Here is a 72,089-nt window from a genome sequence, read left to right as displayed (position 1 = left end):
CGAAGCATCGTCACCTCTTTGTATCCCTGCCGTCTCTATAACCAAAAGAGCCTCTCGATAAACTTGGTGAACATAGATGAATAAGTGCGCGGCTCACGCTGACTTGGGGTTTCTCGGCCCCAAACTTCTCTGCCCTTAAAATGCACCCCAGGTGCCCCAAAGACCTGGTCTCGGGCTCAGATACCTGAGTGTAATCCCACCTCCTACAATATCTATTTCATCCTTGGGTTTCCCCCCGACTAAAAATGGATACACCATTCAAGATTTTAAAATAGTAGAAAAACACAATCTTATTTCAAAGCCTTGGTGTGTTGGGAGAGAGGGAAGGCGGAGAAGCAATAGGACGGCCTCCTTCTGTGAGGCAGCCTGAGCACACGGCTCCCGCGGGGACAGCTGTTCCCTGCCACCTGCTACTAACCCACGAAGGAAACAGAACCTCCCAGGTTCTTGCTCTGGATCCACGCTCCGGGAAGGGAGTAACAGGAGGGAGAGGAAAGAATAAACGAATGGCCAAGGGATCTCACGCTGAAATCACACACACAGGGGCACCGGGTTACTCCTTAGCCGGTGAAGGCTTCCTGTCGGCTGTGCCCAGTTGGCAGCCCGGAAAACCACAATCTTCTGGAACCTTGGCCAGCGCTGATATAAAGAAAGCTATACGGGGCCGCCAGTCTCGTAGAAAATCTCAGCTCTGACCGTGGCCTCTCTGGTCCGGCCATCTGGAATGGCCGGCTCTATTAACTGACCCCTGGTTCAGCCCATCCTGTTCATTTCCAAGGATGCCCCGTGAGGGCAAGAGACAAAAGGCCGTCAAGGGGGACTTGGGGGAAGGGAGGGGATTGGCTAAATAATTAGCCCTCCGACCTTCAGAGTACTCTATGATCATTAATTAACCCACCCAACTGGGATCTGTGGGCAGATGGACGCTCCCTAACCACCCTGCCGCACCCACCGCTAAATGTGGCGTGGGGGTGCCGTCGGTGCACCTGAGAGGGCAGAGAGTAAGCCCACAGTGCTTCGGGTTCAAGATCCGCTGCTAGGAAAAATCTCTGGGTAACCTCAGTGAGGTGACAAAAGGGGACCAGGAGGCTGTTGAGAAAGTATTCACCCGAGGGCTTGGGTAAATTCACCAAAGGCCAAGAGCCAAGGGGCTTACGCCCCCGAGTCTGCACGGAGGCTGCCCCCGCAAGGGTGCATCTGAATCCCTGCCACGCATATCCCCCCTGCCCTTGGAAGGAGACTCCTCAAACCTTGAGGACCCCTGCCAGCATCCCACCAGCAGCCGTAACAGCAGCCGGCGCCCCTTGAGCGGAACCCCCAAAGACGCCCAGGAAATATGTCCGGGACAGACACGTGGGCTCAAACAGCAGAGACCTGCTCCAGCCTCCCCTCTGGATCCCGCCACGGGTGAATTTAGCTGGGGCAACGTTCATTGTTCTGTCCGCCTTCCCACCGGGTCGCCCATCTGTCTCTGGGCGACCATCAGTCCTTGAGGTCTGACCAACCAAAATAAGGTCGTGGGTTGAGATTTCTTCCCCGCAGATGAGTCTTCACAAGTAAGCTACCGAAACCCCACGACTACAGCAACGTGTTCCAGGTTCCACACGTTGTAAATGGAAGAGCTGGTTCTCCAATTCACAAAGGACTCCTATGTCCACGTCCTGACCACTCCTGTCTGTGGCCAAGACGAGTGTGAAACGCCAAGCAAAGAGATGCCCGCGTCACCTTGTGTTCGCTCCTGCTTCCATTGGTCACAGCCAATGAAGTCAGAAAAGGGGGTCAAGGCTCCCTCTGTCGCTATAGTCTTCTCTGCAGCTGGGCGTACGTGCCAGGCCACCCCCCAACAGAGCACCACCCTCTCCCGGCTCGGGTTGGGGGGGGGGGTGTGTGTCCCGTCCAGGGTCCCGTTTCTGTTTAGCCACTGCGGCTTGCCACCTGCTTCTGAGGAACCCTTCGCCAACCCGGCCACGTGCGGGCTTCTGTGTCTTTGCAAATCGGTGGTTTCCAAAATGATCTTTGTTAAAAATGAAGGCGATACTACGTGATTCCATCACGTAGGGGTATCTAGAACAGGCCAATTCACAGAGACGGAAAATAGAATCGTGGTCACCAGGGGCTGGGGGTGGGGGTGGGGGGGAGAGGAGTTACTGTTTAACGAGCACGGAGTTTCAGTTTCGGAAAATGAAAAGGTTCTGGACGTAGACAGTGCCGGCGGGGGCACAACATTGCGAGTTAAGTGCCACTGAAATGTACGCTTAAAAAGGGTTAAAATGGTGGGGGCGCCCTGGGTGGCTCAGTCGGTTGAGCTTCCGACTCTTGGTTTCTGCTCAGGTCAGGATCTCACGGTTTGTGAGTTCGAGCCCCGCATCCCGCTTGGGATACTGTCTCTCTCAAAATAAACATGTGAACTTAAAACGACTTGTTATAAATGGTTACGATTGAAAATTTTACCTTAGGTATATTTTATCGCGACGAAAACATCTTTTCTTAAATGGGAAGGAGGCTGCTTTGTCCAGCACACCCCCTGAAAAGAGTCTCCCCAAAACTGAGACGACCAGGAGCCCCAGTGCCCCAAATACGGGTGGCTGGTTCCCCTCCATCCTCTGGGAGGAGCTTCCTCCTTTCCTGGGGATGGAAAGACAGGACCAGGCAGGACCCAGAGCGGAGACAAGCGGGGCTCTCCTGGGCCCCCCAGAGCCCCCACTGTCTCTACAGGACTGGCTTGCACATCGGCCCTCTTTCTGGAGCCACAAGCCTCCGTTTCCCCAGCTCGGCCGTCTCGCCAAGGGGCCACTTCCTTGGCAGCTGTGAGGGCACTGCTCTTGGCTACCTTGGGGTTCCAGAAAGGTCTGCCATCCTGTTTCCGTTACCACTATCTTGCTTTCAGAAAACTCACTGTTCCCTACCCTAAATTTGCAAACAGGTGAGTCATGACTATGCTCCTTCAGGGTTCCTTCTGGAAAAGAAAAAAAAAAGAGCCCCTCTTCTGCGTAAGATATAACAATACATGTTTTCAAAGACCACACGCCATTTCTCAAGAGCAGGCACTTTTCCTCAAGGCAGATAGACTGACAGTGGCCCAGGGCCCCAGGACGGTGGTCACCATGGCCTCTTCCAGCCCAGGAGAGACAGCGGCCACCCTCGCATCCCTCCCACAGCCAGTCAGAGACCGGAGAGAACCCAACCTGCCATGTGCAGCCTCTGACCCTCCTCTGAGATGTGTGTATGTGGGGCGGGGAGGGGGGGGGAGGAGTGGGGGGTAAAGAGCGGGGGGGGGGGGAAGGTAGAGGGGGAAGGAGAGGGGAAGGATGGGGGAGGGTAAGAAGTGGGGGTGGGGAGTGGAGAGGGAGTGGCATGGGGGAAGAGGAGGATAAAGAGTGGGGGGAGGGATGGGGGAGGGGAGGGATAGGAGTGGGGTTGGGGGGGAGCGTGAGGAGCGGGGGTGGGGAGAGGGGGAAGGGTTGGGGGGGATCACCGAGCTTCCCCTCCTGCAGCAGCTCTCAGAGCCTGGGTGCCACTCCCCAGAGGAGGGGGCGCTCCCAGTGCTCCCGGCAGGTGGACAGGGCTGCAGCAGGTGGCCATGTGACTTACAAGTGACACAAGGGACTTTAAGTCCACGAGGCCCACTTGCAAAGTTAAGAACTCGTGCCAGGCATGCTGGAGACGTCCACACGCTGGCAGGAAGGATTGCGTGACCTCAGAAGCTTGCCGGGGACAGCGTGTTCAAACCCCCCTCCCCACCCCGCCATAATCACCGCCTGCCACAGGCCCGCCTGTGGCCAGTGGCGGCTGGTGGGGGCCCCTCCGTCTCAGGTCCCCCGCCGCCCGCCGTCCAGAGCTTCAGAGAGTGCTGGCTTTATGACCGGAGCTGTCGGCCGGAGAGATACATTTTAAAATTCATGACCTTTCCCATCAGGGTCCAGAAACGGATCAGACTCCGAGATGAAGGCTTGGTTTATTCTTTCACGGGTCCTGCCGGCCCCCTCCCACCTGCCGCCCCCAGCCCCTTTCCTCTGTTTCCTCCCCATCTCGCCCTCCCCCTTGTCCGCCTAGATCTTTTGCATGTGCCCCAGTTTTACAACCCCCCCCCCCCAAACCAAAGCAAAATGAAAATTCTCCTGTTTCCAAACGGAGCGTTGGTTGGGGCTTGCAATGCACGTCTGGCCATCAAGGGTCTCTCCCTGTGTCAGGGTGAGGTCGGGGTGGCGGGGGGGGGTGGGGGCACGGCTGGCCGGTGGAGACAGAGCAGAGGCTTGAACGCAGAGGGGGTCGGGCGGCGGAGGGCTGTGGGGGCCTCATGTTTCCAGGAAAGGCATTTGCTGGGGGGCCCGTCCACCTGAGGCTGGGGGAAGGGGGGGTGCAGCGCGGCCAGGCAGACAGGATGGCAGCCGCGAGGCGCCTCAGACCCTGCCAAGGAAAATTAAAGAGCATTATGTTTGCTTCCTGCCACCGGTACAAACAACAACAAAGATTCTCTGGGTGGCATCCTTGCCCTGCCATTTCAGCCGTCCTCAGCCCCCCCTTCCCTGCGGTATTTCCCCTCCTGGGCCTCTACCGAGGCCGTCCATGGGAGGCAGCGCCCGGGATCCTAATTTATCCTGGGAAACAGGATACATAAATCTCCTCCCAGACGCGGGGGGGCCGCACAGGAGACACCCGGACTTTACGGCAGCCGCAAGAAGCAGGTGGGACAGGACTCAAACCTGCCGGCTGCCAGAGGGCCGGTCCACGGACAGAAATGGCCCGTCCGAGCCAAAGCCAGAGACAGCACGTCCAGTTCCGGGGAAGAACAACGGGTAATATGTAGCCGGAACTTACCTGTGCCCAAGCTCTTTTTCTACATCAGCTCACGGATACCCCCCTTCAATCTTAGGAGATAGATCTTATTAGCCCCACGTGATGGCTAATGCCGTATGTCAACTCAGCGAGGTCACAGTACCCAGATATTTGGTCAAACACCAGCCTAGATATCACTGGGAAGGTACTTTTTAGGTGAGATTAGCATTTAAATCACCAGACATTGAGTAAAGCAGATTACCCTTTATAATGTGGGTGGGCCTCACCCAATCAGTTGAAGGTCTTTAAAAAAAAAAAAAAAAAGCTGAGGTTCCCCCAAGGAAAAGGAATCTCTGCCTCCAGACTGCCTTCAAACTCCAGCTGCAACATTAGCTTCTCCCTGGGTCTTCTCCCAGCCTGTTGGCCTGCCTGCAGATTCCAAAGTTGTCAAGCCTCCGTCATCACTCAAACCGATTCCTTAAAATACATCGATTTCTATACATAGAAATAGGATTGTGTGTGTGTGTGTGTTTACACGTGCACACACACATCCTATCTGTTCTGTTTCTCTGAACAGCCCTGCCTAACTTGTCCCTCTTTACAGATGAGGAAACTGAGGCACGGAGAATTTAGTTCCCTGGCCCAAGGTCGCGAGGCCAGTAAGTGGTGCAGGCAGGATGGGCAAGCAGACAGCCTGAATTCAGAATCGGCTGACTTACCCAGACACTCACACACAGCCCATCACCAGCGAGCTGAAGTCAGGGAGAGAAGTGTAGGGGAAAATGTAGTCCCGTAAAGTTTAGCTGGGTCAGTGACATGGACAGGACAGACTTTGAAATCGATGAGGTTCGTTTTCCATCTAGGCTTCGAGCTGATGCCTGTGACTTGCAGTGAGTGATTCACATCTCTCTGGGCCTCCACTCTCCTGATCTGCAAAGCACCATAAAAACATCACAAGGTTATTGCGGGATTCAATGGGATCATTTTGCGTGCAAATAGTTATTTCCCAGTCTGCGAGTGAAACCCTGCTCTAAGCCCTCACCAGCTTGACTTACCAGAGGCTTCTAAAATTCCCTCCCAACGTTCTTTGGTTCCTCAAACGCCATTTGACCTGCGTCCATCTCGGGGGCAGGGTCCCTGCTGGCGGAGATCACTCCCACCCTGGGTCACCCCTGCTGTTCCTCCTGCGGGCACAGGCTGGGTTCCAGAGTGGGGGTCCGCTGTCCCACACAGTTGGTCCTGCCGGGCCAGCTGGACCTGTCAGACCCCTCTTGCTCCTGGGGACTGCTCATCCGGGGCCCTCTCTCACTGTCCCCATCTCTAGCCACCAGTCTACCACATCTGTCTCTCTCTCTGCCCAAAGCCCGATGGGGAGTGAACAGGGCCCCTGTGTTTCTCTCTCAGAGGAAATAAGCATGTACGTTCTCCCCCAGAAAAATAAGGCACACGACAGGCTGTGCAGGAGGAAGATACTTCACCAGTAACAACTCTGGTCCCACTGGCCCAAAGAACCAGGAACCCAGTTTAGGGGAGTTAGTTCGCTTCTTGGTTTTGTTTTCATTGTTACTTCTGACGGATGTTGGAGAACGTTCCGTGTGCCAGGGACCACAGCAAAGTATTCGACCCGCATCGTCCAATTTAATTCTCCCAACCCCTCTCTTGTTTTTACAGCATTACTGTTTTTACAGCATGAAGGAGAAACTTAGGGCTCAACAAGCCCCTGTCTCACACACTGACAGAGCCAAGATTCACACCTAGGGCCGCCTGACTCTAGAATCCTCACCCTTCCCCACCTTTATAATGGGCGTGTCTCTCCATCTCCGAAAAACATGAGTTCTCGTTTCTGGAAGGCAAGAGACACTCTATCCCAGCTCCGTCTCTTAGAAAAGCAAATGGCTTCGAACCAGTCACTTGGTCAAAGGAGGGGAACAGAATGGAAGGAGCCAATGACGTCCTGAAGCTCCAAACACTTCGAGTTCCAAGAATGCGTAGCCAAAGGGCCTGAACTAAGGCACGTATACCACATCCTTCTCAGCTAGTACTCGGCATCGGGGAGATTTCTTAGAAACAGAAACAAAAACAAAAATATTAGGTATAAGCTATCTGCCAGATTTACAATTAATATTGCAAAATTTATTGTGTTCCTCTTTCTTCCCCGAATGGGAACATCTAGGTCCAGGATATATGGTCATAATATCGCTGGGATGGGAGTTAATACAGACTGGCCAAACACATTTCCAGTTCCAAGAATCTTCTCTGAAATCACTGACTTGATGATGCTAATATTAAAATCCAGCCCCCCCACCTTCACCCAGTAAGCAATGGGGAAAAACGTTTGTCTTTCGTATTCCAAAATGAGTACTGAGAATCTCTCTCTTTTTAAATGCTGAAAATAGGGGCGCCTGGGTGGCGCAGTCGGGTAAGCGTCCGACTTCAGCCAGGTCACGATCTCGCGGTCCGTGAGTTCGAGCCCCGCGTCAGGCTCTGGGCTGATGGCTCGGAGCCTGGAGCCTGTTTCCGATTCTGTGTCTCCCTCACTCTCTGCCCCTCCCCCGTTCATGCTCTGTCTCTCTCTGTCCCAAAAATAAAATAAAAACGTTGAAAAAAAAATTTAAAAAAATAAATGCTGAAAATAATCACGGAGATAAGTACAACCAAAAACAATCATAGAGAAGAAAAGAAAAGAGAGAAGGAGGGAGAAGTTGGATGTAACATCTTTCTCTTTGTAATGGTCCCCTTTCTTTGGCTTACGGCCACGTCTTCCACGAGTACAGACTTGGAACCCATGGCAGGTGACGTCTTACCCCGTGTATGGTAAAGGTACTTCCCAAAATAAACAGGCAGGGAATTTGGGAGATGCTGTTGAGGTCATTGAAATCAGTCACCGCCACATGCATATTGTACCATTTTATTCCCTCCACCTTGGCCTTGGACACCCTTATCATAACTCAGTAAGGACTTTATCATTTTGATCAGGCATCAGTCAGAAGAGGCCCCTTGTCCCACGCTGGTGCACACACCCCAGAAATCTCGTCTCTCTAATGTTTCATTTTTAACTGTTGTAATTCATCTGTGTATTTATCGACACATCGCAAATGCACAACGGCAGGGTTCTCGAGGCAATCAACTTACAAAAAGAGAGTGAACCTTCGTTTGTTCTCTCTGCAAATATTTACCACGTGCCTTCCGCGTCACAGGTGTCTATGCGGAAACAAAAAGACACAGTCGCTGCCCTAAGGAACCACCTGCAGGATTCAACCCCGGGGGCCCTCTCCTCCGGGATGCCCTCCCTAGCACCCAGGTCAGGATGAGAAGCACCCCCTCAGAGTCCCTTGACCTTAGCTCCTCTGCGTCCATGACCTGCGTCTTCTGAGTGTTAGTCGGCAGCTTACTTGGGCAGGCTGTCCTTGCTACAGCTCGAGGGGGACGGGTTCCAATAGGATGCATCTCACAGCACTCTTGGACAAAAATTGCAATAATGGGGCGCCTGGGTGGCGCAGTCGGTTAAGCGTCCGACTTCAGCCAGGTCACGATCTCGCGGTCTGTGAGTTCAAGCCCCGCGTCAGGCTCTGGGCTGATGGCTCAGAGCCTGGAGCCTGTTTCCGATTCTGTGTCTCCCTCTCTCTCTGCCCCTCCCCCGTTCATGCTCTGTCTCTCTCTGTCCCAAAAATAAATAAAAATGTTGAAAAAAAAATTGCAATAATGATGATGACGACAATGAAGAGGTTGCTGATGATACAGCAAAAAAAAAAAAAAAAAAAAAAAGTAATCCCTTTTCCAAGAAGGATTGCTCGCCTGTGTCCTTCTGCCCCAAATCTCCGGCTGTGACTACTTTCCGCTTACAGGGGCTCAGCGCGTGTCTCAGAGGATGCTAAGATGACAGTATGAAGTCAATTTCTTGCGAGGTTCTTCTCTCCCTGATTTGTACCGTCCTACCTAATAGACTCCAGCTGTACTGAAATGAAAAATGAATAGGAAGGAGATCTTGCTGCTAAAACATATGTGTCAGAAAATCATTATAAGTATTAAATTACGGCAATAAAATGAACCAGAACTAATTTTGCAAATTAAGATCCAATAAATTTTTTCATAGCCACACCTTTTCTTTAAAAAAAAAAAAAACACCCTAAGAGACTCTTAAAAACTGAGAATACACTGAGGGTTGATGGGGGGGAGCTAATTTTGCAAATTAAGATCCAATAAATTTTTTCATAGCCACACCTTTTCTTTAAAAAAAAAAAACAAACCATAAGAGACTCTTAAAAACTGAGAATACACTGAGGGTTGATGGGGGGGGGGGAGAGGGAGGGGAAAGCGGGGGAGGGGCGCGGAGGAGGGCACCTGTTGGGATGAGCCCTGGGTGTTGTATGGAAACCAGTGATACAATAAATTTCATACTTAACAAATAATAATAATAATAGAAAGAAAAAAAGACAGAAAAATAATTTTTTAAAAAGGGGCAAAATAAGATTTAGCCTAACGGTATTAAAATTGAGCGTAGGGCTTTTGGGGGTGGGGTGGGGTGGGGTGGGGTGGGGTGGGGATGTGTATAGAACCAGACATTTCCATACGACAAGCACATTAACATCTGAAGGGTGCCCCTCCCCGTTGTAAGAACACTGCCCCTGTGCCAAACAGCATAATGATGAGTTTTTAAGCTGACATACCTGTGTATTTTACATGTAAAATTTATGTATACATATTCCCCTTCCTCTCTTCTCCTCTCCGCCCCACCTCCCTACTCCCTAGACAAGGTTCTGCTGCCACAAGAAGCGAGTAAATTTCTAAATTTCTGACAACCGCTTATTTTTAGAAGAGACCATTGCTGTCGGTCAAATTAACGCTGAAGCTATAAACAAACCTTTAGAGCTTTGCCTGTTCTGGAAAATAACAGGATGTCTCCCTCCACCCTCCAGCATGAGAAGGAGCCCGTAATTAGCTCACTGTCCATGAATAGGCACAAAGCAGGCCGTACAGGAATGCCCACTCCCTTTCAACCTTTCCACGGGAGACCTCAGGGCGGATGTTAATTAATTAAGTGAGTAACTTCCACCTTCTCCTGGGAACACCGTGGTGCACAACTTTTCGTTCCACAAGGGACAGCGAGGAAGAGGATCAAATACCTTCCCGGCCAAGGACTCACAGAGAGGGTCCGCCGAGAAGAGGAAGACGCAGGAGGATGCACTTCCCTCCTCCTGTGGCTTCGCTCCTGGCTCTGGCAGCCCTGAGCCGAGCCACTCTGCTGCACCCAGCACACCAAACTATTTATAGCCGCACAATCATTATAAATAAAGCTGTTTATAACACCGAACCCCGGCCCTGCATTTACTTAAAACTGGAGACTGGCGGCTATAAATAACTCCGTTACACGTTCAAGTGTGACTACTGACTGAGACTTCCTCAAATTGTGACAAATGATGACAAGTTTGTTTGACAAACATCCTACTGGCATTCATCTGATTTTGAATTAAGTGGTGCTGCTTTTTTAATTTGGTCCCTGAGGCCCAGGATCTCGAGAACTTTCTTTACTCTTTCCCTCTCTCGCCTCCTGCCCCCGAAATCTCTGTCCTGTGTATAGCTGTGTCTCTGTCCACCGCCCCTCTGTCCACCCCCCGCCCCCCCCCCCCCGCCCGCCCCAATCACTGGGAAGGATTTGGGGCCATTTAAGGGGAAGTTTATTAAATCCACCGTTTCTCTCATGGGGCAGTTCTGCTGTGGGGGCTTTGCGAAGGTCCGGGGAGTTTTGTTAATGACACAACAGCAATGGCGAGAGGGAGGGAAATGTGGGCCAGCCCCCGGGGCTGGGTAAAGTTGGAAAGAGGATCACAAGGGAAGGCAGAACTGGACACAGGGATTTACCTCCCAAGGCACCTGTTCTGAGAGGTCTTGACTCATCCTTCTTTGGGTCCCCCTGCTGGGGTTCTCGCTTTAGGTAAGCTGATATTAACAAATGCCGGGAGTTACATGGGACCCTCGGAACTCTAGTGGGCGTTTGGGATGTACCTCACCCTCGTACAGGTAGAAGAGTTGAGCCAGAGCCCCCCACAACTCCCCACAACTCGTTAAAGCACAGCTAGGCTAGAACTCGGCAATCTGGGCTCCAGGCACAGGGGGACGGGGGCGGGCTTCTCTGGCCATCTTGAAATGGATTAATGCGTGTAAAGTGTGTGGAATTATTCCGGGCGCCTGGCACGCTCCCTGCGTGCTAGCTATTTATTATGGGAGCGGTGATTATCATCCAGGGCTCGTCTGTCTGAATTCCCTCTTTTGAAAGGCACTCTTATACCGCTCCCCACCTCCCATGGGCTGTGTCTTCTCCGTCTGATTTAACTCTTAATGATAACATTCACACCATCTCCCCTCCCACCCCCACTTTTTCCCATCTATCTTAAACAGAGCTTGTAGAGCAATGCCTCTTCCCTCTTTCCAGAACACACACCCTCAGACAGTTTCTCATCCGCTTTGGCGAGGATGCCCTCCTTTCGCACTGCAAAACCCTCATCACCCTCACCTTTTAAGACTCCTCCTTGCAAATGCCCGAGGAAGCCTGGGCTGACGGTCGTGCAGCCGTGACCCTCTTTCCTTGGAGTCCCTGTTACCTTTCCGTGTGTGTCTCCTTCAGCACTGACCTGTCTTAATCCTGCGTTAAGGTTACCGTGAACGTGCTTATGTTTAATCTTCTCTAGGGTGAGGCGAACCACTGAAAGAGTCTGCTTACTAAAAGCGCAAGCAAAAACAAAAACAAAAAGGCTTTGCGAGTGATACATGGCAGTATTAACCAGTGAATAGTTGCTAAGATGTATAAATAAGTAGCCAACCGGGAGCAGCTGGGTGGCTCAGTCAGTTGAGGATCAGAGCTCGGGGTTCGTGAGTTCAAGCCCCACATCGGGCTCCCTGCTGTCAGCACACAGCCTGCTTCAGATCCTCTGTCTCCCGCTCTCTCTCTGCCCCTCCCCTGGCTGTGCTCTCCCAAAAATAAATACAAAACACCAGGAAAACAAATAACAAACCTACAATGGAGCCACGTGGCTTGTAGGAACCCAGCCTTCTGTAGTTCCAGGAAGGCTGCATGAGGAATGTCCACCCGGCAAATGCGTGCATCCTTGGTGCCGACAATGGAGGCAGATACTAGAAAGATCTAGAGACGAAAGAGGTTGGATAACTGACCAACCCAGGCAGTTGAACAGGCTGGAGGACAAAGGGGCAATATTTCATCAACCGATCGGTCAGCAGGCCCTCAAACATTTATTTAGAGCCCGTGAGTTTCATGACACAGAACTACCCTTAAAGAATAGAGGTTTTCCCTGCCTCTGGGAATGAACAATCAGCTCTACTCTCCATGTTTATTTCCCGTACCTTTCAGCTTTCATAACCCCGAGACCCTTGCAGCCCCAGGTCTCCCGATGACCCCCCCCATTCTTATGTTTATGACGAGAGAACTGGCCAAGCTTTGTCCAGCCTCCCAGTGGGATCCCCATCCACATGTGCTCCAGGGCCGACACATCAGGCTGCCAGGACCCGAAGCCATTTGAGACCCGCCCCCCATCTCCTTGACACTCCGTGGACTCACGGCAGAACTCCCCCATCAGAACCAACCCGCCCCCGGAGGAGAAGCAGATGAGAAAACTTCAGCTGACCAGCTGACCGCTAAAGAGGAAACGCACAAATCGAACATTCCTGCCAGAGCCCTTTCTTCCTCAAAAGCAACACAAACAGGAGAGGGGCTTCGGGTCCCTTTGTGCTACTCCGTATTAACACAGTCACACTTTGCTCTGCAGATGTCACTTTCAATAAACACCAGGGCTGTCCCGGGCCTGGACTCTAATTGAAGGGATTGTTACTGTTGGTGAATGGCTGGGGAATTAATTAATGCAAAGCCAACCACTTCATAAATGCCTGCTTTGTGAGCGGTCTCAGAGTCCTGGGGACCTCGGTTCCTGTGGTCAGCGCAGCCCCAGGACTCCGTGTCAGCAAACGATATTTATTATCGCCGTCAGCCCTTTTCTAAAACCAGAGGAACGAGGCCTCACCTGGAGCCTGGTGGACACAGCCAGCCAGCCTCCAATTTCTCTGCAGCTGAGCACGAAGCATGGAACCCCACCACTCCCCCCCCCCGCCCCGCAAATGTTCTAGATTTTTCGCACGCCACCTTGCTTTTTGAAGAAAGGCTTCGCTTGCAAGTTAAAGACGGGAATAGGAGTGCAAACAGATAAAAGGTCTTATCTCCAGCCACCTCATTCGTAACCTGGTGACTTGAGCTCTACGGAGGCCCGAGAACATACGTATGCACACTCACGCACTCACACTTAAGAACGCCGCACACACAGGCAGGGTGTTTCTGCTCAGAATTACTCAGTCGTCACCTAATTTAAAAGTCGGTTCCGGTTTGAATGAACTCTTCGGGTAAACTGCTTCCCAGGAACATCGTGTGAAAAAGGAAAGGAGGTTGTGCATGAACACGCCAAGCCCTCAGCCTCACACACACGTATCTCGCTGAATACACACAGGTGGGTGCTTTTTTCTCCTCCCAGGTTCTGTCCCCACGTTCAGACCCCGCTTGTTTTTGCTGTGGTGGCTTAGCAGTCTCCTCAGGCCAAATTGCCACAGTCTTGAAATCTCCCTTTAAGTTAAAAAAAAAAAAAAAAGCACCATGATGATAACAGTGGTGGGATTGAGGACACGTTTGCTTTGTTTTTTTTTCTTTATACTTTGTTGCAGTATCTGAAGAGTCTACGCTGAGGGTATATGTTTTGTATTGGAGAAGAAAACAAAAAAAGCATGGTGTAAAAAAAAAAAAAAAAGAAAGAAAAGAAACTTATTTTTGTTTTATAACATCCTTCAAGATCCCGAGGTTTGCCCTGGCAGCTTTATCTGATTTCCGCGGAAGGGACTTTCTGGTCTTGAAAATTAGCCTGGGTCATAAAACAAGGAGACTATGACATTCCCTGAAATTGGATCTGAAACCACTGCTTTCTGTCTAAACGTAGTGAAAAAGCTCTACGTAAAGGAAAATTTATCTTTGGAAACTCCATCCTTCCCTTTCCAAGCTCTTGTCCCATGCCCCCACCCCCACCCTTTTGTAGTTCCCATCACTTTCCCTCATTTGCTTTGTTTTTTCCCTTTTCCAAGTCTTAAAACACACTCCAAGGATAGGGCCTGGTGTCAGTCATTTACACCTTAGTATGAATTAGAACAATCAGGATTTATTTAGCTACATTATAAGTGTATATGTGCATTTTAATTCTAACTCCAACTGTATAATGAAAGGTGTGGGCTAATGAATGAAAGAGGTCATTATCTCTCTGCATTTCTGAAATTAGACACCTAGGTTTTCAGCTCTTCTGTTTGCAGGAAAGGCAGGCCCCGGGACCAGTCACATAGCTGACTGCAGTAAATGTTTCTACTTTACCTATAGAATCCCACGTTTAATGTCTCTGTCCCTTTAGAAACAGCATACACCCCAAAGAGCTTGCTAAATGTAGGAATGGTTGAAATAATGTGCGGCCCGCAAAAATCCTCAGAGGCCCAGGGATTTTCAAAAACTTCATTCTATATTATTACTTGGAAATTTTTATTTGCTACCCGTGTATATTGAGTATACATATTGAATATCAGATAAATAAACATGAGTGATGATTTTGAGTGCTGGATTTTGGAAACAGACGAGGAAGCTGTATCCCTGAGAATTTAAATAACTGCCAAAGGTCATTCACTGGTCAAGGTTGGGCTTGGCCGAGAGAAAGGGGTTTCTGGTTCCTAGCCTGGGCTCGTGTTTCAACACATCATCTCCCAAACCACCTAATTCAAGTCCCAGACAAATCCGACTGCTTCGTGCTGACGGGAAGCTTCAGACTGACCCTCCTAATTCTCTCTCCCTTTTTGGAGTAGAATTCTTGGCAAGTTGGCTAAGAAATGAGGTTTGAGTGAGCAAACACCATGTTTCTGACCCTCCTAAGCTTTCCCTCCTCCTTAGACTGTGCTCTGCAGATAAAAAGGGCAATGCGGAAGGAAGAAATACTTCGAAAGAAATAACCACTGCTCTTTCCTCCTATTCCCATCATTCTGGTCCATATCACAGTACGGTTGATCCCTGGTTCTCCACACACTGCCTGCAACCTAGAGAGAACGGCAGGGCCACTGAGAAGCTTCCCCAGGGTCTACCCCTTAGGCAGAATTTCTCAACGCAAACCCACTTCCCAGCTAAAGGGTGAAGTCGTGACGGCCTCGTATTACTCACAGGTGGATAATCCACAGTTGACTCTAGACCCATGGTTACATCTGGGGTCACCTTCCACCAGCCCCCACGGGGGTAGCATCTACACCCCCCGGTCATCGTGTACCCTGTATCTTTGCCACATGACGCTGTCTGCTGTCACCTAAAACCAAAATAAGGCCTTGACCTTGACTCGCCAAGGTGCTGCCTCATGAAGTTCAGCACCTGCCCTTTATAGATTTGTTCATTTATCCAGCTAAAATATGGTTAGTGGTTACCGTATCCCAGGCACTGGGCCAGGCTCTTGCTGTATAAAGAAACCAGACACACACCTCTGGCTGTTGACAAGCTGATGTGAGAATCAGAAAGAAAGGGACAAATGACAGAGAGCCAAGTTCACTTATACCCAAATCGACAAACGCCTCTTTACTCTTCAGGACTCGGATCAGACATCGCCCTCTTCAAAAGGCTTCCTGTTCATCTGCAGACAGTGCCTTGCTTCCTCTCCTGTGCCCTGATAATAGGTGGATTGTTCCTCGACTACAAAATTTTTCATACGGCGAAAGTTATTTCTATGTGCGTCTGCTTGATTTTTTTTAGACTGTGTGTGAAAAGGCGGGAGGACGGAGAGAGGAAAGGCAGACGTTGTTATTTCACACCTCCAAACACCCACAGTACCTGGGGCTTTCCAGATGGATGGTTGGATGGATGGATGGATGGATGGATGGATGAATGAATGAATGAATGGATTTTCAAGCTCTCTTGTCCTCCGCGTAGATTTCCTTGACCCAAATGTGCGCCCACCAGTCCAAACAAGAAATCAATTTCCGCGTGGCCCCTTTAATATGTAGAGCGTGGTTATTTTCAGTTCATGGCTCAAACTTACAGGATTTGGAGAAGTGAGAACCTCATCTCGCTCAGCCAAGAGCTCTATTTTGTTGCCTTTGTTTATGTTCCTCCAGGAGCATCATTAGAGGATGTGCGAGCATGTGTGAGTGTGGGTCTGCACGTGATTGGGTGGCGTCCTCCATAACAGGTGTCCCTCCAGTAGGTCTCAGTGGTGATGGAGGGCATGGAGGGGTGTGCCAGGAAGATGGGGCGACTCAGCCTGCCAAAACCGATCACGTTAAATCTTAGCGCTCATTCAGGGCCTGTCACAGGAGGAGAAATGTGATGAACACCCGAATGTCAGGGTGGTTATAGCGTCTGTTAAATGGCTTGTTAATGTGATTGTTGAGAATTTTACACAGAAATGACACCGGTTCCAATCAAAGCAAGGCGGGCCTGGCTCCCAGCCAGCCTCTACCAAGCCCTGCTCCTGCTTCAGGCCAGGTGGATGGGGGTTCTGCTGCTACCTGGCCTGGCCTCCCGCCACCATTTGGGCTTTCTCTCTGTCTTGTGATCTGTTTCTTGTAAGAGGACGCTGGCAATCCGCCCCCGACCCCACCCCCCACCCCCCACCCCCCACCAAAAAAGGATGCCCTACTGTCATGAATTATACCTGTTCTTACAAGTGGAACAAAGATCTCTTACACCACACAGCAGGAGAGCTTGGGGACCTATCGGGACCTATCGGACCACGTTTCGCGTTGATTTGGGTGCTTCACTAAGAAAACCCTTCCATGGGCTGAATCTGTTTCCTTCAGTATCCAGGCAGAGATCATAGAATCTCAGGGGTCATAGACCCTGAAGGTGACCCAGCCAACTTTAAGTTTCTCCTGCAGAGTGAGTGAGCTCAGCGTGGCGGGCAGGAGCGATCGCCCGGATACCCTGGTGGTCAGCCCAGCTTCCCCCCTCCCCCCCCCCCCCCCCCAGTTCCCACACTACCCACAATTCAGATGCCTTCACAGCTGCCTTCAGTAGCAGGAAACACAGGCTGCTCTCTTGGACCCGGCCCTGGTCCGAGGACATCTCTGACCTTTCCCTGCCATGTGCCGCAGGGAAAGACGCTTGGTTCTCCAAAGTGCCACGCGGGCCCCCACCGCCCCCCGCCTGTAAGGATCGAGTACCAGTGAGCCAGGGTGACCCCCGGCTGGGCAGCCCACGACACTCCTGGGAACAGATGAGCCCAAGCGGTTTGTTACCATTACTTACTTGGGAGGACCAAACCTTCCCACCCGGGGTCCCCTTCCTTCAACCCTGGCTAGTGGCCAAAGATGGTTTCTTGAAGGCCTGGCTTAGCTCGGACCGCGTTCTGTTTTGCACGGAGGCACTCCTGTCCCCCCCCCCCCGTGTGTAAAGCCTTGAAGTGTTTTTCTGGTCAATTTAAGCGCATACCGGAGGGCACGCTCGGGGTCTCAATTATGCGATTGTCGTAAAAGACAAGCCCCAGCTATTCCAATCCTTTAGCCTAGGTTGAAACTCCCTTCAGTTCCTCAAGACCCGTGGAAATGAAGAGCTGCCCTCCCAATGTCTCTTGACAATTCAGTTCCTGGTCCCCGGGCTCCACCAACAGGAATCCTTCCCCCATCCTCCCCTGTGTCTCTTCTTTACAGTGCTCTGAACGGAGCTCGGTGCATGGGATTTAATGGCTTTTCTCGAAGGCAGGTTACCCTCTGTATTAATTTCCTGGAGCTGCCGTGACAAATTACCATCAACTCGGGCACTTAAAACAACAGGAATGTTCTCTCTCAGGCTTCCAGAAGCCAGAAATACAAAATCACGTTATTGGCGGGGCCGTGCTCCCTCTAAAGACTTTCGGGGAGAATGCTTTCTTGTCTCTTCCGGTTTCTGGTGGTTCCAGGCCTTCCGTGGCTCGTGGATGAATGGTCCCAATCTCTCCCTCTCTCTTCACACGGCCACCTCCTCTTGTGTCTTTAAGGACCCTTGTCATGGGGTTTAGGGCCCCCCCTAAACCGGGGATAATCCGGGGTGATCTTATCTTGAAATCTTTAACTTAATCACGTCTGAAAGGATTTTTTTTTTTTTTTTCTTCCCAGAACATTCACAGGTTCTCTGGGTCAGGACGTGGATATCACTCTTTAGAGAACACCATTCAACCCACGACACCCTCTTGTAGCAACGGGAGGCTCAAATGCCACTCCCCTACACCAGAGTTGAGACGCCGTACTTTGGAGTTACTAACGATTCGCCCATTACTGGAGGCTGGATATTAGTCTGGCCTCAGACATACGAGATACATAAGGCATGCTTCCTGCCCTCGAGGAGTTCTTAATCTGATACATCAGACAGAAAGCAAATAGGTCATCACAGCACAACTTGAACAACGATAACAACAACAACAACAACAACGTTGGAAAATGCCATCACTCGAGAATTCCATGGCCCATTTCCCTAATAATTCCATATTCCAAGCAGTGCTGCTGGTTTCTTGTGCATGTGCCGCTGAAATCCGCTTACCCGTAAAAATGAGAACTGAAGGAAAAAGGGAGGTGTCACGGGGGACAAGGGAGATTTCTTCCCTGAGGAGCTTCCTTTAGGCCGCGGATATGTCTGTCTAGATATTAAAAGGAAGGGCAGACAGTTGGCAAAAACAGTGCACTAGGGGCATGATGTTTCTGATGTCTGAGCAGAGAGCATCTCAGAGTCAGAAATGGCTCACACACGGACAGGAGTGATGGCTCCCTGAAAAGCCTTCTGCATATTTGTGCACAAATCGACACCTTGGATAGACGCCAAGGAGCGAGCTTGTTCTTTCCCTGTTGAATTGTTTAAGCATTTCAATACTTGAGTTATGAGAGGCCATATCTGAGCTCCCATGTGAAACCCCGTCCGTTCAGCACCCCCGTCAGGAGATGGCCTGGCCCACAGGCAGAGAAATAAGGAAGCAAAGAATCTGAAAACCCCCTCCTAAATTCCTAAGGGGCAGGGGAGGAGGGTGTATTCAAGACGATAAGGACACCAGGTGGAGAGAAATCAAAAGCATACCTTGTCAACTGGTTCTAGAAGGTTCCTTTCTCACAGCAGAGATGTCTTTCTCTACCAAAGCCTTCCACAATTTAGGAGGCAAACTCCGGAGAATACTTATCCTTGAGAGCTGATAAAAAAAAAAAAAAAAAAAAAGACAGGCAGATAGTCAAAGTACAAATTGGCTAGACTATCGTGATTCAGAAATAATCTCTCGCTAGAGTGATTCCTTTGCTCTGTACTTTTTAACATGTACATGAGGAGCATCTTATAGTAAAATGACTTTTCTGATTTTTTCATAGTTGAGACTCAGTGAGTAAAGACATAGATAATCATCCTAAACCAACCCTTATCTTCAGGGCTCTGCCGTCATCTTTGAAAACTAAATTATGTCCTGGAACATTTCTAAGAAAATTGGCAGAGATCCACCAGCTGTCCAAAGAAAGTTGGAAGTGAAACTGCAAAATGTTCTCAGAAGCCATGCTTTGGTGACTCTGCCCAGTAAAGAACTTTTCTGCCCCCAGATAAGTGGCCACTTAGATAACACCGTGTGGCGATTCCAACCTTTGCTCCTAAAAAATGACACATGTTAAGTCCCGAGTGTAATATTTTGACCAATAAAAACAATACTATGCATAATTGTAGTTACATCCTCAGAACTACAAAGAATACCTCCATACACCTGTTCACATGGCTGAGAAATATTATGAAGTTGGGGTCGGCCTGGCTAACGCCCAGATTCCCCCAGGGTACACTGTAACCACAAGAGGACAATTTAAGCTGACTTTATCTAGTTCTTAAAGATCAGGGTGACCCCAGATGGACGCTGAGTTCCATTATGCCAGGGGGTTCACCACAAAGATCAGTTCCAACCCATTCCTCATTCCTAGTTCAGTCTACCAGAAAAAGCAAGAAACGCCATCCTTCAAAGAACAGAGAGAAATGCAGGTGCTGAATTTTGTCTACAGACCTCATTTAAGAAAGTGCCAATGCACCATTCATCAGCCCAGCATGGCCATCCTCCGGGCGCCTGCCGCCCCAGACTGTGTCCGTTGTGTCCCCCCACCTCCCACTTCTGCCCCAGCTTCGCCAACGCGTCTGCTGCCTCTTGGACTGCCCTGAGCAAAATGTAGGCAGAGTAAGACCAAAATGCAAGACGGCCTAGGGGGTCCATCCAATTTCAGGTTATGTAGCAGGTTAAAGGGAGGCTTCCTTAAAGCTATGTCCATGCCCTGGACGCTGTGAATGTGATCTTATTTGGAGAAAGGGTCTTTGCAGACATGACCCTTAAGCTAAGAACCCAGAGACGAGACCATGCTGGATTGTCCAAGTGAGCCCTAAAACCAACGGCAAGGGTCCTTACAAGAGACACAAAGAGGACACACCCATGAAGAAGAGCCACGGGAAGATGGGAGTAGAAGAGAATGACACAGCCCGAAGAATGCCTGGAGGCACAGAAGCCACAAGGTGCAAGGAAGGATTTTCCCTAGAACCTTCCAAAGGAGCACCAGGCCCTACCGACAACTTGATCTTGGACTTTGACCTCCAGAGAGGATCCATGTCACCCAAGTGGGTGGTAATTTGTTGCAGAAGCTCTAGGAAACTCATACCCCTTGCTTCATTTTCAAGGACAAACTACATCCTCACCTTCCAGAAGGCCACATCAAGCTATTGCCAAGCTCACAGGTTTGATCTGAAACCTCGCTTTCTCATCATGTAATTGGTCATATCCCTCAAACTAATCAGTCAGTACATACACTCAACATCTACTAATTTGAAAGCAAGAACAAGATGAGCTAGAAAATAATGCTGGACACATGCTTAAGGTTTTCACTACAGTTCAGGATAAACGCGCATGTGCTCAATGCAACTGAGGTGGTCTGTCCTCAACAATCGAGCCCCTTTTTCTGAAATTCACGCCCCACACTCTCAGAGTTGTGGCCAAGACCTGTTGGAATCGCATGACTCCTCCGCACCTCCTGTTAGACCAGTTGTAATTGATCGGAGCAGGGCCAGACCTTGACCCAAGCTGGACCAATCCCGCTGTCTCTCCGGGGGATTTTAAGTTGCAGTGAAGGTAGCTGGGCAAACCGAGCTGGCTGGGCACAGAGGAGAAGGACACTCAGCAGTCATCAGGAGGCCATCTCCCTGCATTTTTACAACCACAGGTCAATCTGGCCGGAGAAGAAGGTGACAAGTGCCAAAGAAAAACGGAGATCAGAGACACAGAGAGGGTCCTCTCTGGGTTCCTCCCGGCTCCTCAAGCCCTCACTGTAGTCTCTCAAGGGGCCCTGCAGCCCTTGGATTCTGCACAACTTTCCAATATCATCCTCACACCTTCTTTTTAGCTTCTACCGGTTCAAGCTGATTTCTGTTGTGAACAACCAGGAGAAACTTGCTTCACACCCTAATGAGCTCCAACAAAGAAAATGAGTGGGTCAAGATTTACATTTCACAACAGACACACGTAGAGGTAGACTGATCTATCTGTCCGTCTACCGACAGGTATCTGCCTTGCTTTATCAACATACAACGCATGCGACATTCCTCGGCCAAACACAAAGTACTTCCGGATGTAAAAATGGAAGGAATCCTCAAGCTTAGCGTCCTCACTTTAAAGCAACTGTTCATTTTATTCCACCCCTTCCTTCCTGAATTGGAATTCCCCTTGGAGTCCTTATGACCCAATTAAGAAGATAAAATACACCCTGTGACCCCGGTGCTAGGATGTCACCTCGTCACAATTCCTGGTAGTTTGCGACTTCCACTAATCGAAAACTTCCCCGCGCCCCAACCCCTCGCCCATTTTACACTGACACCTCTCAGCCAGCTTTTGCAGGCCCACTCGAGACCTTCATCAATCAGCTGAGAAGTGAGCATTTTGAGCTCTTGCATGGTGACGCCGTCAGCCAAGAGCTGAGTTCTGGCACCATCGCCGTTTTGATCCGCACAGCAATGCTTCCGCAATTATTTGAAAGTCTGTATTACATTTTGCCCCTACGGCTTTATAAAAATAAGTGGGGAAATGGAAAAATGAAAGCACTTCCGTGTAAGTCTCACGAGCTTAACGCAGTCAAGACAAAGGTGGAAAGAGGGCAGCCCGATGTGGGCAAACACGCACCCGATTGAAACTGGGGCAGGAAAACAGCGAAACGAAGGCACCGTTAGGAGCCCCTGCAAATGTGCCTTCGAAGAGTGGATCCGAAAGCAGAGGTACGACTAGAGATTTGATCATGCTTGCAGCCTTTGGGGCCTGGGATGCCCTCCTCTTCTGTCGTTCTGTCCTCACACGTCGCCGTGAGTCGGGAGTTGTGGGGAAGGCATTGCCCACGGGAGTGGTAAACCTTCTGTAGACCGGCGATGGGGATCAGAGGGGCTCATGTCTGACTTCCCTTCCTACCTCTTTCCTCTGCTCCGTGGTGAGGTAAGGAACGCACCAACAGACTAACTGGTTCTGCCCCCTTTTTAGTTCATTTATTATGCCCAGCGTAATCCCTGTGCGATAGCTCGCAACTGGAATCTCCGACCAGACCAGTGGTTCCCAACCAGGGACATTTTTACCCTCCAGAAGACATCCGGCCACATGCGCAGATACTCTGACGGTCGCGACTTGGATCAGGGAGGGGTGCCACCCACTACGACCTCGTGGGTAGATCTCAGGGATACTGCTAAGCATCCTACACGGGACGGCCCCCTGCCACAAATTTTCAAATAGCGCTCCCAAGTTGGGACAACCACTAGCCCCTAAACTCTGACCTTAATTTAAGGAATTCTCCTTCCATTTTAAAATTCTCTGAATCCAGTTAACTAATCTCTCTCTGGACAAGGAGTTGTCCTCTCTAACTTCCACGGGATAAGACGGAGGTGGGGTCGAGAAGGAATTAAAGGGCTGTCCTTTACGGCGCACTCACTCCGAGCTGGCCAAACACTGTTCTAGGAGCTTCGCACACATGACCACATTTAACAGCCCTGTACGGTAGGTCCATTATGATCCTCTCAGAGGACAGATTCGGGGCTAAGAACGTTGTGTGAGGTGTTCAAAGTGACAGAGGTCTTGGGACGCCTGGGTGGCTCAGCAGGTTAAGCGTCTGGCTCTTGATTTTGGCTCAGGTCACGATCTCACGGTAAGTGGGTTCGAGCCCCACGCCGGGCTCTGTGCTGACAGCTCAGAGCCTGGAGCCCGCTGCGGATTCTGTGCCTCTCTCTCTCTCTGCCCCTCCCCTGCTTGAGCTCTGTGTCTGTCACTCTCTCAAAAATAAATAAACATTTTTAAAAAATAAAACAGACACACACACACAAAGTGACAGAGGTCTCCCCCCCCCCCCCAAATTGACAGAGGTCTTAAGTCCCAAGCCAGGGCTGGAAGGAGGGAGTCTGACTCAAAAGACAAGGGAACAGACTTGGAGAATGCTCAAGAAGCCAGAAACACAGATAAATTTCCAGCCCAGCCCGTAAGGGAAGACTGAGGAGGGGAGCCAGGTAGAGATACACTCGGGGAGACCCCGTGGGTCCGGAATAAGTCCACACGTGCCCTCACACGGTGGCTGTCTCAGGGCTTCTGCAAAAGAGGCGTCTCTCCCCTGTTCAGGCTCATCACGTCCTGTTAACCCAGAACTTGTCTTGCGCGAAAGCTGCAGAACTGTGAAAAGGAGCGGAAAGCACGGACATGTTTAAATACGCCAGAGCAATCTGCTGACCAGCGAGGTTCATTTCTTAAAATCCTTGTGTGGGGTGAAGCCCACGTGAGCTTATGTCAGCTGGTTTCCGGAGAGGCCCTGTTTTCAAGATCGGGCTGCTGTCTGTCTTCTTTATGGAGCTGACAGAGGACATTCCGGAGAATCCATTATGCCCCAAACGTCTGTATTATAGAAAATCAACAATAAAGAGCAACAGCTCCAAATGCAGTTAGTACTCTGAAAGGCTTTTATCTGTCAATAGATTAAACCGTTATTTTTATCTAAGGAGGAGATTGGAGGAAGTGTAAACGCTTTAAGGACAGCAGAAACTGACCTGCTCTTTTCTGCTGAGTTATTTTTGCACAGCGGGGAGGGAAAAGGGTGGATGTCTGTTTTGTTTTAATGGATGTTTTGAAAGAAAAAAAAAAATCCTTAAGGAACTACCCTATCCCAAAATCAGAGTACTTGGGCAGATTCTTTTCCCCCCTCTATTATTTCCCCCTCTGGCAAGCAGGCTCTTGAATGAAACACGATGCTATGGGGTTTGCCTCTAATGAAGAACAGGGCTCCCTCTACGCCTTCCTATTTAAAAGCCCCAGAGTGTCACCGGCGTACCCAGAAGTGACCAGAGCTGAATCTGTCACCGACACCATCATGAGGATAGTAATGACAACAATAATAAATTGCTAACACATATCAAGCAATACTACGGCTAGGTATTTTCCGTCCGTTATTTCAGTCCTCGTATCTCATGAGCTGGCTTTCTTTAATCAACGTTTTATGACAGCGTAACGTGTATACCGGCAAATGGCACAAATTCTAAGCGTGGAACTCAGTGCACTCCGCAAACTGAACGCACCGCCACGCCGCACGAGAGCACATCTCCCGCCCTCTCCCGTCTCCTAGTCATGCCCCCTTGAAGGTAACCGCTGTCCCAACATCCCAGAACATGGAGCGGGTTCATCGAGCTTGGAACCTCGCGTAAGTGGCGGAAAGTGGCATTACACAGTAGGTACCTTTGCGCATCTGGCTTCGCTAACGTTACGTTGTGGCTTCGACATTACGTTGTGAGATTCATCTATATCCTTATGTGCAGTTTTAGTATGTAACTGCACCGTGCATTGTGTGGGGTTATAGTGTGTAAGTGTATTGTGTTTTGTGCAGAGCTGTGTATTGTGCATAGCGTGGCTCATCCTCCCAGCTGCAAAATATTCCCTTGTGTGACTACGCCACAATGAATGTTTCCACTTTCCGGTTGATGGGTTTCATACACGTTTTAACTTTGAGGTTAAAGTTCTAGGCGACGGTTGAAGGTTAAGAACACCGAGACTCAAGGGGCGCCTGGGTGGCTCAGTCGGTTAAACGTCCGACTTCAGCTCAGGTCACGATCTTGCAGTCCATGGGTTGGAGCCCCGTGTCGGGCTCTAGGCTGATGGCTCAGAGCCTGGAGCCTGTTTCAGAATCTGTGTCTCCCTCTCTCTGCCCCTCCCCCGTTCATGCTCTCTCTCTGTCTCAAAAATAAATAAACGTTAAAAAAAAAAGTAAAAAAAAAAAACAACACTGAGACTCAAAAGGTTAAAGAAAAAAAAAAAAACGCGCCCAGGTTCACGAAGCTGGGAAACGGTGGGTCCGGGATTACAACTGAAGTTGACCTAACTCCAAAACCCACGCTGTTCAGCACCATGCTGTATTGCCTTCAGAAAAGCCACGTTTGACCCCATGGTCTTTTGTATAAATAATTTGGGAGGCCCAGGGGACGAGGCCGTTTGAGTACCGTGACATAAACCCAGATCTGCCCACCTCTGCAGAGCTCACTGCCTTTAGATGTGTCCCCGTGGCTTTGGGTCCGGTCTCCACTTCCGTTACGTTGACTGACGATTCAATAGCGCCCCCCCCCACCCCGCCCCGTCCCAGAACCTCATGCACTGCGGGACTTGACTGAGTAGCAGAGACTGGAAACACATCATTGCACCTGAGACCAAGAGACGATGTGGAGCGTGTGACGCGCGCTTAGAGAAGCAGCCACAGAAAAGGCGGAGGCTTCAACAGCTGTGTAAGCAGAAGCGGGTTTGGGCACGTCAGATTTGGTGCGTGCACACAGTTTGTACGTGCGTCTCTAACTCACGGGTTGGCTCTCTCTCCTCCGTCTCTGCTATTCTCCTGCAGACAATTGATTGTGCTGTTTTCCAGAACGCTTGCTCGCGTCTTAATTGCTTGCCCTCTTCAAATGAAGAGAAACCCAATAAAGAGGTTTTATTTAGCCCCGTAAAGAGGGAGCATCGATGTTAGGCAACCTTTTGGGGCCCACGCTTTGGATCCTTCTCAGCCCTCATCTTCCTAAGTGACTATGGCTAAAGACACACGGAGACTAGCCACCAAAGAACTTACAAGAACCTGGAGGAAGGCCTTCGCTTCAGCGCAGCTCTCTTCCACCGCCTCTCAGCCGAGCTCCCTGGTGATTTTCTGCAGACGGGCACAGATTCGGTCACGCCGCGTATCTACCAGGTTATGTGGCCAGTTCGCAACCAATCGTGCAGCAAATGCACAATTATTATGGGCCAATGAGCACTGCTTGTTAAGATGATAGAAACCCTGGATCAGCTGAGCTAAGGCCAGTTGTTCTATTTATGGAAACACCACTGGACTTTCCAAGTATTCCGCCAGGAGAAATCCAACTTGCTTTGCAGGGCCTCGAGAATCCTTCTCTTCTCTCCACTCCCCTGGAGGAAAGAAGAGGCTGCTAGTATTGGCCAACTCTATTCATTCACTACGGCTGCCGCTACAAAACACTACAGACTGGGTGGCTGGGCCAACAGAAATTATTGTCTCGCGGTTATGAAGACTGAGAAATCTGAAACCCAGCTGTGGGCAGGTTTGATTCCTTCTGAGGGCTGTGAGGGAAGGATCTGTTCTATGCCCTCTCAATGGCTTGCCAATGGCCATCTTCAATGGCTGTGTGCTTCTCCCTGGGTGCATGTGTCTGGGCCACATTGCCCCTTCTTACATGGACGCAGCCGTGGTGGATTAGGGACCACCCTATTGGCCTCACTTGATTACCTCACTTGATTACCTCTGTGAAGACCCTATCTCCAAAAAAAAAGGCCACATTGTGAGGTACTGGGGGATTAAGACCTCACACCAGGAATAGCGGGGGGGACACAACTCAACCCATAACACTGACGCCCACGAAAATTCCCCTCGTCTCTTCCCAGTGCATAATCAATTCCACTGTCTCCAAAATCTAAGGTCTGCATTCTGTATGCTCTGACCTCAACCGAAAAAGCTTATGGAGGAGGTGACAGTGATCTTGACATGGCCCCGGCTCCAATTTCCTTGTGGTCTTCTGGGGTCTTATCACCACGAGGCATGACGTTTCAGTTGTCAGGGTCTCCTGAGGCTAAAGGAGTCAGAGGCACCCAGGTAACCTCTGGTTCAGTCTTCCCCTAACCCCCTTCCACACGCCTGATGGTCTCACCACTGGACCTCCCTCTTCGGGTCACACAGGCTCACCTTTCCCTCCCTTAACCGATGCTACTCCCGCTCTTTTCTCCTCTTTCTTTGCCCCTTGAGCAATCTTCTAAGATCTCACTCCCTCCCTGTCTGAACAGACCGCATCTTGTGTCAGTTTGTTTCGCGTGATTTGATGAAGGAAAATGGTGGGGCATTTTCTCTTTCCATCTGCAATTTCTCAGCCGCTTGCTGTGGCTGTCACTGACATTCCAACTCCGTGCCTCAGTTTTCTGGGGCCACGGATTTCTCTTCCAGGTATCCTGCCCTTGAAGCTGCTGCTGGGCAAGCGGAGACTGAACGGCTTGATCGCATGGACGTTTGACTGCCCCTCGTTTCTGATGGGCTGCAAGAACCCAGGAGATTTCACCCTTGGTTAAATGAGAGGAGAGTCAGTACTTGATTTTTACTTTCCTGCATGAAAATAGGATTTTTAAAAAAATCTTACTTTGACTCCAGCCCTAGTTTTCACGAGGTCTTTTCCTTCAAATTGACTTTTAATTTCAAGAAGCTGCTTCATAAGAAACTCCCCCTGTTCCAGGTACAAGCGGAATCAAATCCTGGAAGGTCGCGCACGTGGAGAGAAATGAGGAAGTATGTTGATGGGGATGACTTGGAAGGTGTCTAAAAATATAACATTTGACCTCATTTCTTTTAAAAAAAAATTTTTTTTTCAACGTTTATTTATTTTTGGGACAGAGAGAGACAGAGCATGAACGGGGGAGGGGCAGAGAGAGAGGGAGACACAGAATCGGAAACAGGCTCCAGGCTCCGAGCCATCAGCCCAGAGCCTGACGCGGGGCTCGAACTCCCGGACCGCGAGATCGTGACCTGGCTGAAGTCGGACGCTTAACCGACTGCGCCACCCAGGCGCCCCTGACCTCATTTCTTTAAAAAAGATGGAGATCTCTTCTGTGAGATATGAAGCTGCAAATGCATGGGTAGATAGATGCGTGTCCATTAGAGGACTTCAAAACCATTGGCGACACCTGGTTAGTCTTCCCAAGGAATGGGTGCCTGTCAAGGAGAAACTCAGGCATAGAGAGAGAGGGGAAGCCGCTCTTTCAAGATGGGAATCCACTCTTGACAGCACTATTTGCTGATCGATCTGATTACCGATCCCCCATTAACCGATGAAAAACGGTCAGAAAGAGACAGTACGTGCAAGTGTCGAGCCCCAGACCAAAGAGAGAACTCATCCCATGTTACACGAGGCAAATCTTAATCTGAATGGAAAAGTATAAGGGAAAAGACAGAAATAAAAGATGTGTTTCTGGGGCGCCTGGCTGACTCAGTCAGTTCAGCGTCTGACTCTTGATTTCAGCCCAGGTCATGATCTCACAGTTCGTGAGATTAAGCTCTCAGTCGGGCTCTGAGCCGACAGCGCAGGGATTCTCTCTCTCCCACTCTCTCCGCCCCTCCCCTGCTCACTGGCACTCACACACCCATGCAAACTCTCCCTCTCAAAATAAATAAATAAACTTAAAAAAAAAAAAGATGTGGGGCGCCTGGGTGGCGCAGTCGGTTAAGCGTCCGACTTCAGCCAGGTCACGATCTCGCGGTCCGGGAGTTCGAGCCCCGCGTCAGGCTCTGGGCTGATGGCTCGGAGCCTGGAGCCTGTTTCCGATTCTGTGTCTCCCTCTCTCTCTCTGCCCCTCCCCCGTTCATGCTCTGTCTCTCTCTGTCCCAAAAATAAATAAACGTTGAAAAAAAAAATTAAAAAAAAAAAGATGTATTTCCTAACCCATTTCAACTCAATTCACTAAATAGCCTGATCTTTCATACAAAAATATAAACGTGTCCTGCTCCATTTAGGAGCTATGATGCAAACAAGCTACGTGTTCCGAGTATTTTGATGCATCCCTTTTCCTTCCTTTGTGCAATGAAAATGTATTGAGTCCTTATTATGTGCAGGCATTGGAAGTAACTTGCAGTCTGATGGGGACACAGAAAAGGTAAAGCAGTTGCAGTATACTGTGTAGGACCCTGTAGGCAGATCGGCTGATCCAGTCCTGAGGGGTAGAAAATTAAAAAAAAAAAAAAAAAAAGTGCCATCCAAGCTGACTACTATCTAAGATGAGGCCTGATGTTAGCCAGAGGGATTGCAATAACCTGGAAGTGAAACAAAAGTGGTCTGAGCAGAGCATTGATGGGGAAGATGGGAGCAAGTAGTCAAATTGGAAGAATTTCAGGCGGAAGGGTCTACAGGACTCGGTGACGGCTAGTTCCTGTGTCTTACAGGTCCCGGTACCGAACAGGGAAGAGGAATACTCACAAAGGTGATTTATTTTGCAAAGTGAATTGCCGTATACTAATCCATCGGCTTTGTAAATCTCTATTTTTACACATAGCAGCCTTGTTTACAACCGTGCTCTCTGGCACAGCAGCTTTGATTTAACGGAACCTTTTCGTACCAATAAATTTCTTCCACGGTCTCCCACGGATAGCCTCGCTGCCAAGACGGATACCTGAATTTGGAGTGAAATTCTTCCACTTTCGGTCCGCGTGAGCAGGAATCAGAGGCTCTTTTAGGCTTTGCACAGTATGCTGAAGGGGCACACGGAAGGTGAGCGAACGCTAATTCGTTTTGCGTGGATAAGGTATCATCGGTGTAGCCAATATCTAAATATTGGAGATTTTCCAAATGAATAACGCCCCCGCTCTGGAGCTTACCGTGTAGTGAAGACAAACCGAGTAAGTGATATAGTAGAGGCATGGACAGACACCTGTGCTCACAGAGTGGCGAGCCTGTGCATTGAACCTGTGGTTGGGAGTAGCAAGGAGGGAGGTCTCATGGAGGAGGGGGCAGGAAGGCTGGATAGAGGAATTGGCTGGAGGCTGGAGGCGCTCAGCTAGAGGGGAGCTCACGTGACTTCCAGGGAATAAAAACGCTGTGAACAAAAAGTCAAAGCGTGAAAGTAAAGGGAAGATCGAAGGACGGTGAACAGACCACATGGCACAGCCAGAGGGTGCGGGGTCATTGAGGAGAGTGATGAGAAAAACCCTGAAGGCAAGACAGTATGAAGGGCTGTAAGTGCCCTGAACCACACGCATGCAATCCCGAGATTCAACATCCCCCCCTCCTCTCCCCCGGCAGACTGGACCACATGAGTCTTTCTGTCTTCTCTGGGTTACGCAGCGAGTCAGAGTTGCTTTTAGAATGAGCAGCAGATGCTGTTGGAAGGGCGTGACGTGCCTGACAGTCATCTGCACACAGGAGACAGGGGACGTTTTTGGAGGCAGAAGGTGAAGAGTAGAAGGGCGAAAAGATGAACGTTGGTTGCACCAGTGTAATGGGACACGGGGCAAGAGAAGCAAGCAAAGGACACGCCAAGAGAGAAGTCACTGAGTGCGGGGACAATGCAGTGAGCGCAGGGCCAATACAGAGGTCAGTACGGAAGGCACTTTGGGAAACACGAGAACACCACTACAGAGATCGCTGGAGTTTGCAGCTCGGAGGTCGATGCCAGGCTCTTCCTAACAATTACCGCAGAGCCCTGGGGACCAACGTCGGCACACCGAGGAGATAATGAAAAGCATAAGTAGAGGACAACAGAAAACAGCAAAGATAAACACTTTTCATTTATTTTTTGAAGATTATTTATATATTTTAGAGACAGTGCTAGCATGAGCTGTGGAGGGGCAGAGAGAGAGGGAGACACAGAATCCGAAGCGGGCTCCGGGCTCCGAGCTGTCGGCACAGAGCCCGACGCGGGGCTCGAACTCACGGACCGCGAGATCGTGGCCTGAGCCGAAGTCGGACGCTCAACTGACGGAGCCACCCAGCATGCAGTGGTGCTATATTTGTTGGATAACCTGAAAAGTGAATTTTATTTTCTTCTTCCTGTTATCGGGTATTTTCAAATTTTTCTGAGTTCCTTTGGAGGCTAGAGGATGTATCGCCTTTTCACTTAGGGAAGAAACCCGTCAAGCTCTATCATCATTGTTGTAGCGATAGTGTTTGGGGGGTGTAAAGAGAGGGCCACTGAAGAGCAGGTGGTAATACTAGTAAAGTGGGAGCCATGGTTGGGAAAGGCAGACAGTTGGTGTCCATTTTTATCATGAAGCGAGAAGAGCAATCCCCCCCGGGAACCGGGGGCAGCATTAGGGTCTAGAGGAGGATGGCAAAGATGTGAAACAAACGCTTGAGAAATCGGAAAGAGATCGTGATGAGTAGCTGAGGTTGGGAACCCCCGAGCCCCCCGGATCATCATCTTCTATGGAGCCCATTAAAATGTGGGGTGGATGCCTAGAATTTGTTTGCCTGTCCACCAGGCACCTCCCGGCCCACTGGTTCTCCTTACTACTCCGTCCGTAGAGGAGCATGGAGCAGGGAACGGCTTGTGTCACTCAGGCCTGCGGAGTGTCCCCAACGTCTGCAGAGGCCATCAGCCCGGTCTCGCCCTACAGCCAGAGCCTTGTAGTAAAGTTGGAGGCACAGCACCTCTCTCCAGATGATCACCACTTACCCGCTGCCTTTAGTCCTTACTTAAGCCCAGGGAAAACCGTAGCCAGATTTGGGGGTAATGATGTCAGCTCCTGACATTTCTAAGGGCGCGGTCCTTTGAAACCGTTTAAGACAGCGAAAAGTGCCCAAGGCATTTGCTCTCCCTCCGACCACATCCTTCCCCTGAGGCAATGAGGATGGGAGGGAGGGGCTGGAGGAGGGAGGCGGGAGGACGCAGGTTCACTTTTCAAAACCCTTAAACTGACAGCCGACTGCAGCACCCCCCCCCCCCCCCCCCCCCCGGCCGCTGGAAGTGCGTGTGCATTAGTGATTCACCGGGACATCTTTGTTCCTTCCAGCCTGTGTCCCCGGCTCTCCCCATCTCTCTGCCTTCTGGACACACAGGACACGCCAGTCTCCTCCGGGCCCAGATTGGAGCAGCTGTCATTCCCCCCGTGTAGCCGCGCTCAGCAGGTTGCTGATAAAGGACCTGCCGGTCCTGCAAAGAAGTGATATATACCAAAAGGGACTGCATTCGGCTCTTCATTAACTGGAGGGCCAATAAGTTTATGAAACTCATGAATCAGTTAATCCATTACTTAGAACGATTAATGGCTAATTAACACGAGGACGAGGGCTGACCCATCTATTTATCTCCACTCACTCCTGAACACCCACTTGCAGACTCCAGGGCAGAAGACGGGTCTCAGATCGGCTCTCAATTCAGATCCCGAGGGGCAGAGCGAATGGGATGGGCCAGGGACTAAATGCAACTTTCTCTTCACGTTGGGGCTTCCTCTGAGGGCCTAGGCACTTGTTAAATTTTCTACTATTGAAATAGTCCAACACGAAAAATAGGTAAACCACAATGAAGGCAAGGTACCCATCACCCGCCTTCAACAACCATCAATACACGACCACTCTTAGGTCATCTTTGTGCCCCGTTTCTGGGTTATTTTAAAGCAAATCCCAGACCTCATGTTATTTAATCTATGCATATTCAGTACATATCTCTAAAAGAGAAGGACTTTTTTTTTTTTTCAATGTTTATTTATTTTTGGGACAGAGAGAGACAGAGCATGAACGGGGGAGGGGCAGAGAGAGAGGGAGACACAGAATCGGAAACAGGCTCCAGGCTCTGAGCCATCAGCCCAGAGCCCGACGCGGGGCTTCGAACTCCCGGACCGCGAGATCGTGACCTGAGCTGAAGTCAGACGCTCAACCGACTGCGCCACCCAGGCGCCCCGAGAAGGACTTTTAAAAACTCATATCCACAATGCCATTATCACCCCTAAAAATGTCTAATAGTTTCTTTACCCAAAGGATATGAAAATGCGCCCCCTGATTCCAAGGGGCACACGCACCCCACTGTTTATAGCAGCACTATCAGCAATAGCCAAAGGATGGAAAGAACCCAAGTGTCTATCAACGGATGAATGGATAAAGAAGATGTGATGCACACGCACACACGCGCGCGTGCACATGCACCCACACCCACAATGGAATACTACTCGGCTATCAAAAAGAATGAAATCTTGCCATTTGCAACAACGTGGACGGAACTAGAGGGTATTATGCTAAGCGAAATAAGTCAGTCAGAGAAGGACAAATATCACATGATTTCACTCAAATGTGGAATTTAAGAAACACAACAGATGAACACGGGAGAAGGGAAGAAAAATATGATACAAACAGAGAGGGAGGCAAACCATAAGAGACTCTTAAATACAGAGACAAACTGGGGCGCCTGGGAGGCTCAGTCGGTTAAGCGTCCGACTTCAGCTCAGGTCACGATCTCGCGGTCCGTGAGTTCAAGCCCTGCGTCGGGCTCTGGGCTGATGGCTCAGAGCCTGGAGCCTGCTTCCGATTCTGTGTCTTCCTCTCTCTCTGCCCCCCCCCCCCCATTCATGCTCTGTCTCTCTCTGTCTCAAAAATAAATAAACGTAAAAAAAAAAATTAAAAAAAAATACAGAGGCAAACTGAGGGTTGCCGGAAGGATACTGGGTGGGGAGATGGGCTAAATGGGTGATGGGCATTGGAGAGGGCACTTGAGATGAGCCCTGGGTGTTACACGTAAGGGACGAATCACCAAATCCTACCCCTGAAATCACTACTACACTATATATTAACTAACTTGGATTTATTTTTTTTTTTAAATCTAATTCCTTAATAATATTGAATTTCCTTATGAATCGTACAGATTTTTAACAGTTTGTTTAAACGGGGATCCAGATAAGGTCCAGACAGGGCAACTGGCTGTTATAGCCTCTGAACCTATACATTCTCCCTCTATTGACCCTTATTTCTTGCAATTTTTTGCTCGACCAACCATGCCGTTTGCCCGTAACGGTTTGCCAGTCTGGATGTCGCCCTAATTCCGTCATTCATTTTTCTACGGAGTAGCCTGACCGCCTGTACCAAGGAAAGCTTCCTGATCAACGTTTTGGCTTCCCCGAGGGAGAATTTGTATGGCGGTTGCTCCTTTCACTTACCAGTTTCCAAAATGAGGAAGCAGTTGCTGGGCGTCTCCAAAGGTGACCAATAGGATTTCTTCTTTTAAGGATCATTTACGAACTTGAGAGCATAAAAGCTATTGGGTGTGTTCCAACAATACCATGATTTTCTTTACAGACCCCTAAATGGTCTCATCTGCAGACCACAGGGGCTTACTCGGGTTGGTTCCTGAGGTTTTTTTTTGGCACACCCTGGTAGTCTTTAAAAGTTTGCTTGCGTTTCTGGAAGACAAGACACTCCAGGGTCATCTATGTTCGTCTTCCTGGGCTGGAATCACCGTCTTCTCCAAAGTACTTTGGTTCCCTCCACTGGTATTTGGTGGCCACCGTCTTGATCCTAGGGGGACTTGGGCATTTTAAGACATAGATAGCCTTCATGATACCGTATTTCTCTCTCAGGATGGAGTTTTCTGGGCCATGTTTTATACATAGAAAAACTTAGACCCAAGAGAGTGGTTGGCCCCAAACTCGAACTCAAAGCACATGGACATTTTTGAAAGCCTGAACTGTATATACCTGCCCCTGTCTCCAGATTCTCCCCTTCCATCAGAGGCCTGGCAAAGGAACAGCCTGCCTCAAGAGCCCAGTAATGAGGATAAAATGAGCCTGAGTCTCAGGGACCAAGAATGCCTGGAAACGCTGGAGTTGGTCTGGACGCTTGGGTCTCTGGTCTCTCCGAGGCTAGAACTTCCTCGGGACCCCTTCTCCTTGGCTGCAGCCCCCCTCCGAACTTAACCTTAGAGCACCAGGGTGCAGGGTCCTGGTCCTCTAGCATCAGGGAATTTGGGGGAAAAGCAAAGAATTGGGGGGAGAAGCATCGTGAGGTAATTCTGAACCCACTCTGCTCCACTAAAAGAGTCTCTTCCTTCGTCAGAAACTTAGGGAGCTTACATTACAGTGACAAGTCAGAAGACGTATCATTTGTTTAAAGTCAAAAGTTCTTTTACGTAGAGGATCACTACCCCCCAAATTTCTCCTTTCTGAAATCATTTAATACTGGAGCCACCCGACTTGGGTTTAGGCTGAGGCACGTCGGACTGAGAACAGCCTTAAAGCCTTTCTGAAACAAGATAGGATACGATAGATATATATGATTGTGGACACATATCTGCCATCTACCTAAAAAGGGGAGGTGGGGGGGATACTGGATTTTTTTTTTTTTCTTTTTTAGCCCTGCAGCCACCTCTGAGTGAGCTCGGTAAAAAAAACTCCACTGCCCAAGTGATGAAATCAGATTAGCATGTTCCAACTCTGATGTTCTGTGCTGAGGGAATTGGAGGGAACGGGTGGTGCTGAACGGGGCTATTTTGCATTTCTCAGTGACATCCTCTAATGAGCTGACAACGCGGAACACCAGGCTGCCGTCTTGGAGAAATGAAAACAACACAGTGGTCATTTCACATCCTATCATCCCAGTGACAACCCATGAGCTGCCTTCTCCTTGCCTTTGATTAAAATACACGGGACCCGCATGAGGGACCACAAGCAAGAGCCCCGATGGGGAAAGGGACCAGAGAGGTCCGCACAGAGGGAGAGGGAAGCCATCCTAAGGAAAAACGCATTGAAGAAAGTCAGAGAGGTCGGGGTGCCTGGGTGGCTCAGTCGCTTAAGCGTCCGACTTCAGCTCAGGTGGCGATCTCCCGGTTCGTGAGTTCGAGCCCCACGTCAAGCTCTGTGCTGAGGGCTCAGAGCCTGGAGCCTGCTTCAGATTCTTGTCTCCCTCTCTCTCTCTCTCTCTGCCCCTCCCCTGCTCGTGCTCTCTCTCTGTCTCTCACAGATAAATAAACATTAAAAAAAAATTTTTTTTTTAAAGAAAGTCAGAGAGGTCAAAGGCAACCGGCCTTGGTGTTCCTTGAAACTTGCGCTCTTGGGAATTGTCAGCGACAATGCCTGATTAACTTTCTCCAGTAGAGCCCAAATGGTTCCAGCCAAAGAGACCCAGTTCTATTTCATGGCTCAGTCACCACAGCGGTGCAAATTATAGGGTGAAGTTCCCAAGGCAGGAATTCAGCTGGTGTGCACCAGGATGGCTGGACCGGTGATTAAAATGTTGAAATTCTGCATACTGGTTGGCAAAAACCCACTCCCCGACTCCCTCTCCCACCCATGTCCTAAAACCCCTGGCCCACCCCCACAGCTCGGCAACTTTACTAAACTGGCAAAGCTTGGCACGGGGAAGAGCCCCCGCCTGCGCCCTGATTTGGCATGGTAGGGCGACTTCCATCCTGACTGGTCAATGTCCAGGCCAGACTCATTATTAAATAGTTTTCATATTTGATTAGACATGCCCATTAGACCGCCCAGCACTGCTGAGCCTTCTCGAAAGCTGCCAACAACCCACAGGGACAGGCCGGCCGCTGCAGGCCTGCTCTGCCCTCCCAGCCTGCTGGGGCCTGTTGCCCCCACAAGACACCCCCACTGGTCCCGACGGAAGAACAAAGGGAGTGAAAGCCTTGCGATCATTCTGGCTCTCAGAGGATTGGACAACCTTCACATGCTTGGCAGGCTTATCATTAGGAGTTTTTCCCTGCGCTTTTCTTGTCGCCAACCCTCCTTAAGCCTCCTAAATTAATAATGATGAAGCTCTTTAAACCTTATCTTGAGTCTTTGTTTTCGATGATTTCCATTCTCTGCGGCCTTCCTCCTCTTCCCCTGTGGTAGTTTCACCCGTCTCTGCGTCATCCATAGCCATTCTCAGGTATCCACCGTGGTAATCACTGATTAGGTCATTGGGGGCAAAAGAAAAAATCAAGGGGTCATGGCGGTGGTGAGGGCGGAAGGGAAAAAGAAAAAAGGAAACATAGTTACGGCAAAGAAAGAAATGGCCGTTTACTTATTGCTGAGTTGAGTGCTTGGGTCAGGAACAATATTTTTCCCTGTGAAAGGGCCGAGGAGGGAGAAGAGGGCGGTATATCCCTAAAGGATCGTGTATAATGGTGTAGCATGTGGCAAAGGGGGAGCACCCTCTAGGACCACCCTGGGCCTGAGCTTGCCTTCTCCGTGACAATGGCCTTGTGTTCCTGGATCACCAGACTCTTCTCGCCCCACTGAAGCAACTACAGAGAGGGAGCATCCGGAAGGACCGCGGGCTGCCCACGTGGCAAGAAGCCTCACCCCTGCGACATCAGCCCTGGCTGGGGAACCCGGGGGATCCAGCTGTCAGCTTCCGGCCGGAGGCTGCCAGCTAGACTGGAAAACCAGACCCTCTCGGAGAAGCGAGGACGTGTTTAGGACTCGCTCACCACTCTGCCGTGAGCTCCAGCTTCTCCAGTTCGATCCAAACACAAGAGAGGTGTCGATTTGTTTCCGTGTGTCTCGGTCTGTACCAAGTACCAGGGACTTTGGAACAGCAGAAGGCCAACTTTGTCTCAGGGAAAAGCTCATTAGTTGGTAGTGACCTGAGAACTATCTCTTTGAGACAGACACAAGGCTGGGTGTTCATCAGCTCTATTTCATTCTCCGTCTGGGCACACAGCTGAACATTGCCCAGCAGGTCTGCAGCACCCACATGAATGAGCTCTAGCCAATGGAATGTGGACAGAAGGGCTGGACACCCCCCGTCCAGGTCTGGCCTCTGAAACCCTTCCCACAATCTTCCCTGCGTTATCTCTTCTCCTTAGCCAGCTGGCTACAAAAATCACCACAGAGGACTCAGAGACCCTACAGGAAGTGCAGTCACTAGCTGGAAGGATTCGGGGTCCCTAAAAGACTGCGGGGAACAGAGCTCCCCTCCCACAACGCACGCATTCACACATGCACCGTTTCGCACCGTGATGCGGACAAAACGATAGTCTCCCTGCCTTCGCCCACTGAGATTTTAGGGTTGTTTGTCCCAGCCGTTGTTGTTTGTACCCTATTTAATATACTGATGGTTTTTGTTGACGGATGGAATGAGATAATACACTCAGGGTGCCTACTTTTATGCCCGATGTATGGCAGGTGCCTGGCACTGTGCCAGAAACATAGTAGGTGCTTAATAATTGAGGATTGTGAGACAAGAAGCTGAGACAATATGGAATCTTCGTTACCATGAGCCATTGTAGCCAACGAGAGGGGAGGAAGCTCCCAGTATGGGAGACCAGCAAAAATACGGGGACATACCTGCAGGAAAAGCTATTGAAGGAAAAGGTACGTGGGGAAAATTTTAAGTGACAACAGTCACCATGTACCCTTCTATCTGACTGACTTCTTCCTGCCTTTGCTGAACATGGACTATTCCAGGTTCCTTGAGTCCCCAGCTTCCCTCTGGGTCCTGAGCCTCCCTCGCTCTGGCACAACCTGTCGAGCATTGCTTTGCTCTGGCTGTTTCCTAGAGCAACGCTTCCATCCCAGCCTTTGCCTGGCCTCTAGATCCAGCCACCCTGACTCATTCATAAAGTACTTCCTGTATGCAAGGCACCGCATTAAAGACTAGCCAGAGCAGGGTGGGAGCCAGTGGGTAGCCGTGGCACAAAGCCACAAGGGGAAATTGCACAAAGTGTAGAAACAATGATAAAACTCAGTGCCGGTCTGCATGTTATTATCATGGTGTCAGGGCAATCCTAAACAAGACCAGCAATTAAAATTCCTCCCTACCCATTGTGGAGAAAGAGAAACACTATTGCACTGCTGGGGGGAATGCAAACGGGTGCGGCCGCTCTGGAAAACAATATGGAGCTTCCTCAAAAAGTTAAAAATAGAACTACCCTATGACCCAGCCATTGCACTGCGAGGTATTTATCCAAGGGTAGAGGGATGCTGTTTCCAAGGGACACATGCACCCCCATGTTTATAGCAGCGCTATCGACAACAGCCAAAGTCTGGAAAGAGCCCAAATGTCCATCGACGGATGAATGGATAAAGAAGATGTGGCATATATATACAATGGAGTATTACTCGTCGATCAAAAAGAATGAAATCTCGCCATTTGCAACGGCGTGGGTGGAACTAGAGTGCATTGCGCTAAGTGAAATAAATCAGTCAGAGAAAGACAAATATCATATGATTTCACTCATATGTGGAATTTAAGAAACAAAACAGATGAACACAGAGGAAGGGAAGCAAAAAGAAGATAAAAACAGAGAGGGAGGCAAACCATAAGAGACTCGTAAATACAGAGGACAAACTGAGGGTTGCCGGAGGGGAGGTGTGGGGGGGCGGTGAGCTAAATGGATGATGGGCCTCAAGGAAGACACTTGTCAGGATGAGCAGTGGGTGTTATACGTGGGGGATGAATCACTGAAATCATTATTGAAATCATTATTGCACTATATGCTAACTAACTTGGATGTAAATTTTTAAAAATAAATAATGAAGAAAAAGAATATTTTTGGTACTACCAAAATAGAGAAAGCTTATTGAAGAATTTTAAAAAATGGCCAACTAATCTTTGACAAAGCAGGAAAGAGCATCCAATGGAAAAAAGACCGTCTCTTTAGCAAATGGTGCTGGGAGAACTGGCCAGCAACACGCAGAGGAATGAAACTAGACCACCTTCTTACACCATACACAAAAATAAACTCAAAATGGATGAAAGACTTAAATGTGAGACAGGAAACCATCAAAACCCTAGAGGAGAAAGCAAGCAACCACCTCTTTGACCTCAGCCGCAGCAATTTCTTACTCCACACATCTCCAAAGGCAAAGGAATTAAAAGCAAAATGAACTATTGGGACCTCATCAAGATAAAAAGCTTCTGCACCACAAAGGAAACAATCAGCAAAACTAAAAGGCAACCGACGGAATGGGAGAAGATATTTGTAAATGACATATCAGATAAAGGGCTAGTATCCAAAATCTATAAAGAACTTACCCAACTCCACACCCGAAAAAAAATAATCCCGTGAAGAAATGGGCAGAAGACATGAATAGACACTTCTCTAAAGAAGACATCCAGATGGCCAGCAGGCACATGAAACGATGCTCAATGTCAGTCCTCATCAGGGAAATACAGATCAAAACCACACTGAGATATCACCTCACGCCAGTCAGAGTGGCCAAAATGAACAAATCAGGAGGCTATAGGTGCTGGCGAGGATGCGGAGAAACGGGAACCCTCTTGCGCTGTTGGTGGGAATGCAAACTGGTGCAGCCGCTCTGGAAAGCAGTGTGGAGGTTCCTCAGAAAATTACAAATAGACCTACCCTATGACCCAGCAATAGCACTGCGAGGAATTTACCCAAGGGATACAGGAGTGCTGATGCATAGGGGCACTTGTACCCCAATGTTTATAGCAGCGCTTTCAACAACAGCTAAAGAGCCTAAATGTCCATCAACTGATGAATGGATAAAGAAGATGTGGTTTATAGATACAATGGAATACCACTTGGCAACGAGAAAGAATGAAATCCTGCCATTTGCAACAACGTGGGTGGAACTGGAAGGTATTATGCTGAGTGAAATAAGTCAGTCAGAGAAGGACAGATATCCTGTTTTCATTCATATGTGGACCTTAAGAAACTGAACAGAAGACCATGGGGGAAGGGGAAACAAAATAGTCACAAACAGAGAGGGAGGGAGGCAAACCACAAGAGACTTAATACAGAGAACAAACTAAGGGTGGGTGAGGGGGTGGGAGAGAAGGAAAACGGGTGATGGGCACTGAGGAGGGCACTTGTTGGGATGAGCACTGGGTGTTGTATGTAAGCCACTTTGACCGTAAATTATATTCATAAAAAAATAAAATAAAATAAAAAAATTCCTACCCAGATAGTACCCGCCTACTCCCCACACCCCCTGGAATCCCATTGGCTGGAGACACAATGTCAAATACAACATGGCCCTTGCCTTTGAGGTGCCTGTGGTCTAGCAGGGGATGCTTATAGCTAAAGGAACAAATAGCGTGGGGAATGATCAACATCCCCAGGGAAGGCTCTCCCAAAGCAATGTTGCTGGAGCTTAACTTTGCATGGCCAGAGCCAGGATTCCATAAGGAAGAAGAAACAGGCATCATGACTCAGAGGCGTGAAAGCAGGTGACACAGCCGGGATCCAACTAGTTCCCTGTGACTGGTGGTAAATATGCATCTGGGCAAACAGATCCTGGTCAGTCAGACTAGAGCGGCCAGCAGGAGTCAATTCCAGAAGAGTCCTCATTATGTTGGCAATAAGAAACCAACAAGGCATTGTTTTCTCCTTTATGTAACTGGACTGGGATATAATTCAACTACCGTACAATTCACTCCGGTAAAGTATATAACTCAATGGTTTGCTGTATACTCACGGATTTCTGCACTCATCACCACCATCAACTTTGGAACTTTTCCCCTGCAAGGAAACCCTGCGCCTCTTAGCTGTCACTCCCCCGGTGCTCTTGGGTATATGCCTAGGAGCAGCAAAGGATTTCTAAAACAGTCAAGTGAAAAATTAGATTTCCAATTTTTTTTAAGTTTATTTATTTTGAGAGAGAGAGGAAGAGAGAGAGAGAGAGAGAGAGAGAGAGAGAGCAGGGGGAGGGACAGAGAGGGAGGGAGAACCCCAGGCACTGACAGTGCGGAGCCGGATGCAGGGCTCGAGCTCACTAACCGCAAGATCATGACCTGAGCGGAAATCAAGACTTGGGTGCTTAAGCGACTGAGCCACCCAGGCGCCCCTCCTTTTTTTAAAGATCTCTTGCTGACCTTCCACTGCCCAAGGCCCAACATGGCACACAACGGTTCTCTCTCTCTCTCTCTCTCTCTCACACACACACACACACACACACACACACACCATGTTTCATTCATCATCCTCATGATGTAAACGTGAGGACCTACCTGCAGCCACAGGTCCCTGTCCCTCACCAGCTGGGACCACTCAGATGCCTGCACCTGCACACCTGGCCCATCCACCCACAGGCCCTGGTTTCCCGCCTCCGCAAGAAATGCCCGAGGGAACTCAGCGGAGCCAGCGCCGGCCTCAGACAAGTTCACCCTCCGGTTCCGCTTCCTGGTGCCCAGACTTGGCGAACCCATCCTCCAAGATCTTCCAGGTCTTGGCCTGTTCTCTGAGAGCTTACTCCCACCCTCCTCCCTCCCATACCCACCCCCCCCCCCCGGACCACACCTCTCCCAAGACAGGCGGAGCCCCCGTGGCTTTCAATAACAGCAGAGGCCCAGAGTGTTCAGCACTCACGGATGCTCTTGGAACTCGTCGCTCAAGACCTACCTGCGGGGAAGATACTGTTGTCCTCATTTCGGAAATGGGGGAACTGAGGCTTACAGAGTTTAAGTGCTGTCTTAGGGCTCCGTGGCAGGTTGAGTGGCAAAGCCAAGCCTCCACCTGAAGGAAGGGGAGGCAGTCAGTGGTTAGAACTGCTCTCGGCAGGGGCGCCTGGGTGGCTCAGTCGGTTAAGCGTCTGACTCGGTTTCGGCTCAGGTCACGATTGCACAGTTTGTGAGTTCAAGCCCCACATCGGGCTCTCCACTGACAGCCTGGAGCCTGCTTGGGATTCTCCCTCCCTCTCTTTCTGCCTCCCCCCCAAAATAAATAAGTAAACAAAAAAATTTTTTTTTTAAGACCTGCTTTCGGCAGCATGGAGCTAACCTCTCATCCAAGCGGCTCAGTCACATGGGGCTAACCCTTGCTCTCCCAACAGTAGATCCAAATGAAGACTAGCAGAGCACATCTGTGGTGTCAGCAAAGTCCCGGATCCTGTGTCTTCATGCTTTGTCATCCTTAGCATGGGACCTTCCATTTCAGGGTCAAAAATCTTACTCCGGACACCTGTGATTTTTTAACTGGGGAAGCAACAGCTTTCCCAGAAGCCCCATTCGGTCGGCTTCTCTTCCGTCTCATTGGGCTCATGAGGAATGTGTAACATTTCGGCTACGAACAAAATTAGCATGTGTCACCCAGGGGGAGGAAGAGAATAGATACCGGGTAGAGAGTCCACAGTCCCAGCTCTGAGGGGAGTCCGGCCCTCTGGCCTCTCAGACTCAACCTGTGCTGTCTCAGCCCAGCGCACAACCCCAACACCCCAAAACGCACCAGGCTAGACCACAGGACAGGCTTGGTGCTTCAGAAGAGGCAAGAGCCTCTCCCCATCATCCGTCTGCGCTGCTGGCTGAGTGCATGTCCTCGTGGGCAAGGGGACAGCGTGGTCATTTCCTGGTTGAGGGGCTAGTGAGAAGTCCCCACTTGGGAAAGAGTGAGAACACCCTGGGAATACACCAGCCCTCAACGTGCCAACACTCCCAGCTGCTGTGGGCCTCAATGGAAAAGGGTCTGATGAACTCGCCTCCAGGCCCACCACGCAGATCCTCTGCAGAAACCTCAGGCTCTCCAAAGGGCTCAAGAATAAATTATGTATTAATCACCATCTCCAGAAAATATGTACAAATTGTGTGTTAATGCTGTAATTTCTGAGCAGCATTAACCTGGAAGTTGGAGGGTGGGGGGAAAAGGGGAAACACTGATGAGATGGGAAGAAAAGAAATGCCTTAGAGGACAAGATACAGAGAGTCCTAGAAACATCCACGCCTCGGGGGCGCGAACGACACTGGGTACGCCCATCTTGGTCGCCATTCCCTCCCGCTGAGTGGACCCAGGTAACTGAGGAGGCTTGATCACAAAAGAAGAGGGGCCTAGCAGGACTGGGTCGCCCCGCCAAGAAAGCCAGGCCCTTGCCCGCAGGGCCCGTTCATCTGGAGATGATGAGGCACTAAAGCAGTGCTCCCCACATCCCATCCTCCAAATGAGGTGCAGTGAGAACCTCGGTCAAGGCATCTTCTTTTGGGGCTCCAATGCCCCCCTCCCTGTTGTCTGAAGGCTCGCTTGTGGCGAGCCTCGTGAAATGTTAAATAACCTTGGGCTTTTAGCAAACACCCTTCCACCTCAAGGCCCCAGAGGAAAAATATGATGCTCTATGGGAAGCGCTGTGGCATGGAAAGTTTCGGGGATCGCGGCCCTGGGCTCTGAACCAGGCTCACTGCGAGCTTGCCCGGCCATCTGTCCGTCTTCCCGCCCGTAAAACTAGGGTTTGAACTAGTGGAGATTAAAGACCGCTTCTGGCTCTAACTCTACGACTTTAGATAGCTGGACTCGACCGCCCTAAAGTATGTACTTCTTTTTCCTTGTATGAATTTTCTCAGAAAGTGTGAATAAGTCACAGATATTCACAATAAGCTTTGAGTGGTTACCATGACCTCTGGCAAAGTCCTTCAACCTGATAACTCAGTCTTCTCAGCAGTCCTATTGCGGGCCGGGTGGGTATGACAGACAGCCCCACTGGTGAGATAACTGTGCACAGACAGGTAAGTAATCAACCACTGCATTTCCCTTGGCCGTCTCAGAGCCAACTCCGGTTTAACCACATCACTCCAGCGAAACCTGCTTCTCTTCCAGTCTTCCCCTGCTCGGTAAGAGGCAGCTCCCTTCTTCCTAGACCCAGGCCAAAGCCTTCCAGTTTTTCCCACCTCCAACTCTTCACAAATCAGGTCAACTTTGCTCTCGAATGGACCCCCAATGGGACCAACCCAGTCTAAGCCTCCATTATATATTGTCTGGACCATTGCAAGAGCCTTCTTCCTGGTCTCCCAGCATCCACCCTTCTGGTTCCCATCTCACACATGCGCGCACATAGGGCGCTTTCTCTGTGCCATAGCCAGAATGGTCTTTTGCAAATGTAAGCCATCGTATGTCAGTCCTGTGCTCAAAACTTGCAGTGGCCCCCTATCTCACTGAGGATGAATTCCAAAGCCCTTATTCTGGCCCCCAACGTCCTTCAAGATCTCTCCCACCCCAGCTTCTGATCGCCTCTTCCCCTCTCTCCCCATGGCTCCCTCCTTGCCAGCCACGCTGGCCCTTTCACTCCTCCTCAAGCCCTGCAGACATCTCCCTGTCTCGGCCCTTGCCTGAGCTGCTCTCCCCCCCAGATATCCAACCAGCTTGCTTCAACACTTCATTCCAGTCTGCACCATACCAAGTAGACGTTCTCTGACTCCGTAAAATGGCACCTCTTTTCTCTGGATGTCCCCTAGCTTGGTTTATTTTTCTCTTTAGCACATCTCCACCTGACACATTTCATATTATTTATTTTGGTGTCCTTCCCCCTGTACCAAAGGGAAGCTCTGTAAGGACAAAGACTTTGTCTAGCGTGTTCACCGTGAAATCCCCAGGGCCTACAAGAGTGCCTGGCATTTTAAAAAGTTCCTCAGTGTGATGGAAACGTTGGCTCACATAGTGACATTAAAGGGAAAAGTAATAATGTGTTTCCCATGTCACCTCTATTCCTTGGTCACCTATAAAACAGCCCACTGTGGATTTCTGCATGATATAAGGTATTTAAAAACACCAATTACCTAATTATTTGACTCTTAATGAACTCATTAGTGAGTATGTTCGTGTGTGCAGTATGTTAGCATACGGAAAGAATTATACAGTTCCTAGGAAGGAACTATACACTGTAATGTAAATAAACAATAAAATGATTTGCGAAAGACACAGACTAAAGGCAAATATAGTTATCCAAACAAAAGAAGCAATTTTTTAAGTGCTTGCTTGCTGAATGAGTGAACCACACGGTCGTGAGCAAAGAGAAGTCAAGGGAGCCGGGGGAAGAGTGAAACTATTGAACACCCGAAGCACGCCCATTTCCTAAGTAGGGAATTCGTAGGTGGTCGGCTGAAGTGAGTGAGTGACTATGGATCATCATTCAAAGTCATAAATGAGGTCACAGGATCAACACACACACACACACACACACACACACTCAAAATAGACATCTGTCTTAACGATGTAACTATGTAATTTATTACCCACATTGAGATGATTTTAGAAGTCAAAGAGAGAGGAGCGCCTGGGTGGCTCAGTCGGTTGAGCGTCCGACTTTGGCTCAGGTCACGATCTCACGGTCTGTGAGTTCGAGCCCCGCGTCGGGGTCTGTGCTGACAGCTCGGAGCCTGGAGCCTGCTTCCGATTCTGTGTCTCCCTCTCTCTCTGACCCTACCCGTTCATGCTCTGTCTCTCTCTGTCTCAAAAATAAATAAACATTAAAAAAAAAAAAGTCAAAGAGAGAGACAAATAAACAAAACTATAACTTCTAAAGTATGCATTCGTAGATTGACAACTTTTAAAATTTTATTATAATGGTAGGTCTATGAAATAGCCCTAGCTAAAAATTATTTTCATAAATAAAGTCATTTCTGAAGGCAAAAACCAATGCACGTTAAAGCAAAAATTTTAATTAGTTAGACTGATTTGTCTGAACAGTTATAAATAACACAAGTGGAATATTATTCGTGGTTCATAAACACTTACTATAATCCATTGTGGCATCATATCTGTAATACCATGTCACACGTGTTTCTGTAAGACTATGTTTTAATATTTTTTTTAATGAAATTGCCTGCCATCTCTTTCCGAGTTGCGTGTTATGGTTTATAAAGTTGAAATTGTTGATCCCTTCAGTTGACCCTTCTCGATGGACCACAGTACTTTTTTAAATGTTTATTTATTTATTTTGATAGAGCAAGCAAGGCAAGAGAGGGGCAGAGAGAGGGAGAGAGAGAATCCCAAGCAGCCCCTGTGCTGTCAGCGCAGAGCCCGATGCGGGGCTTGAACCACCAACCGTGAGATCATGACCTGGGCAGAGACCAAGAGTCGGATGCTTAACCAACTAAGCCACCCAGGTGCCCCCATAGTATTTTTAGTTAAGAAAATATTCCTTCTACAGGTAAGTGAAGAACTAATTGTTTCATAAATGGAAAATATGTTGAATTCTAATTATTTCCTGGGGCACCTGGGTGGCTGTGTCAGTTAAACGTCCGACTTTGGCTCAGGTCATGATCTCATCGTTAGCGAGTTTGAGCCCCGCATCTGGCTCACTGCTGTCAGCGTGGAGCCTGCTTCGGATCTTCTGTTCCCCTCTCTCTCTGTCCCTCCCTCTCTCCCCACCTCGCTCTCTCTCAAAACTAAATAAATAAAAAATATATATGTGTGTGTGTATGTGTGTGTGTGTGTGTATACTAATTATTTTCTTATTGACATGTGTTACTATCTTAGTCCAGATCTTTTCATGGGTGCCATTTTTTTTTGTCATTCAGAGAAGCATTCTTTAACAGATATTTTGTGAGGCAAAACTCATCAAATACGTCCTCTACAGTTTTTTTTTTAATGTTTTACTAAATTTAGATGCTGTCAGATCATAAGATATTCCGAAGCATAACTATTCACTCTCAAATTCAGATTACTTAACTTGTTCGATTTTTCCTTTGGTTTTGCAGGTACAAAATTTGTTTTCCAATGGTTACATTTTCCGAAAAGCTTCCAGAACCGAAGGCTCTAGGCACACCGTGGCTTGAATACTTGATTCAAGATTACCAACTGATTTTGAACAAAACGCACACAAAATTTAGAGGACTCACTTGTTGAACAGGAAGAAAAAAAAAAAACAAAAGGAAAAGGTCAGAATATATTGTAGTATGTTTGAGTTGATTTACAAAGTAGCCCGTTAGAGGCTCAAACATTTTTAAATTTTGAGAACATGCCGAAAAAGAAAAAAGAGCTCGTTCTGCCAGGCTGAAGCCCTTTTCTGATTTGACATCAGCTCTATTACAAATATTTGTACTTGCGCTTCTCTGTGTATAAATAAAAATATTTATGTCTGTCAACTATGGCTTCTACTTTGTTGGGAGACTAGCACAGCTTGTTTGGAGGCAATTATGAACGATGAACACACTACATCTAATTCCAAACACACTTCTGCTCTACGGGTTCCTTAATTTAGTAATGACGCCATTTCCCTCATGATGCTGAGCTCCACCAAAAACTGTCTTTGGAGCCCCACCACGATCTCCACTGTTGGATCGTTAGTGAGTGATAAACTACAATAGGCACAGTCGCCCCATTGACACCCATGACTTTGCGCACCAGAAAAGGCGAAATCAAAATTATGCAAAATGCTCTTAGAAGAATAATCATTTTACCTAACTGAGAAGCTGTGCTTCCCAAAGTGATCTAAGAAACACAACAGCCCGTGTGAAATCATCGGCACCAGGCGAAACTGTCTTAAAATAGCTACTCGTTTATTTTAATTAGACGGTCATGCTTTTTTATAAGATTTCGTTTTCTGGGTTTAACTGTGGCCGGGGGTGTTATTACAGCCCCCAGGGTTTGTACAAATGGCCGCCAGCACTGTGCAACTTTCGCGTTCGTCGCGAACGTTCTTGAGCAAAGGATATTCGGTACTTAATTTTTCATGAAACAGGTACCTTTTCTTTTTGTTTAGCTCAGTGCTGCGGGAGGGTGGGGGGAAACAGTATTATCACACAATAAGGTAAAACCACAGATTATGGGTCTATCTTATGAGATAGATGACAACACCGAGGTCAAGACAAGTGGGCTCAGACCATTCTGTCTACACTCCACTGTGGACTGACCGCTCACATCCACCGAACCCAACATGTCCCGTGTTGCCTTCTGACTTCAAGGACTCCGTCTTGATCGCCCCGGGGTCTGACACAAGCTGAGGCTCGTAGCCCGAGCTGCCAGGAGACAGCAGCAATTGGATGCTCCCATGGTTGAATACCTAGCCTGGAAGGAGATAATCATCCTTGGTCACTGGTGTCCACGGGGAACAGGCTCTCCCTCAGCACCCTCCAGAAGGAACCAGTGTTACTGACACCTTGTCTGGTCTCCAGAATCATGAGAGAATACATTTCTGGTGTTGAAGGCACCTGTTACAGCAGCCCCAGGAAACCGCCACACTGCCTTCTCACCCGAGAGGCGCCCCCTGAGTGTCCTCAAAATCCAGTCTTGATTTGCATGTGGACAGCCATGTCTCTCTGGCGTGGCAAGTTAGCTCTTGCAATTTTTGAAGCACTTGGACTTCAATTGCAATTGGAATTCTTGCAATTTTTGAACCAACCTGACCGAGGAACAGTCTCTACATCTTCTCCCATGGCACGCTAGGACTTTGGCATCCACTCGTCCAACCGGAGGGTAAGAGAATTGAGGGGAGGCTGGATGACAAAGGCAACAGAATTGCTTTTGATGCAGCGAAGTTTCTGGGTGGCATCAAGTCCATTACACAAAGCCGTGTGGACCCGTCTCCAAACCCGATAGCCCCCTGAGATCGTACTTTGCCTCGATTCTCGGATAAAACAGCTTTGTCCGACATCCTTAAATTCACAGAATGCTCGGGGCTTGCGTTTTCCAGGTCACGTTTTATTCCACACTCCTGTCTCCGCTCTGGAGGCTGCCCCTCATTATCTCTTCAAAGCGTGCTTCTTACAAAACAGATAAATGAGGAAACGTTTACTGAAGGTGTGGGTGGAGGATGGAGAAGGTGACTGCACAACGGGAAACGAGAAACACCTTAAAATTGAACACAGGGCTCCCTTCTCAGGAGGTCCTTGGCCATCTCCGTGCTGTTGGGGGATGTGACACGTGCCGTCTTCCTCTCCTTGTTGCTGGCTGGCACTCCTTCTAGCGCCCTCTTCTCTCTGTGCTCCTTAGAGGCGATGCTCCTTAGGGACACACAGGCTTTTCAATTGGTCTTCTAGCTTCAATTCCTGCCTCTGATATCTTCCCCTTGTGCGATCTGGGATGCATCGCTTAACCTTTACGTACCTCAGCATCTTCATTTGAAAAACAAGTATAACCTCACTCAGCCATAAAAAGAAATAAATACTGATACGTGGACGAACCTCAAGAACATTATGCCAGACACAAAAGTTCACAGACTGCACGATTTCATTTATGCGCAACATCCAGAGTCGGTAAATCCATCGTAACAGGAAGCAGAGGTGGTTGCCAGGGGCCGGGGCAGGAGAGAAATGACAAGTCGCTGCTTAATGGGTATTTTAGGTTGAATCGTGTTCTCCTAAAAAGATACATTGAAGTCTTTTTTTTTTTTAATTTTTTTTTCAACGTTTATTTATTTATTTGGGACAGAGAGAGACAGAGCATGAACGGGGGAGGGGCAGAGAGAGAGGGAGACACAGAATCGGAAAAAGGCTCCAGGCTCTGAGCCATCAGCCCAGAGCCTGACGCGGGGCTCGAACTCCCGGACCGCGAGATCGTGACCTGGCTGAAATCGGACACTCAACCGACTGCGCCACCCAGGCGCCCCATATACATTGAAGTCTTAACCCCAAATAACTCGGAACATAACCTTATCTGGAAATAGGGTTTTTAGGGAGGCAATCCGTAAGAGACTCTTAAATGCAGAGAACAAACTGGGGGTGGATGGGGGGTGGGGGGAGAGGGGGAAAATGGGTGATGGGCATTGAGAAGGACACTTGTTGGGATGAGCACTGGGTGTCGTTAGGTAAGCGAGGAACCACGGGAATCCGCCTCCAAAACCAAGAACACACTGCATACACTGTATGTTAGCCAACTTGACGACAAATTATATTTAACAAAATGAAATAAAAAATCTGTTTTCTAAAAATAAAGACACTAGAATATCAGGGGAAAGAAATAAATGGGCTTGTTACAGACAGAGGTAATCAATTTATGTATTGCTTCATTTTGAGAGAGAAAGGGAGAGCGAGCGAGCAGGGGAAGGACAGACGGAAGGAGGGAGAGAGAGAATTCCAAGCAGGCTCTGCGCTAACGGTCCAAAGCCAGACGTGGGCTTCATCCCATGAACCGCAAGATCATGACCTGAGTCGAAATCAAGGCTCCCTCACTTAACCGACTGAGCCACCCAGGGGCCCCAGAGGTAATCAGTTTAAAACTTGGTGATCAGGACATACAACTGGTGTCCTTATAAAAGGGGGGAATCGCAGTACAGAGACAGACGGGGAGAGGAAGGATGGCACAAGCAGCCCATCTGAAGGTGGATGCAGAGATTGGACAAGGCACCTGCAGGGCAAGGATCACCGGAAGCCACACCAGAAGCTGGAAGAGGCAAGGAAGGAGCCTCCTCAGAGTCTCAGAGGGAACATAGCCCTGCAGACTTTTGATTTCAAGCTTGTGGCCTGCAGAACTAGGAGACAAGGCACTTCTGTTCTTTCAAGCCATCCAGTCGGTGGTACTTTGTTACCACAGCCCGAGAAAACCAATACAAATGGTTACCAGATTTGCTTTCAAGGTGATCTAGATTTTCTGGAACTAGATCAAAGCTGAGGCTGCACAACATTGTGAATGGAACTGAATGCCACTGAACTGTTTGCTTTAAAATGGTCTATTTTGGGGCGCCTGGGTGGCTCAGTCGGTTGAGTGGCCGACTTCGGCTCAGGTCAAGATCTCACGGTCTGTGAGTTCAAGCCCCGCATCAGGCTCTGGGCTGACGGCTCAGAGCCTGGAGCATGCTTCGGATTCTGTGTCTCCCTCTTTCTCTTGTGCTCTGTCTCTCTCTCTCTCTCTCTCTCTCTGTCTCTGAAAAATAAATATTTAAAAAATTAAAAAAAAAGAACAGTCCCTGAGACATACTAATCACTCAATAAAGTAAATAAATAGAAATCACTCAATAAATCACTCAATAAAATAGAGTAAATAAATATAAATAGAGATAGTATTATTAGCCAACAATCCCTTCAAATTTTCTGCCTCTAACCATCAAATAAGGAGGAGTAGCTAATTACCCAAGACCTGTTTTGTCTTTATGCAGCACAATCTTAGCTCTTTCTTACCAGATCACACTGCGCGAGTACTGAGTCGGAAATGTCTTCTCTTTCCATATAAACTGTCCCAACAAGCTGTTTTCCCCTGAGTTTCTCATCCACAAGATGAATTGCACCACCCCAACACCTAGGATTCAAAAATTAGCAGCGGACGAACTTATACACAATTATCTCCATCCCGTCCCACTAAGATGCATATAAAAATAAACTCATTTCACGATTACTTAAGGACAAGAACTTTCAATCATCCTTCTTGGGGGTGGGGGTAGCCTGTGGCGGGGGGATGCTTTTATAGGACCCCTTTCCACTCTCAGCGCCCCCCACCCCCGCCCCGACCAGCATCTCTCTAGGCTGTGATGGCTGATGCCAAAAAGGCCAGAGCTGCTCTCATGGAAATCAGACACCTAACCCAGGGCTCTGGGTTCTAACCAAGTGGGTTGAATGTTCTCTGCTCAGTTCATCACATGAGGAGAAAGCCCAGGTGGGTGGATAGTCAATCTATTAAAATGGTGCAGGATCCAGAAGCGTTAAGAATTAAGGTCTTGAGGGGCACCTGGGTGGCTCAGTCGGTTAAGCGGCCGACTTCGCTCAGGTCACGATCTCGCGGTCTGTGAGTTCGAGCCCCGCGTCAGGCTCTGTGCTGATGGCTCGGAGCCTGGAGCCTGCTTCAGATTCTGTGTCTCCCTCTCTCTGACCCTCCCCCGATCATGCTCTGTCTCTCTCTGTCTCAAAAATAAATAAACGTTAAAAAAATTTTTTTTAATAAAAAAAAGAATTAAGGTCTTGATTCTAGAGGGTTAAAGCACACACATACACAGAAAAATTACTTGCCGACTTTAAAGTCTTGTTTTTCACTCTACGCCCTATGACACAGAATAGAAAGAGGGGAAGCTTTGCCAGGAAGTGAGAAACCAGCCTTTGAGAGGTCTGGTGCCGTGTGCAAGTGGGAAATGGATCATGGAAGGAAAGGCAACGAAAAAAATTGTGCAAGCACACGGGAGCAATGGAAGGAAAAATTCGAGGAGACACGTTTGACCACGGCTGCTGATCTGAATCAAGCCTGCCATAGATTTGGGGCAGGCTTTTTTGAAAATATATGCCTCAAATTACATTTCACAGTCTTGCTGCTAATGCCCTATAACTTGTCGTAACACGCCACAGCTTCAGGAAGTTCCTTTTTGATTATTAATATTTTATTGTTTTTAGAGCAGGCACCATAGGGGAGGGTCTTGCGGGAAGGAAACGTACCAACGAGCCCTCTGCCGTGCGTCGAGGTGGCACAGCAAAGCACTGGTTTGAACAACTCTATTACAAGCTAGATACATATTTATGTCTGAGATGCTTTCTTCTCCATAAATATTTTCTCTGGTGTCTCCGCATGCCTCCCTATCCAGTTAGGGATCGGTTAACCGCATAATCAAACGCTACTGGGCAAGCCGTGGAAACAGACAGCTGTTTCCCACACAACTGCAAAAGGAGGAGAAATACATCAAACGTGCAATGCTTATCACAATTAACTGGTGGTGGGAAAGGATATTCCCTCCCTTTCATCTGTCGAGATTATCAGAAAAGTAGAGGCTACACTTAGAAAGGCAACAAACAGTCCTTACTAGAGGATACAGCAAATGAGGCATTTTATGGGCCCAGCTAATAATGGCGATGAGAAGAATAATTATCAAAATAATTGCAGCCAGCATTTATGAAACATAAAGGCCAGGGCTTGTGCGGAGTGGTCTGCGTGATTTATCTCATTTAATCTCCGGCCACCCGATGGGGTACCTGTCATGACACCCATTTCACAGATGAAACAACTGAGACTCAGAAAACATTGCCAAGTTCCTAAGCTATTCCGTAGAGCCAGCCCTTGGCGTAGGTTTATCTGATTCGGGAGCCCATGGTTTTAATAACAATGCCTCTTGCCGATATGAAAGCTCTCACACACCCAGGAGCATGCTACCCATTCTCTCAAGTGGATCCTTATTCTTCTTAGCAAAGGATACAATTTTGTAACTGCAAATAATCGGTAGCCTTCACGGCTACTGTTCCCACTTGTGGCGGGGTCTGGGGCTCTGAAATGGACAGAGGTCACTGCCTTCTTGCTGACCGAGGTAAGCAAAGCACACTCGGTCTTTGGGACTAAAAAAAAAAAAAAAAAAAAAAGAGCAGAGATAGACACAAGGTGAATGCAGTTATTGTGAAGACAAACAATAAAAATGAAACCCCTGAATGGGAAATAGGAGCGCCTGCAGTCAAGAGGTAATTGCTAGCGAGTTAAACGGAACAGAAGAAGGAGGGAGCAAAAGGATGGGGAACAGCCAAGAGACCCGCTCAAAGCGCACGATAAAGGCAGAGAGAAGTAAATGCTTTTCTCGGATAATTAAAACTGGGATCGCACGAGATATGAGGTTAGACACTTGGTGAATTATATATTTCTAATTCCTCTGCCGAAGCGCCATGGGCTAGAGACAGCCTCCCAGGTACTAATGAAAAGGCCTCAGCATGGTGCTCTGAATTCGCTGCGGTGTGCCAAACCTAACAAAAAGAAGCCCAGAAAACCTGCAAAGACGGCAAGAGTCAATGCCTTTGATCAGTCGATTTCTCTTAACGGTAACTGTTTTCTAACTGGCGCCTTCCCACCGTCCCGCGTCCCACGCACATCCGCGCACACGCGTGCCTTGTCTGCACACACAGACGGGGCGCCGATTCCGGGAATGTTTTCTGGGTGGGCTGCTTTGCCTGTGAGATGTGATTCGTTATTCTTTGGCCAAATCGAAGACGATGTCACCGTCCTGCTGACCAGCTAAGGACCAAAGACTCGCCGCACGTAGCAAGAAGGGGGCTTCTTAGACGCCCTTCGACGACACAGGTGCAGCCCCAGACAATGCGATTCCACCTCCTCCGAGGCAGTTTGCTGTGTTTCCATTTGTTCCAGGTGGGTGAGAGGCCGACCCTGCGTGACACTTTGAAGTAGGCAACTCAGTGTTTCCTGGCGCTGTCTCCTTCCTCAGAATCCTTCCCCCCACTGCACTCCCTTCCTTCAAAACCTTCTGTCCGACATCTAAGGCCCGCTCAGATCCGACCAGCGGGCATCACAAACCCCAGTAGCATCCTTCTCTGTGAGCCGCGCAACCCGGACAAAAGACAAAAATGGCCCTCACAGAGACCCTTAAATCAGAAAGGAAAAACATCGTGCCCATTTACGGGGAAATGCGTGGGTAAAGGATGACCCTCCCGTGCACGCAAGGACATTTTTATCATTAAAATGATCCTAACGTGGCCAAAGTAAAAAAACAGTTATAAATTCATTTACAGTATAAACTCAACTGGACAAAAATACCCCCCCCCCCCGCAGGATGCTAAGTGTAGGTACCTCTAAGTGGCAGAATCAGGTTTATCGACCAAATTAAAAAAAGGAAATAGGCTTTTCTCTTGGTTACGTTTCATGTTTATTGTCCGAGTCTTCTACGAGTATGAACGTCTTACAGGCAGGAGAGGAAAATGGTTAAGAACAGCATCTAGTCAGAACCCCGAGCCTCCCATCCCAGAGCCCAGACCCACCACTTACGAGCTGTATATCACTTCACGCAGTTTACTGAATCTCCTTGAACTTCGGTTCTCCCATCGATAAGAGGAAGAGGATTGTATTGTTGTGAGGATTAAATGGATTAACAAATGCAAGGTGTTTAAATCAGTGGCACAGAGTAAAGGCTCAGCAAATATTAGCCGTATTATTAAACACTTACTGAGTACTTGTTGGGTGCAGTTTGGGGCGTGAAGCACCGTGGACCAAAAGAGGGCTACCATTGGCTCCTTGTTCCTGAAGAGGGGAAACTGACGTGGAAACAGACATGGACAGTTCGGTGGGGTCAGTTCTACAGGGAAGGGAGATACAAGACACTGCGGGAAGCAATGACGAGACAGTCCCCGCTCAGCCAGGGCAAGAGTTTCACTCTCACTGGAATTAGAATCCCTCTGATAGTTCCAGATCCTAATGCTGCTTCATCGGGACATGTTTTAGCAATTCGGTAAGAAGTGCGTATCTGCAGGGTAACTGGCCTTATAAGAAGGCGGTGGCAGATACCTGGTATCTGAAGCCTGTAGAGCACTTGGAAATGTCCAGTCCGCTCTCATTTGCATCATCCCACTTGGCTCCCATAAGACACCTGTGAGCCTGGCTATTTTTCAGCAAGGCTTAGAGAGGTAAAGGGGGACAGACTAAGGCTCCTCCGCAAGTAAGGGACAGAGACACAAACTCAGGTGCTCTAGGAGAGAATCTATCATGGCAGAGAGGTGACAGAAAGGCTTCACTCTCCGGAGAGGCTCGTGTTCCATTCGTTACTTCTCTGTGTGACAAGTGGGTCACCCACACCACAGTGGGGGCAAAGGGGCTCCGTGCACCAGTGAGCTGGGAAAGACCAGGCGTGAACCCCTAGAGAGTGGTATGGACAAGCTACCACCAAGAGCTCACACTTTGTCTAAGGATTCTGGAATGAAACGCAGACTACTTGTTGGCCCCAGGATCGTTGACTCTATTCTTCTTCATGCCTGATGGTCTAACTTAGGCTAACACCTGCTGACTGCCTTTGAGCCTATCATCCATCCTTAAGATTTTCTTTTGCACACCCAGCTATGAAGAAGCAATGTAGTCCAAAGAAGACAACCATGAACTTGGAGACCGGCGACCTAAAATCAGATTTAGTTCAGCCATTTATTTGTTGGATGACTTTAGCAAATGACTTGAACCTCTCTGAGTCTTAGCTTCCTCCTTTACAGTATTGAAATAATAATACCCTCCTCTTAAAGTTGTTAGAAGATGAAGTGAAACACATGATGTGTTTTTGAAACATTCGGCAAAACGGTTTGGCTCGTAAATATTACTTATTCTTCTCAATAAGGGAATAGATTCTTGGTGGTACCCAACCACATCGTCAGCATCATAGATTAGTCATGTCTCACGAGTCACACGGGCCCGACTGCTCAGCAACCATGCCAGTCAGTGAGACCATTGCTAAGTCAGCAACAGAGACATTTTCCGCTCGAACTGGAGCCACCACACTGACTCACGATAAAAGGAAGAATTTCCTTGTTATCCAGCTCCCATGGCCTTTACCTAACTGGATGGATTATCCACTGTTTTTGAACCTTTAGGTCAAGAGTCTTTATTGTTGGCATAGAAAATTGAGAGCTGCTCTAGGATAGAAATAAATCACTACCAGGACCTACGTTTCCGTACGGAATCTGCGATGCTATGAACTGCTCTTGATTAACACATTTTCCATTGCCAAAACGGGCCTTCTTCATCCAATAACAGCCACACAGACGCTCAGCAATTTCACCAACCATAACTCTATGCAGCGATTGTCAGGAATGATGAAATATGATGAACAAATTACAGCCTTGGTGTTTTATTTTTAAGGGAACTGAAGGAAAATTGAATGGGTTAAGCTCTGTTGCATTTTTCGGTAGAATCGTTTAAGAGGAGCAGGTCATGGAGCACTCAAGACCGATGGCCAAAAGAAAAGGCACAAATAATGTGGCCACTTCATAGTTTCCCGGCATAATTCATCCTTGCTCCTGTCCTGAACAGTTGTGTGATGTTGTTGGACATGGCTATGGCTGCTATTTATTCCTGGCGTCTTTATTTTAGTGCTGGCTAATTGACCTGAAATATTTTTTTTAATTATTTTACGTCTACACCTGTAAAAAAGACATGAGATCCTCATCATAAAATGTGGCATTGTGCCTTCTTTATAAGTGAGGTCACTTAGACCGATATCTCTGGGACTAAAGTAATAAAGTAAATTCTTCTGGTAAGTACCGGATGTTTCCTATTTTATATCACATCTACTCTACAACGAATTCTATTGTGACAAAGTTCAGGGTTCTTGGAAATCTTGTTAGAAACAAACGTGCTTTTCTAGTTTCCCATAGCTTATGTTGATAACAATAGTGCTTTGGCATTGCTAACTTTTTTCTGTCTTCAGTTCCTACACTTACAATTTTTATATCCCTCCCATGGAGTTGTTGGCAATAGGGGAAAATTCCATACAGCCTCTTGTGTTTTCCAACTGATATCGTTATAAAATTAGAGGTAACATTCCTATGGAAATAATTTGGCCTTGAAATATAATCAGAAACACACTTAAGAATGCGGCACATACTTTGGGGCGCCTGGGTGGCTCAGTCAGTTAGGTGTCCAACTTCAGCTCGTGTCACGATCTCGTGGTTCGTGAGTTCAAGCCCCACGTCTGGCTTTGGGCTGGCGGCTCAGAGCCTGGAGCCTGCTTCCGATTCTGTGTCTCCCTCTCGCTCTGCCCCTCCCCCACTCGCATTCTGTCTCTCTCTCTGTCTCTCTGTCTCTGTCTCTCTCTCAAAAATAGGGGCACCTGGGTGGCTCGGTTGTTTACACGTCAGACTTCAGCTCATGTCATGATCTCGCAGTCCGTGAGTTCGAGCCCCGTGTCGGGCTCTGTGCTGACAGCTCAGAGCCTGGGGCCTGCTTCGGATTCTGTGTCTCCCTCTCTCTCTGCCCCTTCCCGGCTTGCGCTCTATGTCTCTGAAAAATAAGTAAACATTAAAAAAAATTTTTTTTTTAAGAATTAAGGGGAACAGTAATACAATCCCTGATGTAAAATATGGGTTTAATAAATATTACTCAAATTGAACGAATGACTGAAAATAAGCTATAAATATAGAAGGCTGAAACGGCCATCAACTGGCACTTTGCTTCCTGAAGAGGTAACACTGATGAAAAACCAAAATGGGGTTTCGTTTCCGAGTAGTTTCAGAGTACAAATGTCGTACGGTCCATATTTTTTTAAACCTTGATTGACCTTTTAAAAATTGCAAGCGTCATACAAAACTGGGCAAAATGAAACATTTCAGAAAAACGTGATCCAAATAATGGAAGTTTCTCATAAGTAAGGAGTCCATAACTTTAGAGCCTAGATTCAAACCCAAGTCTCAACAGGCTGTCTTACCTAACACCATGCCAGCGTATGTCTCTCATCCTGGCGTAATTATTAATAGCGTGCCTTCTGCTTTTAAACTATCTAAACTATTAGACAATAAGTAGGCGGTCTCTCTCCCCATAACCTGCGTCCCAAAAAGAAGGCACCATCAACAGTTGGGTGGACCCCATGTTCCCCATCTCTCTCTCCCTGTCTTCACTGTTAGTTATCCTCAAAAAGCATTATTTGCTCGTTTTCCACAACTTGTTTCCACTTTTCCTTTTATTTTACAGGTTGAATTTTTGTAGAAATGTAATTTTCCGTACACGTTCATTTTCCTATTTGAAATAGGAAATAGGAAACAGACTGCGTAATTTTGTTTTAAATGCATTTTGTATTAAATGCATTTCCAAGAATGCATGCCAGTGAGTAGAAATGAAACAAAGTAATAATTGGTGCTAACTTTTTCAAAGTTCCACGAAAAGAAATTGTTTTATTTGAGGTCTGCTCTGTTCCTCCCATCCAAGTGAACATAGATGCAGAGCAGAGAGCAGTTAACTCTCACCAGTTTGAAATCCAACATTTTGGAACTTGAGATCCTTCGGACAGGATCCAAACTGAAGTGCCCCGTTACTTAAGAAGTCATTTCTTCATGACGGTGAAAACAGTTATTTTTAAATAAAACTTTGGGGACAAACATTTAAGAGATGAAACCACATATTATAAAAGGGTGATTAAAGAAAAACACATGATTTAGCTCAGTTTGACCTAAAGCATGAGGTTGAAAGTAATTTGATTATCTATTACATCATTCTGTAATTCAGGCTAGTCCTTCGTGAGGTCTATTGAGGGGCTAAGACAAACTCCACAGATGGGCTACTCAGCAACCGTGTCCAACTTCCTCCTGTCTTGAGGCCCATGTATATTCCCAATATATCGCCAGTATATTCCCAAATATATTGCCTGTGTTGCAGTGATGCTGTCCCAGGCAAGCCCCTGGAGGGTAGAGGTGGAGGGAAGGGCAGAGTGCCCTTTAAGAAGAATTGTCTTCCTGTTAGAAACAGACATGGCTGGTTCTTGCCTGTTCCCCATGTTGCCTATTTGAACATTTGGAGTTACAACCGCCATATCGCAACCATGAAGGAAAGACCAAAAGCGCCGTAGACTCCAACTCCAATGATGTTGAGCAGGTAAACAATACCAGCTGCTGCCTCGCTCCAGACTTCTTGCTGCGTGAGAAAAATAAACCCTTATTTGTTTAAGCTACGGTGGGCTGGATTTTTTGTTGCTTGAGGCCAAATGCATTCCTAACTAACACTATGGCTTTAGGGAGCCCAGATAAGCCTATTTTCCTTTAAACTCATCATTTGCTTCCTTCCAAGAAGGGATGTGGTTTCTTTCCAGCAGGAGAATAAGAAATAGTTCCCCGTGAATCTCTTTAGCCTTTTTATCTTATATCAGTTTGAACTCCACTTTTCTATTTTTGAAGTAAATATTCTTAGCACGTCACGCAAAGCCATATTTAAATGGAAGTGTTAAAACTATTCCAGATATCATGTTTTTACTACTAACCGCCATTCCAAGGAGGTGTGGTTACGAACCCAGGCTCTACAATTGGGTTCCTCATCCCGGCTAACCACATACCCACCCCGTGAACTCATACGTGAACTTCTCTGCCTTTGTTTCCTCATCATAAAATGGGGAGAAATAGACTATGTGTCCGATAGAGTAACTGTGATGAATAATCAAGATGTACGATGCTTAAAACAGTGAATGGAACACTAAGAACTCAATAAATATTAGGCTTTTCGTGGGAATGTAAAAGTTGATTCTATGTCATATATGCAAATACGTATGGACTGTTTATCTTCGTATCTACACATATACCAGGGTACGTATGCACAATCGTTCTCTTTTACTTTGCATTCTCAACTAAAACATGGACTCGAATGAAATTTTGATTATCCAGCCCTTTAGACACCCCAAATGTAAATCCAGAGAAGCCCCTAGTGAATACATTGTCCTTAATCTCTTGTGCTTCTATTTCTTTAAGTTCTAAGTTCATTTGGTTAAATCTGTGTAATGGAACTCTTCAAGATCGTTCACTCTTCTTCCCATAAGCACTTGAAAGAATCTGGGCACTTCTTTAAAAGTCTTCTCGAGCCAGCCTTCCCAAGCATCAGCTGTTACGACTTCTCACCGACAACAAGCAACAATATGTTTGGATTTGGGGTTGGTTGCTTTTTGCCTTTTTAAAAATTTGTTTCTTACTTTCTTCCTTGTAAAATGGTTGTCGTACTTCAGTTGTGTGTTTCTCACCGTCTCCCTCTGTGCCTGAGAAGCCTTTCCGTGTCTACGTCTAAAGGCATACACGGCTCTTACATGACTCTTGTTCTGCGAGATGTTTATGCAGCATTGCTTGAACTTTAGATCATCTAAGGACACCTATCTTACCCAAGTGGGTCCCCATTTTTCCTTTCTTTAGTGAAAGAGGTTTCTCTTTCAGCAGCAGTCTTCCAGACAATCAGCACCCCTCCTGTCTTCTCCTCCGTCCACGCACCGTTCATGTCCTTCCCCCTCCAGTGTCTCGGGCTTGTGGAAACCCGTGCTCTCCTCCCTCGCGCCCCAGCGCTTAGACCCTGCGTGTTCCCACCGCGTGATCCCTATCTTCCAAATCGCCTTCCAAGCTGCAGCTGCCACCACTCCTCTACCGTGGACGGTGTCAGGTCTAAAAGGACTGTCCCCTTGCTGACTCCCCTATCTCCCACATTAAAAAGTTGTCATCGTCACATCTCACTTGTCAGCAACACGAAACAGGAATCGGACATTTCCTTTCTACTCTTTCATCTTTGCTGCACACAAGAATTAGTGTCTAATGACACCGAGGCAAAAAGTTAATGGAAATTTAATTGAAAAAACTACCATCCCAGCAGGAATTGAACCTGCTGGCCTTAACACAGGAGGCAGATATTTCATCCACGAGGCTCTGGGCTTTGCTTTAGCATGCTTGGATATAGATGATATCACTTTGGTAAACAGATCATTTCCGTATTTTTCCAGTATTACTTTGGTCAACAGAAAGAAGAAAGGAGTGGATTCCAATTTAAATGTCAGGGCTGTCCTCTCTAAGGATTCGGAACGGGGGGGGGGGGGTTATAATAAAAATAGGATTTAATTTCCTATAAATGTTTGAGTTCTTCAACCCTCATATATAGGAATAATGAATATTTATGCATGTAAAATATGCCTTCCTCTCAATTAAAGCAGTGTTTAGTCGCTCAGACCCAAAAGAAATCCAGGAGAATGTTTTTAGGGATTATGAGCCCCATTTCAGATTTTTCTAGACAAAATAACATTATCTGAAGATTTTTGTGCCCCCCTTCTTTCAGATTTTTCTCCAGAAGCCTAAGGTATACAGGTGTTTTGTTTTGTTTTGTTTTGTTTTGTTTTGAGAGACAGAGAGCAGGGGAGGGGCAGAGACACAGGAGGACAGAGGATCCGAAGTGCGCTCCACGCTGACAGCAGAGAGCCTGATGCGAGGCTTGAACTCGTGAACTGTGAGAGAGATCATGACCTGAGCTGAAATCAGATGCTCAGTCAACTGAGCCATGCAGTCGCCCCCTCCAGGTATACAGTTTTGATTATTTAACAGTAAAGGGGGATCCAGAGCATCAGGATATTTATGCATGTTTATTTCAAAACAAATTAATTAAGCTCAAAAAATATGTTCTATCCAGATTAACCCAGAATTTTTACCTAACCTGCAACGCTCAAACTGGGTGAGTTTTCCCAAGGAGGCTGAGAGCAGTATCTCTCCTCAGCCCTTTGCTTGCTTTTAGCTAAAATTTGAGAGAATTTTGTCTTTTTTTTTTTTTTTTTGGTGCCTGGCTAAGTGACAGTGATTATGTGCATGACAATATATAATTGTTTTAATTTATTTTTAACTAAATTAATCCTCAAATCCTTGAAAGAGCTGTAGAAAGAAACTCCATATTGGAAGTCCTACCAATAACACCAGCCCAAGCAAGCAATGAGAAAATGGCAAAGTCAACACTTGTCTTGCACGTCAACAAGCTCTTCATCAGTCCCATTACAAGGTAAAAAACATAGAAGATTTCACTTTCAAAAGGTCAACAAATAAAAAACCCTAAAACTATTTTTAATTGATTTAAAATAAGAAAGTACACCCACAACCATTAACAGTGAACCTTGCACTAAGCACCTAGTATGACTTAAGTTATTACTTAGTGATGATATAAAATCAGCAAGTGAGCAAGACATTAAAAGAAAAGCAGGCAGAGCTAGAAACCAAACATCTTTCAAGCAGGTTTCAAGTTATGTAAAACCCGGTCAGGATTTATAAAACATTACTAAGCTCAATGATAAATATTTTTTAAAGATTTTATTTTTAAGTAATCTCTACACCGAAGTGGAATTCAAACTCACAACCCCAAAATCAATAGTCACATGCTCTACTGACTGAGCCAGGCAGGCATCCCAATGATAAATACTTAAAAGGTTCTTTTTTGTGAAGACAAGAGTGGCTTTTTGAACAGTTAATAAATAAAAATTATGTTTCTGAAATATTTTTATCTTTACTTCACCCATGTTACATTTATTTGTTTATTAATTTACTTATTTATTTATTTATTTATTGAAAGTGTATTTTTATTTACTTTGAGAGAGATATAGAGAGCAAGCAAGGGAGGGGCAGAGAGAGAGGGAGACAGAATCCCAAGCAGGCTCCATGGTGTCAGCACAGGAGCCCAATGAGGGGCTCAAACTCACGAACCATGAAATCATGAGGTAAGCCAAAATCAAGAGTCAGATGCTTAACCAACTGAGCCACCCAGGTGCCCCTTTGTTAAATTTATTTTTATAAATTACATATGAAAACCAAAGCACAAATATACACATGCGTATAAGAATAAATAAACATACTTCTGGGGTGCCTGGATGGTTCAGTCAGTTGAGTGTCCAACTTCGGCTGAGGTCACGATCTCCTGGTTTGCGGGTTCGAGCCCCGAGTCAGGCTCTGTGCTGACAGCTCGGAGCCTGGAGCCTGCTTCAGATTCTGTGTCTCCCTCTCTCTGCCCCTCCCCTGCTCACGCTCTGTCTCTCTCTCAAAAATAAATAAACATTTAAAAAAATTTTAACAAAACAAAAAAATAAATAAATAAGCACACTTCTATTGAGAGAATATGCTCGAAACCATGTGTAGATACCTCTGCTCTGGTGAGAACGTGGCAGCAGTAATTTTTTTTAGTTTTATGAGTTTTTATTTCATTTTTTCCTGGAATCTAGGCCTTTTCATTCCTCCTGACAACTTTTCTAAGAACTCAGTTCTATATTTACTGTTCATGCCTTTGGATCTAGATGCAAATCCCTGACTTTTCTTTAGAGCCGACCTATTTGGCACAGGGGATAACAGAATCTTTTCCATCCAGAATCAGGCAGATCTATGTGGAATCTGAGCCTCAGCTTCCACATCCGCAAGATAGGAATAATCATATCTATCTCATTGGTTCAGACAAAGCATGTACAGGACTTAGCACAGGGTTTGGTACGTGGCAGGAGACCATTAGATATTTGCCGTGATTGTTGTTCTCACCGAAATTATTATTATTGTCCCTCTTAAAGGCAATCAGCTTTCCAGCTACACTGAACCACTCCCTGTCTCCTTACTTATGTTTGATCACTCCTGAATAGTTCCCACGAGCTCTACGTGGCCGAATACTGTATGTGCTTTTTTAGTCCATTTTAAATACCACTTCCTCCATTAATTGTTCATTAACACTGCCAGCCAGCAGCAACGTTCTCTCTCCCCCACATCAAATAATACCATATTTGCATCCCATTCGTGGAGTTTTGAGCTTTCTATCCTGTATAGGCATATAAGACATATAGGACAGACATATGAATCATTTATATGTATATATATCGTACTCCTTCATAGAGAGTGAGTTTCTTGAGGATAGGGGTCATTTCCTATTCAAATGTGTCCTTCCCAAGGCATTCAGCATTGAGCCTTGCCCTTAGTGACAATCGATACATGTGAGCTGAATTAATTAATTAATATTTCTGTCCACTCAGTGCAAAATGTCTGCTTGAAGGCAAAAGCCAGGCAATGAGGAGGGTCATCAGGCAGTAAATATTTCAGTCTTTATGTCTCCAATCCCTATCACATGTTACAGTTAATAAGGTGATACAAAGTTTATCTAGGCAGGAATGTGAACCTTCCTTCCCCTCCCCACTCCCCGCCCTTAACGTGGTGACCTTGGGGGAGTCATTAACTACTCTAGGCATTGGTGCTCTCACTGGTGAAAACAGGGAGTTGGATTAAATATCTGAGGACCCTTCTGGTTGTACAGCCAGTACCCCATATCTCAGACAATGTCTTGTGCCAGTGAGAAGGAGCCAAGCGTCGAGACTGAGGCCAGAAAACAATACAAAGATACGTGTGAGGAAAAAAGGGCCGGTTAAACTTAAGGTCACACCTAAGGGCAAACCCATTAGGCTGAGAACAAATCCAATATGGAGGGTACATCGATCAGCATTACCTGGGGTCTGTGAAAGCAAGCAAACCAAACACAACAACCAACACGGTCTAAATCAGCTAGCTCGACACAGAAATGCTAATGGGGATCTTGCCACAAAGATGTCGGAAGCGCTAAAAGGACAATCCAAAAAGGGGTGGTGAGGCAACCCGGGCATTCGCAGTGGCAGCAAGCTACTACTCTTTCTAAGGCTGAGGGAATAAAAGAAGGTGATGTTGCTGGTGCTGGAGAGGTCCAGCAGGAGAGAGTATTCTGCAAGGGCTACTACAGCAAATGAGACCTAGCTACTCCCAAATACACCACCCCAGGGAGAAAATGAGAAGGGGACAGACCTCAGCCTCTCCCTTTCTCCCATCTTCTGATGACTCTTGTTGGCCACGCCTGGCTGTAGGACAAGAGAATCCGGGAACATAGTCTACAAGGGTCAGCCCATGCAACATAAAACAGAGAGGAGAAACCGAGAAAAAGGTAGGAGAGCGAATGGACAATTAACCAACCCAGATGGCCTGGGAGCTAAGCTCAGAGATGATTTTTCCAGAATAGGTGGTCTCTTGCTCTGTGACTTCTTTGAAGTTCTCGACCCCGCTTGCTGGCGTCACACTTTGCTGTAAAGTGTCGATGCTTTGGAGTAGCTAAGAGGGAAGCTACTGACAAATGGTCTGATGAAACGATGGTCTGATAAAGACCATGCCAAACAACATTCAGTTGTATGCGTTCCGGAATTCTTCTCTAGATGCTTCCTAACATGTGCTACACTTGCTCATAACTGGGGCTTTCCCAGTGCAGTGTATCCCCGAGTAGCGCACAAGCTGTGTTTTTCCAGAAGGACATTGATCCCATTGGCTTAAACAGTGTAACATCCCCATGTAAACTACTAAATTAACATGGGCTATAAACCCATACTCTGATGACAGGCTGATCCTTCCAACAAAAACATAAAAGCCATCAGTGTGGTTTCCGGCTAATGAACTAGGAAGCAACAAGCTTTCCTTTTTCTTGTTCTTCTGTTTCACAGTGACATTCATTGACTTACAGCTGGCATCTGTGACGTCTACAGAACAATGACGTCACATGCATACTTAACTTATGCAAGTGCAATTATATCCACTGGCGGGGGGTGGGGGTGGAGAGTAGTGGGGGACCCACGGGGTGGGGGTAGGGAGAGAAAGGGAAAATTTTCCAATATCGTGGGCAACTTTGCCTACCATTTCACACCGCGAGCGAATGCTCTGGAGTGAGCAGGAGGGAAGAGATGGGCATCTACTCCGCCCTAAAGCAATCTTTGCTCCCGCTTCTCTCTCAAAGCCTCTTGGCTGAGACGCTAATGTGTAAAGATCTGGCGCTGAAAAATTAAATGTTGCTGGCATGGTCTGAACTTGTACGTATTTTTACATATACTCTGCATACCAATGCGGCCAACCACGCGCGCTCCGCAAAATGGGCAAATGAAGCCTCTTGAAGCGGAGATTTTAAAAAAATACAAAAGATTCTCACCTTCCGTGCTGACGTTAGAACCCAGGCCTCCCGTATGGTGTGATTCTGGTGCCTGTGCCCGGGGAACTAAACATTCAGTTGAGAGGCTGGCCGAGGTGCCAGAACAGGGAGAAAGGGTTTCCCAGTCTATCCAAACGAGAGCATGCGCCTTCGCTTCGCAAAGAGAGGGGGAAAAGAGAAGGCGGTGTTGGAAATCGGTACAGCTGCAGGATTGATCTCCACAGGCTGTCCCCTGGAAGCCCAGAGACTGTGTTGATTTCACCCTGCGACTAAGCCGGTGACCGCCTTCTCGCTGCCTCCGCTAGCTACCTCGTGCAATGGGGCATGATATCTGCTCCTCGCTTATTGTCACCAAAGCCTCTATGGTGATGAGATCTGATTACTACGGAGCCCGTTCCCCAAGGCTGAAGTGGTTGACACCCTAGAGAATCCAGGAAGGCCGCCAAGTTCGGACCGGAATACTCCATCCCGGTTCTGTTCGCCTCGAAGACAGCCCAACCTGGAAGCGTCGGGACGAACATGGTAGAGCGAGGGCCACTCCGTGCGACAAACCACACCAGGACGTCCTTACTGCACCCGAGGCATCAGGAGAGAGTTGCTCCCGCCCTCAACCCAAATCTAAATGCCTTCACGTGAAGTATGTCAGCTTCCTAATCTCCACTGTGTAATATCCAGAATACAGAAACAACCGACCAATCAAACCGGGAAAATCTCCTACGAGCTCCTGGAGCCTGAAAAGCTGCCACTAGTAATAAGCCGTCCCGCGCTCACCCTGCCCTGAACCCTGGGCCCCTGCTGCGTTCCACAGCACAGCTCTCGCTAACACGCCAGGTTAATGCTGAGAAGGAACTTAAACCACAAAGGACCAAAAAGCAAATATTTTTGCCCAAAGCTAATGTAGCAAATTACATGCGAGGTCTAAACTCCAAGAACCTTTTAAATGGCGCAAGTCTACACAAACACACAGCACCTCGCTTGCCAAGACTTGAAAACTAAATTAAATCGAAGTCACGTCCCACTGGGAGATTTATAGAACCCAGTTAAAAGACCCGGGTTCGGGTCTTGGCAAGACCGCTGGTTGACTTCATCCCCCAGGTAACTAATTTCTCTCGCTGGGCTTCTGTTTGCCTGGGAAGGATACGTTCTGCTGGGAACAGTGAGGTGAGAGCGTGTAGGCGGGGTACGTACGAGGAGCTCCAAGCAAAAAAGGGGTCCCTGGGTGATCAGAAATTCACCCCGAATGTCACGAGCCAAGTGCTCCGTTGCCCCAGCTGGGCTGCTGTGGGTGGCTGTGTAGTCTGTAAGTTGCAAAGGGCCCCGTCGGAGCTAAGGTCAAGTCCTCTTTCGACTCCGAGCAGGGCTTCAGCAACTAGCACATCTTGTCGTCACACACACTGTGCTATCTGCCTCCAGGCCCAGGAGTCTCAGGGAGGGGGCAGCTTGTTCGAATTCCCTAGAAGATGCCCCACACATGGTGACCTGAGCCCTAACCGGGGATGGCACCATTCTCTCAGAGTCAATGCCATGTTGCACAAAGCCGTTTGAGGCACACGTTCACAAAGGAGCTGCTTTGCTGGGAATCGGATCCACCACGAACATTTGTGGTCAGAAGGCTGGACACAAGCAGATGTAATTCACCGACAGCCACCTTTGCACCATGGCCGTGTTCCCTAGCATTCGGCCGGATTCTCCACCTCCTGCTCCTTCCTTCGCTGGCGGCTCCAGCCCAAAGAAGCGACGCGGATGAAACTGAAAAGCTCATTTTGAGAAAATCGGTGCAGGAGGGAAACTGGCCCTGGCAGTGTTGCGTAAGAAAGCCAGGCAGTTAATGGCCTGCATCTGGCTTTGTTTTGCTCACACACTCGGTTGGACACCAGACAGCAGTGGTGGTGATTTTTTGAGCACTTGGGGGGAAAATGTATTTTTTTTTTTTTTAGGTCAATGTGTGCTATCACTTCTGCATCCCTTTCATTCCTAAATTTCTTCATGCTTAGGTTTCCAACTGTATTTCAACGAGATGCTTTCGTCCTTGCCTATCAGTGGGGAAATGAGCTGCTGTCGATGATTGATCACACACTTTCACGGATCCTGTGGCTACAAATGTCACCCTGAAAAAAACCAGCCCAGCAGACCGTCCTTCAGTGTCTGTGAAAAGCAACAAGGTACCGTTCACCAAGAAAAGGCCCAGTTCAGACTCAAGTGCAAAAGGTTGGCTCCTTCTGGCACCTACAGAAAAATCTCATGTGCTCTACGCCGGCCAGATACGAAGAGTCGTTCAAGCCGACGTGTGGATCTATCAACAGGCTGTTCCTTCAGAAACTCCCATGGATTTGGAATGGTTCTGAACTGGGAAGAAGGAGAAGGAGAAGGAGAAGGAAAAGGAAATCCTCACTCCCTGCCACGAGCCAGAGCCGTTCTCGGGAAATTAACATTCAGGATTAATCTCTATCCTTGGGGACACCACCGGTGAGTTAGGAGTCGAAGGAAATACTTGAATAAGGATTGTGTTTTCATGGAATTCTGTGTTCTCTCAACTACTCTGTCAATGAGCTAAGAATCTGAGATCTATAGGCAATAAGTGTTAGGCAAACATGGAGTATGATTTCTTGGCCTCAGCCCACAGGCTGAGCGTGTGCTTTAGACAAATTAAATTAGAGCCAACAAAATCCTGGCCAAGCCCTTGACTGTTAGAGACTTTCTATGCCAAGGAAGTAGAACTCATCAAGGAACTAGGCACTAGGACCTTCATCCTACATGCAACACTAAGAAAGAAATATCACGGTTGTCAAATGCACACCCAGGATTGCTAATATACTTCGGGCAACGATGTAACCAGAGAACCGAATGTTTTCTATAAAAAGTGAAAGGTGAGATCAGACCCCGTGGGGAATTTTTTTTTTCCCTTTCTTTATTATCTTCCAAATATATTTGAACTTGTTTCCTTCTTGAACTCATTTAATTTTCCCTGATACGCTTCACAGATGTGAGTTACATTTGGAAACACGACTCGGGGACTGCTCGGTTTTGACCCATATGTTGGGCTCATGGAGCTCCTCCAATTTCCCACAACACCAACGTCACTCGCTCTCAGCGGCCCTTCCTGGGCTGCCCACTTCCCTCCCAGCAAAGGGCCACATTACTCAGCACAGTGACCCCTGACTCAGTCGCCGTAGGAGGAGACTGCCATCAGAGCTGGCGTGAGTCGAGGAGAGAAAGATTCCAACTGGCTTATAAAGACTGTTGGGATTTGCCAAGCAGCCCTAAGTCACAGGGCTCATTCTTTCTACTTCCCTTATTGTGCTTAAAAATGGCATTGTTTGCAACTTGTTAAAAAAAAAAAACAAAAAACACCGGCTATACCAAATCGCAAATCTAAGTAGACACAGTTGCTGAGTGAGTGAGGAGTGAGAAAGGAAGGAGAGGCAAAGGAGCAGATGAGCAGAATTGAACAGCAACCCACGTTGAAACAGACAAATTCCTCTGAAATTCTAATTTTATTTTATTTAAAAAAAATCTTTTTAATGTTTATTTATTTTTGACAGAGAGAGAGAGAGAGAGAGAGAGAGAGCATGAGTGGGAGAGGGGCAGAGGGAGGGAGACACAGAATCCGAAGCAGGCTCCGGGCTCCGAGCTGTCAGCACAGAGCCCTACGCGGGGCTCGAACTCATGGAACGTGAGGTCATGACCTGAGCCAAAGTCAGACGCTCAACCGACTGGGCCACCCAGTATCCCCTCTGCAATTCTAATTTTAAAATAACAATGGTCCCCATTTGTTGGATACCTAATACTTACCCCCACAACAGCCCCAGGGAAAATTATTGTTCGTATTCCCATTTTATAGATGAGAAAATACAAGGGCAGAAGGTTGGGTAAGTTGCCCAAGATCTGACACACAATTAGGCAAACGGTAGAGCTGAGTTTCCAAACTAGGTCAACTCCCTGCTCTCCCCACCTCTAACATTCTGTCAGAAATATGAACCAAAGGGTGTTTAATAAAATAAGTTTGGACAGAAAACAAAGAAAACCTGAAGAAATTCGGGGAATGAGCTATTCAGAGATCTTCCAAGTTAGTTATCATTGTCATGTTATTTACACCACCGTTGACAACCTAATTCAACCCGACTTCCTTTAGGTAGAGAAGTAGCAAAGAAAACGCATGTGCTCTGCTCTCTTCTTAAGGAATCTGCTTCCCGCTTCCCTTATTCTTCTTGCTCTCAACTCGCCATGTTGGCCAGCAAGGTCTCCCCCGGACCACATCAGCCCAAGACTGCCTCCCCCTCCACACGGGTCTAACCCAGCAGCGTCACCACAGCTTGGCCGTTGACCGGTGCTTAGTAGTCCCAGGATTTGTCCTTTGTCCGCTCCCCGCTTCTTTACTCAGTATAACAGTTACAGACCTTCTTGTCTGTAGCCCCCAGTCCTGGCCAAATGCCCATCTCCTTCTTCACCAAGTAGCTGGAGACCTTCTGGGGTCAACTTTGCCTTGGAGCCCCCCTCATCCAACATATACCCTTTTCTCCTGCCTCTCCCCCTTCCTAAGACTTATCCCCCTTCAACTCTCCTCTACAAAGCTTGTCCTCCGGGTTTCCTCCCTCTCCTGAAGTCCTGAAGCACACCTCTTATTTGGCTTTTAGGGCCCAGGTGCCAAGTATTTCTTATCGTTTTTCCTTGGAATCCTCTTGTAATATTTTAAATTGCACGAACAGCCTGACTTCTCTTTTTTTGTGCACATGGCCCATCTACCCAACCAGATTGGGTGTCCTCCAATGCTCTGTCCTTTGGCACCTGCTCATATTTCTTTCTAATAACTCCCTTGGAGAGAGCTCATCCCCTTGCAAAACACCATGGACGCCATGCATATTCGTGCCACAAAGCCCCAGCTCAGGCTGCCCTTGACTTTAGGGTCCTTTCCCCTTCCCCTGTCAGTCGAAATCCACACTCTTTACTCAAGGCCACTTCAAATTCCAGTGAAGCCTTCTCCAGCAAACACAGGTCCACAATTACCTGCTCCGTCTCTGAGCGTCTAAAGCACTCCAGGCTATACAAACATTTTAATGTTTAAGTATATTCTCGTTTTCTTATGTCTGTGAGGGCGTGTACCTTCCATTGTTCCTGACGGTTTGGGAGTTTCCTCAGGACGGTAACCGAGTCTTTGGTTTCGGATTCCCCATAGTACCCAGCACAGTGCTACATATTTTGAAGCGCTTAACTCATCCTACGTGGCAAAAGTTAAAACATAAATCAGATTTTTTGTTTCCAATATGGCCTGGTAAACTGAGGCTCTGGTGGTACCAAGCTGAACCAAATCTGGAGCCAAAACTGAGCAAAATCTAAACCCTTGGGGTAGGGGGTTTGATGTGCTTAAGAATCTCTTGTCACGGGACACCAAGTTCGGTGACAGTGGAGACAGTACCCAGCTTCACAGGGTGGCCTTGTTTAGTTATCCAAACCCAGAAATACAACACCTTGAAAGAGTGTGTCTGAATCAAGAATTCAGGCTTCGTTTGCCCAAGTGGAAAGTTGCATGTGACCAAGCAAAGCTGACCTGATGAAAGCCAGTGT

Source organism: Prionailurus bengalensis, chromosome B2 (assembly GCF_016509475.1).
Source record: "Prionailurus bengalensis isolate Pbe53 chromosome B2, Fcat_Pben_1.1_paternal_pri, whole genome shotgun sequence".
In the NCBI taxonomy this organism is placed as follows: Eukaryota; Metazoa; Chordata; class Mammalia; order Carnivora; family Felidae; genus Prionailurus; species Prionailurus bengalensis.
The sequence above is the reverse complement of the archived record's forward strand: the minus strand, read 5'-3'. Positions refer to the sequence as shown.